Here is a 72,089-nt window from a genome sequence, read left to right on the forward strand (position 1 = left end):
GATTTGGAGGGTGTTCTGGATATTTTATAGACAGACTCTCTGTAGGGATACAAGGGCACGGTGAAAGATATTGCCTAACAAGTGGTCAGTGTTAGGTGCACTCTCCTCTTTCTTTGAATGAAGCCAAACTGGGACTCTGATAGGACATTGCAGATGTTTAAGACTGTCTGCCCTGCAAATCAAGCCGTGCCATTGAAATGAGCTCTGTGTGCCCAATAACAGCTGCAGCTGAAGAATATGACCTCACCCTCAAGGCTGTTTATAGAATAAACTCACAGTACAAGTTTAGCATGCATGTCTATAGATCTGGGCTCTTCCTGGGTGAATCCGTTTTCTGTGGTCTTTTGTGATGAGAAACCAAATGTAGTCAAATCCCAAAGCTGCTGGGAAGACGCACAATGCTGTGATTCTAGGGGGTTTGTGTGTGTGTGTGTCTCTGTGCGTGTCTATATCAGATTTCCAGTTCATGCTTTAATCTATGTACTTGTCAATTTGGATAAATATTTTTAAGAGGAAGAACTCACTCCTTCAATCCTCTGGGAAGTCTGAATACATTTCTGGAACGGAGGTTGCTGTGTGCTTCCTGTGATGTTTGATCCAAGGCAGCACTAGAGCTCTGCGTCCCAGAGACACATTTTGGAGCCTGACCAATGTGTTTGGATTCTTGCAGCCAGGCCAGACACTTCAGCCCCCAGCACTCCAGCTGCCAGCGCAGGTTGTGCAGCATGGACAGCCACAGCTGGCTGTGGAATACTCCTGGGAAAGAGGAATTGCCACCGCCAGTTCTGGACATGGTGCTTGAGACACTGGAGGAGATGTTTGCTCCCTCTGCTTGGGCAACAGCATTGGGCAGGGAAGAAAGGGGCTGGACTGAGAACTTGTGAATGTTGTTGCATGGCTGAGAAGGAAAAGCTTCTTGAGTTCAGCTGTGAATGGACAAGGAAGTATTTGCCTGGTAAAGCATGACTTCCTAAAGAAGAGGGAATGAAAATATCATCCATGAGTAAGGATGGAAAGGTGTGAGCCTGTGTTGGCCAAGTTTGGGTGCTCCTTTTCCTGGGAAGAACCCCTGATGCAGGAGCATTTGTGGTGAGGAAGTGGAAGCTTTGTAGGTTCTAAGAGGCTTTGTTTTGATGGGAAAGAAGAGAAGAGTGTTTGGAGAAGTGGCACTGAAGGCCCAGTGTCCCGTGCAGGGAGAGGCATGCCAGCGGTGCCTCTGTTGCAGCAGCAGATGTGGGCTGTGCCTCTTTTGGGTGGGGAGGCCAAGGCAAAGCAAGGGCTGGGCTGCTGCTGCTGCTGTGTGAGCCCTGCCGTGCGTGTGGGCGCTCCCAGAGCCGTGGCTGGGGCTGGGCTGCAGCTGCAGCTTTCTTGTCCTCTCAGTAAGCTGCTGCCTGCAGTCCAGTTTCCATCTGGGAAATCCTCAGCTGGGCAAACTGGCCAGTCTTGCTGTCCATGTTGCAGAGCTCTTTCCCCTTGCTCTTGGGCATCTCTGTGGGAAGAGATGTGTGCTGCAGCCTGGATGAGACTTCTGTGCTCAGGGCTGTGGAGGAAGGAGCACATCCCTTTGCCAGGAGCTGGCAGGACTCCTGCTTAGCAGCCATTCCATGTGGTCAGTGTCACCCCCATGTTCAACACTGTCAGCTCTGACAGCTTTTGGACTGTGTTTGAGAAGTCAATTTTTCTGACTGTTGAAGGGCTTTGGGTCCCAGAGTTGTTGTTAGGAAGAAGGGATTAAGTGTGTGAGCCATGGAGTTGTTGGACCAGGTGTTTTGTGTAAGTGGTGAGAAGGGTTTCTTCCTTTCTGTTTCTCTTTCAAGGGCAATATTATTGTTGCCCCTGAGTCTTCAGGAGAGGAGCCTGTGGGCAGAGCTGCAGCAGAGGGAGCTTTGCCTGGCACCGAGAGCCGCAGGAACAATTCCCAGGAGCCCGAGGAGCTTGGTAGGGACAGAGCCCCCACTGGTTTAGAGAGGGGTGAGATGGCTGCTCTGAGCCTGCCTCTGGCAGTGAGGGAGATGAGAAGGGTTGAGTTCCTGTCTGCAGGCTTGGTGCTTCCTGGTGCCTTGAGTTCAAATCCTGCACGGGCACAACCTGCCTGAGCCCTGCCCTCCACGCTTCTCCAGAGGCTCTGACACTGAGTCCTCTGCTGGGGCAAGAGAGCAGGGAATGAACCTGACCTTGTGGCAGTTGTGTCACCAAGCCAGGTGTCCCAGTTTTGTGCTGATGTCCGTGGATAAGTTTGCTGCAGGATGTCAGTGCTCTGGAGGCAACCCTGAGTGACTCTTGAAGCAAGAGAGGAAAAGCCCAGCAAAAGGTCAGTGTAGAAGTCTGAGCTTTTTGTCTCCAAGCATTAAATCCATGTAGTGCCAGTCTGCCGATAGCTGTAGTGAGATACATTAAAAATACAAGCAGCAGAAGCTCTGAGGCCAAGGAAATCATTAGTCACAGATCCAGGAGCTCAAGGAAAATCTGAAATCACCCCTTAAAATTAGTGAGAACTAAAGGAGAGAGAGAGCACTTTGGGTCTGCATCCTTGAGCAAAGCTGGTGCTGCCTGCAGTCCTGTTAGGGAGCTCTTTCCTTCACAGCTGTGAGAAACAGAATTCACTGCTTAGAATTATAAAATGTATAATACTAATAGGATAAAAAAAGACAATATTTGCAGCACTGTGGTGCTCGGGGCTAACACCCAAACAACACCTGGTGCTAAGTGACAGTGTTAGCTTTATGGTGTTACATTGCTGAGAGGCAAGTATATTCATGTGTTTCATGAATTTTTCAAGCATTCTTGGGAATTTTCTGATGTTTTGGGAACTCCTTAGCTTGATTGCTTCGCACTCAGTTTTACTGCATGACATCCTTTGCATCAGGTCAACATGTATTATTTCTGCTTGTGTCTCCTGATGTTTCACACCCTCTGATAAGGCTTTAGTAGGTTCTCCCTAAATTTCACATGGTATTCTCTAATTGTCCTGTGGTGCTCTGGTTTGTGTCAGGGTTATTTTATCACTTGGACAGGTTGGGCAGTGGACAGCCTTACACTGATTTTAGTTACACACAAGCCTTTTTTCCAGTTATGTTTTGCTAGGGTCTATAACACAATACATTCATCACACAATTGTTTCCATAAGTGATGCATAGATATTATATTCATTATGCTACTGTTTCAATGAGCAACACAGTGCTGATAGATTCTATTATATTACAAGCAGCTACAAGAGTTCTAACTGATGCTATTTCTAAATACTTATAATCACTAACAATGCCCATAAGCTAATACATAAATGCCTAAGCCAAAATTACCTGGTCATTTGTCACGGAGCTGTTCATCCCAGAGCTGGCGGTTGTTTTGGAGGAGCTGTGGCTCACTGCAGAGAGCAGGTTGTAGATGGCAGGGAATGGTGCTAGTTGATAACTCAGCTCCCAGCACCTTCAGCTTCAGGCATTTCAGTGAGGACTGAGGTGTCTCTGTCAGCACAGAGAAAGAACCAGGCTGGGCTTCTTTGTGGCAGCTGGGTCTGTCTGTGTTTCAAGCTCTCATGGGTGCCTTGGCCCTGCGAAAGTATCCCAGTACACTGAGGGCTTTCAGTGTATTGGGATACTTCAAAACTTCAGAAGTTATAAACTCTTGGAAGGAGTCTGGCTCTTTGAAGAGCAGGCTTCAAATTGCCAGTGAGATTTTGCCTTTTGGCTCATCTTTTACAGACTTTGATAGAAGGACAGTTACTTCCAAGAGGACAAATGATGCAGAGAGGCCAATATTGACCCAGTGTTCCCTTTGCTTCCCAGACTTCCAGCTAATCTGCCTTGCCAGGAGGGCTGCACTTCATGGGAAGAAGGACCAGAGGCAGAGCCTGTGAGCATCAGATGGGTGGAATCCCTTAGTGTACACATAGATTTATAGATTTCTACAATTCTCTTTCTATATCCATATAGTTGCATTTATAGATTTACAGACGTGTGTTTATATGTGCATATATATACATCTATATAGTTAAATTGATCTCTATTGTTCTAGATGGGATAGAATTAGTTACATTTCTAGATTTTGAGATCTACATTTATACAATTATTAGAGTTACATTTAGATGCCTACATTTAGACACCTACATTTAGATGCTTAAATTTAGATGCTTAGATATAGATCTAGAAATATGCTGAGTTATTTAGTTAGAGGTATGTGGAAGTTTAGATGCATAGATTGAGCTGTGTAAGCCTAGGCTGCATTTTTACCTCTTTCCCCCCTCGGCTGCCTTTTTTCACCTCTTGCTTTTGCCCCTGTGCCCCCTGTGTCCCCTGTCCCTGTGCTGGGTCCAAGCTGGCGGCCGGTGCGGGCGGAGCAGCACTTCCAGCCCCGGCTGTCCCTGGAGCGGTGGGAGCTGCCGCTGGCCCCAGGCACTGTCCCCTGAGGAGCTGCTGAAGGACGGTGAGACAGAGGGGGCTGAGGGGGCTGAGGGGGCGGTGGCGCCGAAGGGACGCTGGCCCTGAGCTGCTGCTGGGGCTGAGGGCTGTGGGGCAGCTGAGGGCCATGGTGGCCCTGAGGGTACAGGGAAGTGGCACAGGCTGACAGACCAAAACTTCTCATGCATTTCTTCATCAATCTGCAGAAATGTTGGGTAAACAATTTGCTATTCCCTTTACTGATGCTTCTAGTATTGCGTGATCCTGTCCTGCCCGGTCAACGAGATGGCATTGGTTTAGGCATGGTGTTAGCCCTAGGGGTACTCAGCCCTTGCGGTTATGGCAAATGGATGTAACTCATGTAGAAGAATTTGGTCAGGAAAAATTTGTACATGTTTGCATTGATACCTATGCTTGTGTTTTATAGGGTACTCTCTTATCCGGTGAGACGTCATGTTGAGAAACATTTGTACAATTGCTTTCCTATATTAGGTATCCCCTTAGCAATTAAGACTGACAATAGTCCTGCTTCGTGTTCCTTAAGATTCAATTTTCTGTAATTTTGGGGTATTTGACGTGACACTGGTATTTCTCACAATCCTACTGGACAGGCAATTATTGAGCGTGCCCATCAGATGTTCAAGGACATGCTGCAAAAACAAAAAGTGGGAACTCCAGGGTTATCCCTTGAGGAAAAAACAGCTAAAGCCAATTTTGTGCCTAATTAGCTCAGAACAACAGGAGATAGGGAAGATGCACCTATTCTTGTGCATCATGCCCTCACAGATAATCCAAGGGAGGAATTGCCTGACGGCATTCAGGTCATGTTCACAAGTCCAGGACAGGGGTGTGGCAAGGACCAGCTACAGTCAAATGAAGAGGAAGAAGTTCTATGTGCTTACTTACAGATAAAGGCGTTCGTTGGATTCCAGCCACGTGGACCTTCACTTCCCTCACAAGTTGTAAATCAGATAGAAAATGCTTGATATCTGCATAGTTGTGCATGTAAGCCATGGCTTAAAGTTCATTGTATCAAGTGTAACTAAAAAACTTGGCAACGAGTTTGTCAAGAACATAATTGAGCAGTGGTCCGAGGGAAAAGCAAAAATTTCAGCCTATCAACCTAATATGCAATAACTGCTCTTACACACTTAACACTAGTACCCCAAGAATGGCATTAGCTAAATTTTTAAGGCATAACTCAAGAAGATATCAGAGTTTTCTCTAAGATGTATCTTTGATAGAAATATATAAGCAAAGATTGTTACTGCAATTGCAGTTTAGACTTGCTTTAATTGCTGTAGTAAATCAAATTGTGCTAGAGAGCAAGATAATAGCTACAGAATGTAGAGTAAGAATAGCAATACCACAAACACATCACTTGAGAGAGTTGGAGTGAGAACAAGCTAAAGCAGTTTCGGCAAAGCACAGGCGTGATGGACCACAAGGGCGACAATGGCACCAGTCTGGAAAATATTAACAATGTTGCTTAGTGGAGTGATTAATGAAATGCAGGGGGTATACAAGATAGAGCAGCGAGCTAACATGAGGGTTACATAGGCTAACAGAACAAGGCAAGAATCTTTCTGCCTATCACTAGCTCCACCTTCGGATCGATTTGGCACCTGTTTAATTGGCATTCCTTTAGACTCAATGGAAGAATTGGGAAATTAGACCAGAGCTCAAATTTATGGCAACTTAAGTAAGGCCTGTTCAAATTGGTGCACTAATCAAAATGGGATGATCACAGAAATTTGGTGTGAAAAACAAAGCATCTCTAGAAATCCGTTAGGAATTCAGGCATTTACAATCGTTCAAGGTTTAAATACTACAAGTCAGTGACCACAGGAATTGGATATTTTGGGATCAGTGCCAGGAAATTACTGTTTGTTCTATGAGTACCACCGGGTTAAAGAGCTGATTAGGGAGAAATCAGGAAGACTCGGCGATGACGGCACTTGGATATCTCCTGTTTCTTCCTGGTATTACAATACCATGGCATACTGAGCCAATTGGACATGGTTGTATCCCTAAAACCAAAATCTGCAAGGATGTCACCTCCTGGAGTTTTTCTCATTTGTGGAGATAAAGCTTAGCCTGAGACTCCTGAGAAAGCATGAGGAGGACTGTGCTATTTTGGGAAACTGACACTGTTTGCCCCTAGCATTCAACAGATGCTTGACATCAGGCACAAATTAAATGTCCAAAACGTACTGTGCATCTATTAGGCTGAGACTGTAAGGATAATGTAGAATTGTAGAATATGCCTTTGGTTCTACTGGCATCACTTTTTACACCAGGAGTAGCTTCATCACAGGCCCTTACACAATTCAAACGATTGGCTTGTTGGACAAACAAACAAATTAACATTACATCTGCCATACTGAATGAGCTTACCACTGATGTAGGTAGCATACACCATGCTGTATTACAGGATAGGGCTGCAATAGTGTTTTTGTTGCTAGCACAGAGAGATGGGTGTGAAGATTTTGAAGGGATGTGTTGCATGAATCTCTCTGAGCACTCTGAATCTATGGACAAGCAAGTGTCATTGCTTAAGGAGAACATGATACAGCTGACAGTTGTTTAGAATTCTTTTTTTTGATGAGTGGCTAAAATCCTGGGGAATAAGAGGCTGGCTCAAGGACTTAGTATGCTTTGGTATTAGGTATTCTTGGCTATGTAATGAATAAATAATTTTATATACTATAGGCTTTGTATTTCATTCTTTTATCAGTTCTGCTAATAGTGCCTTGCTTACTATGGTGTGTGCAAAAGGAAATTGACCGTGCTTTTAAATCAGTCTGGCTTCTGCAAAAACAAAAGAGGGGAACTGTTGAAGATATTTTGCATGTGGAGGAATTTCTGCAAGACAAGGGCCGTATTCAGCTGATGCAGAATCCAGCCTGCTTGTAATAATGGACACTGAACACGTTCACAAAGAATGAATTATGGACATATTCAGAAATGGGGTCGGTATATCCTTGAAGAAGATGCAAGCAAAAGAGTCATCAGGACTCAGCAAGTTTGTCAGCAAGCTTGAGAAAGTGAGCCATGGGTGGGCCATACAAACCCAGCAAGATGCGTGAAAACTTAGATAATCCAAGCAGCATTCTATTTTAGATGTGTGAACAGCTAGGATCAACCAATCATGTATTAGCTAGAGACGTGTGGACAGTAGAGATTTATTATAGATAGTCTTTTTAGGAATAATAAATTTAGCTTCACTGGATCATATTTGTTATGGTGTGATGCCCATGAACCTCCGCACCCCGCACTTAATGGTGGGTTGGTGTTGCCCAGAAAATGTACACATTTGGGGAAGTGCCCTTGGAAGAGAGGGGCTTGATTGCCAAGGAAACTGCTTCCCCAGGAGCCCCCAAAGAGACAGGTGCAAGTGTCTCCATTTGACTTCCTGTGTTTCCTTCAGTTCTTGCACTTGGCTGAGGGGCAGGCGAAGGATGTGAAGAGCAGCTTAGGCATCTGCCTGGGCCTGCAGAGACCAAGCCAAGCACCTGCGGCAGGGTTTGTTGCCCACCTTTGAGCACAGGTCTGAGCTGAATCCTGTTTGTCCAGCCAAGTGCCCCAAAGCTCTCTTGGGGAGCTGTGAATTCAAACGCCTTGATGCACACATTCATGCCACCTCCCCTATCTGGTGAGTTTTAATTCTTGGCAAGATGTGTTTACCCCGTGCTTGCTGGAAGCTGCTCTGCTCCAGAGCCACCAGGGAGCTGGGCTGTGCTGGCCTGGCACTGTGGAGAGTCCTCCCCTGAGCACTTGGCTGGGCTTGGTGTGTCCCAGGATGTCTTAGACACTTGGGGCAATGGATTTGTTCCAATCAGAGGCATTTGGGCCAGCGTTGGTGCAGCCCACTTGGCAGCGTGTCCAAGGGCCCTTGCTGACACGGCGCAGCATGGTTACCATGGAACGGAATGGAACAGGGCCCTTTGTGACACGTGGTGAAGTGGCTGCTGGCGGTGACGAAGCAACACCACAGTGCTCGGTGCACTAGACAGGACAGGACGTGCCAGGGCTGTGCTGTGAGGAGCCCCACACAGCCGGCTCTTTCGTCACTGACCCACAGCGATTCCGAGGCGCTATTCCTGCAGCTGGCCTTGCAGCCGGACTGCGGGACTTGCTACCTCCGAGATTTCCCAGGCATCTGTCTCAAAGGTGTCCTAGAGGCCAAAAAGCGGGATGGCAGGCCGAGTGCTCAGGCTCTTCAGGGTGCTTTGGGGGAAGAAAAAGAAAGGGCCTGCAGCCTCCCCAGCGCAGCAGCCTGCAGAGCCGGAGAAGTTGCAGCCAGTGCGTGATGGTGAGTGGCAGATCTGGGCCGCAGGGCTGGTGACTGCGGCCGGCCTGGCCCCATCCCATCCCTGCCCCTATGGATGTCCCCACAGACAGGACGTAAGAGGGATGGGGCTGCCCTTGCTGGCTGTGCGCCGTCCCCTGGGCACCCGGGGGCTGTCCCTGCCTGGGCCGTGCAGGGCTGTGCCGTGTTCTCCGGCCTTTCCCGCAGCCCCTCAGCTCTGGCTGCACTCGCTCTTTGCCAGATGCGGGCAAGCATGGGACACTGGAGCAGGACCCCACTCACGGCTGCTTCCACAGACCAGCGCAGGTACCTGCGGCCATCACCACCTGGGCTGGGCCTGCTGGCACTGTTCGGCCCAGCACTGCTCTTGGAGCAGGCCACGGAATGTCCCTCTCTTCCTGCCCTTCCTTCTGTTGCAGATACTGCGGAGGTTCCTGGGTCTTGGGCGCAGAAACACCAGCGCCGCAACAACCGAGGGCACGGCTGATCTGCAGGCAGAAGCTGATGTCACTTCAGCCTCCCCGGAACGTGCAGCAGACTCTGTCAGGGCAGTGGCTGAGGGCAGGCCAGAGGCTGTCATGGCCCTGTAGGGTCTGCACTTGAACAAGCACAGTGCCAGTGCCCTGTCGGTTGTGTCCAGGCACCTGCTGAGCGAGTGCGGGGACAGGCTGCACCCAGAGCTCAGAGGCCACGTGGAGCTCAGCAAGGAGCCCTCGCTGGTGAGAAGGGGCAGTGGCTGATATCTACTTGGAACAGGAGGTAGTAGAACAGGAAGGCCATCTTGCAATGGTGCCTGCTGTTTCTGAAGTGAAATAGGCACCTTTGTGGCTAGGGAGCTGCGTGGGCAAGAAGGATGGCAGGCTGGCGGCCTTGAGCAGCTGAAGATGCGGCAGCGTGTGGCCAGGGGGCCAAGAAGGCCAAGGGCTTGGTGGCTGTGCCAGCAGCAGTGGGGCAGCAGGAGCAGGGCAGTGAGCGTGGCCCTGTGCTGAGCAGCGCTGCGGCCACAGCTGGAGTGCTGTGTGCACTTGTGGGCCCTGGGGAGCAGAAAGTCATGGAGGGGCTGCAGCGTGTGCACAGAAGGACAGGGGAGCTGGGCAAGGGGGTGCAGCACAAGGCCAGGGAGGAGGTGCCGAGGGAGCTTTAGCCTGGACAATGGGGGGGGCTCATTAGGCACCTTCAGGCGGACTTCCATAGATTGCTGCCTTAGATCCATAGATCCAAAGCTCAGCACAAGGGCTGTTTCCCTTCCAGACATCCCCTCACTGCATCCAAGTTCTTTAGACACTGGTGTGAGCAACACTTTCTTATTTTGTTTATTTGTTGGTTTGATAGAAAGAAAACCCTTGTGCAATTTCTCCTTCTCCAGGGAGCAAGGGAGCTTTGTCTCAATCTTTCCTGCCCTTTTACAGCACTGGCAGAAATTCTGCTAGAATTTTAGTTTTCAAAGAGGCAGTTCTGGATAATGCAGTATTTATGCACAGGAACACATAGTTTGGGGCAGGGATGTTTGTGCAGAACAAGCTGTTCTGGTGCCCAACCAGCCAGTAGGGCTTGCCCATCATTTTCAAGTTAACGGCTCCCGTGTTTTTCGGCAGCCCAGGGAATCAGTGTGTTTTGTGTTTGGGACTTGATCAGGAAATCAATGCGCTTGCATTCCAGCTGGCCCTCAGAGATTAGAGAAGGTGGGAGGGGCTGGGCTGCATTTCTGATTCCAGCCACTTTAGCACCATCAGTGTGGTCAAGTGCAAGAGAAGAACTTGCCCGAGCACAGATGCACAAAGAGTGCTGTTCCCTGTGCAGTGCTCTGGGTCTGATTGCATTCCATAAGGACCCACATGCTCCAGAGACCCCAAGAGTGTGGGTTACTGAAGCAACAGGAGAGCAAGTTCAGGATGGCTTCTGATTGGGGCACTGCTACCAAGTGATGATGTGTGTAGCGACAGAAAGAACATTATTGATCCCGGGTGACCCCCAGGTGGCGAAAAATGTGCTTTGACTCTGTGGTTTAGAAGTTTAAACAAATTCTTTATTAAGCTATGTTATATTACACTAGTACTATGTTAAAACTATACTATGGAAATAGTATACTAAAAAGATACTAAAGCAAAACTAGTGACTGTCTCCACACAGTCTTTTATCTAATTAGCTAATCAATCCAAACAACTGTCACTAAAATGCAATAACAAATCACTTACAGTAAACAATCGCTATAACACATTCTTCATGGACTAAACAACAAGAAGAGCAAGTAGAGATAATAATTGTTTTCTCTTCTTCTCTAAGTTTCTCACTACACTTCCTTAAAAAAAAGCCTAGGAGAGAGAATTATATCTCTCTCCATTCAAAGAATGTAAATCCCACAGTACAGTAAAGAGAGATTATAAAAGTGAGATCTGTCTATCTATCTATCTATTTGAATCTTCCTGGCTCTGCTCCAAAGCAGTGGAAGATGCAATGCTCACCTAAACGCATCCCTTCAGGAGAGACAAACAGGACATGGTAGAAGCAGAGGGAGGCCCTCACCACACCCTTGAGAAATGCCCCAACTTCCCTGTCAGCTGCCTGAGAGGCTCTTGCAGCTTCAGTCCCAGTTGGCCCCTGATTGTAGAGCCAGGGTCACTTTGGAATCTGTGCCTCCCCTCAAACAGAGAATGACCCAGCAGAGCAGCAGCACAGTGCTTTGGGAATGTGTGAGCCCAGCAGTCTTGGAGTCTTGGCCCACAAAGGTCATATGGGAAGCTGAAACCCATCTTCTCTCGCTTTCTGTGCAGGTGCTTCTAGAGAGAGAGCAGGAGCAGACTGCTTCATCAGAGATGCCATGCCAGATTCAGGGACAGCTGTTCCCAGCCCGAGAGCAGGAAGAGCAGCTTGGGCAGCAGGTGGAAGAGCCACAGGAGAAAGGCCAGGTAAGCCTGACTGGCCAGGGCAAAGAGGGAAGAGCAGGAAGAAGGGCATAAACCACAGCTCTTGGGACTGAGGAGGCCAGGAATCCCACAGGCACTGGAAGCACAGAGCCTTGGAATCTGCAGAGATCAGCCCTGGGACAGGAGGGTTACAGTGGAAGCAGATGTGGGTAGGGAAGCAGAAAGAAGTGGCTGAATCCATGTGATTTTGAGGCAAAAAGAGGGAAAAGCTGAGCCTGATGACAGCTTCCAGTCACTTGCTCTGCTTTTGTGTGCACAGAACATCAAGGTAGAACCACAAGCAGAGCTGCCTGAATCTCAGAGTGACATGGCAGTGAAGAGGAGGAATGAAGACATCCAAGAAGAGAAGAATCTCCCTATGCAGAGGGACAGTCAACAAAAACAGGTGAATGGCAGCTGCTCCACTCATGAAAGAGAGTCCTTTCCGTTGTTATTTACAGAACATGGACAAACAGGTGCCGGCACAACTGCAGGAAACTGAGGCTAGGATCAAGGCAAGGAAGAAGAGGCCAGACGAAAAAATTGAAATCATCAAAGAGAAAATTAATCGCCTCCTTCAGGAGTAAAAGGATGTAGAAAAGCAAGTGAAATAGCAATAGGCACTGCAGTCACCCAAGGGGTGGTTTCTGCCCTCCTTGCCTTTGCAGTGCAGAGCAGCAGGGGGGTGGGGTGTTGCCTCTGAGTGCCATCCTGATGAGGCCTCTGTCAGAGCTGCTCTCAAGGACACTTCCTGCTCTGCTGAATCGCAGCTGATGCTCTAGACAGTGGCATTACTCCCTTGGCCATTTAGCCAGCAGTCATCCCAATGAACTCCTGCTGGCTTCTTCCGGGTGACCTTGTTTCTTGAGGTGTTTTTGCAGGTGAACACGGTCACTCACATAGATTTGGAATACAGGCTACAAGCTGTCTGTAACCCTTGTGAATCTGCTCCTGTCCTTTACTTCTTCCCAGTCGATGACTCCTGGCTGACGGGGACAAGCTGTAGTCTCTGACTGCTTTGTTCTGTTTGACTTGAGGTGGAAGGTTCGCCATCCTACCTGGCAGCCTGCAGCGAGTTCCAGCAAGTGATGGGCAACCAAGAGCCCCGAGGCTGGCATGAGGCCCAGGAACTGTACCATCCAGAGATGCTGCAGGATAAGCACGTCCCGAGGAAGGTGCAGTAAAAGAGAATTTCATGGCAGGAGGTAGAACATTAGAATGAGGAGCTGCAAATGTATCTGCAGACCTAGGAGGGGGAAAGGAGTCTTTGAGAGGAAGTGGAGAGGTCGTTGCTGCAGTCATCCTTTAGAACAAGGAAATGGCTATGAACTTGAGTAAAATCAGTCTTTGGTTTTGACCATTTGGTTTCACAAGTGGACATCCAAAGCAATCCAGTTGAAGAGCTCTGCATGTGGCTAACAGCAGCTTCCTAAGGGCTTGCATTTCAAATGGCAATCTCTCTTGCATTTCAGGGCAATCTCTGCCACACCTTCCTGACATCAACTCATTTCTTCTCTCAGATCTACACCAACTCTGACACTGAAGCTGCTGCAGCAATGCCGCCCCAAGGAGCCTTTGCTCCCCAGCCAAAGACGTGGAGCCTGAGCACTTGGTTCACCTCCCATGCTGACCCAGCTGCTGCTCTGCAACAGGAGATGGCGGGTGACTCCCTGGAGCAACACAGTACGTCTGCTGACTTTCTTATCTGAGAGACAGTGTATTGTGTGCACATGTCAGCACAGCTGTACCAAAGGGCTCTCCTCACTTCAGGGTCACAGAAGTGTTGGCATTGCTCCAAGGCAGCAAGAGAGAGCTCTGGGTGTTCCTGCTGCCTCAGAGGGCAGCTTAGACTGGCTGGAGTTTGCCTGGGCTTCCCTCTCTGCCAAAGGCAGAAGCAGGAATTGTTTCTGCATCAGCAGAAGGCTGTGACTGCTTGAGTTCTAGCCACTGGTAGAAGGCCTGCTGAGATCAGTCTCTAGAAGAACAAATCAAGCCCTTTGTGATTCTGCAGCACAACCCAATGAATCTGCTTCTTGCCTGTAACAGCTGCCAGTGCTGTGCTCTCAGATAAGACCTGGTAGAGTTGAGAAGAGAGCCCAGGGGATTCTGTGTCTACCATCACCTGTTGGGACAAAAAGGGCACTGATCCACACCTCGATGGGGCTGATCTCAAAGCCCATCCTGTTGTGTCCTGAATGGGGGCAAAAGCTTGTACAGGGCTCAGGCTCACTCTGGCTTCTTCCCATCAGTGCCTGTCAGTGCTCATGCTTGGCCTTTGCCAGCCTGGTTGTGCTCGCTGCCCTGGCCCTGAGGGCTGCAGGGACTGCAGAGGCTGGAGCCTTCCTTAGCTGGGAGGGTCCCGCTGCTGCCCGGCTGCTGCAGCGCGGAGCTGCCTGAGGCAGCAGCCCCTTCTCTGGGCCGGCTTCTGCCTCGCACGGCCTGGACTCACAAGAGGGTCAGCATCTCCTCTGGGCAGCTCTCTGTGTCACAGGGGTGCCTGAGGAGCACTGCTGTCCCTCTGTGCCCGTGCCCGCCATGCCGAGTTGGGAAGATGGGGAGGTGTGCGGTGCCGAGAGGGCGAGTGCAATGGGAGCGACTGATCCACGCTGTCAGGGTGAAGAGAAGCGGCGTGGTTCTTCACGCGGGGCACGGGCAAGGGCGTCTTTGAGCTCAGCCTGCTCATAAAGGGTGAGGGTCCTGATGCTGAAAGCCCCGTCGCGATTGGTTCTGGCATGAGCTGCTCTGGTTTACAACTGGGAAGGCATTCTATTGGCAAACTGCTGCAAGGTGGAAAAGATGGGAACACTTGGCAATATTCCTCCTGTTCTGAACTTGACATCTGTTCAGAGGAATTGATTCGGGATGTGCAGGTGCATTTAATCTTAGCAAGTGGGAAACCTTTTCTAAATCTCGCAGTGTTTATTCCCAACAAAACAAAGGCACTCTTAGTTCCAGCTCTCCTCAATGTTTCTAGAGGACAAACTTACTTGCTTTGGTATGTATTCTCTTCTGGTCTCAGTGTAGTCTGAATCTATCTCCCTGTGCTTCCCTGTGTGTCTGCTGCCAAGAGGTCTCTCACTTCAAAGGATGCAAGAAATCAGTCTCTGTGCCAGCCAGACTTGTGCTGTGGACGTGCTGTTCTTTTCTTGTTGTTCCAGTTCCTGTTACTGTTGTTGTTAGCCACCTCAGAGCTGGCTAACAAAGGGAGGGCTCAGAGCCCCAGACAGTGGGGCTGCCATTTGTATCTCCGAGAAGGTGGGATCTCTGCTTTAAAGTGAACATCTTGCATTTTGTTTCCCTCAGGGAGAATGGTGAAGACGGAAAATCCTATCATCAAATACATTGAACTGGAAAGTATTGGCAGTGGGTGAGTCCAAGCAATGCTAATTTTACAAAACTATGCATCAGGTGTTTTGCTGGTGGAATAGGTATCAAGCGTGAAGTCAGACAAGCTGCAAATGTGTTCAGGCACTGGGCTTAGATTGTCACTGCTGATCAGAATTTCTAATTGTGCTCAGAAGGCATTGTCCAGAACATCTCCATGCTTCCAGAGTCCTGCAGCTTTTAGGCATTTACAGCAGAGATCTCCTGTGTGGGCTGGCTTTCAGTGCAAGATCTAAATGGCTTCTCCTTTCTCTGCTTCTCTTTTGTTTCTAGGAGTTTTGGAGATGTTTTTAAAGCACTCGACACTGCCACAGGAGGAGAGGTAAATGTCAACAGCCCCTGCAGACTCTGCTGCTCTTGAGGGGCTTTCCCCACAGCTCCCCTCTGGTGTGAGCTGTGGCTGGAGTTTGGCTAGAGCCGTGCTGAAAAAGCACAAGAAGCACAGACTGGTGCCAGCCTGCAAAATACATTTGGCACTTTGTCCTCCTCAGCTGCCGGAAGGAAGGCACGCAGGGCAGCACTTCCTTTCAGACAAGGACGCGCTCACTCGCTCTCCATTGCTAAAACAAAGGTGGTGCCTTAGAGCACCTCCCTGCTCTTTGGGGCTACAGCTTCGGAGTCCTGAATTCTCAATTCTGGCTGCCAGCAAATCCATCGGAAAGTTACTGGTAGTTCCTTAGCCACCTGCAGTGCTGCACTTGGCAATTGCACATAGGGAGAGATCTGCAAGTGCCCTAAAAGCCCTAAGCCCTGCCCATTGCCCAAGATGGATCCACAGAGTCTTAAGGCATGGATTACTTCTTCTGAATCCTAGAAAGAGCAGCGGAGAGTGTGGTCAGAGGTTTGTGGGTGATAGTTGAGACACAACTGTTACCAAGTGGACAAGGCAAAATGTCAGCGGCCCCACATGTTCTGTAACTGGCTCCCAAGGGAGCAGAGAAATGGGCTGTTGGAATGTCAGTTCCTAATTACTGCAGTGCCTAATCACAAGGCAGTTTGGCACAGCTCAGCTGTGTCATTGCAAAATCACTCGCTTCATGTGCGTTGTTGTCTCCTGCCACCAACTGCTCAAGTTACTGATTTTCAATGTCATTTTAGGTGGCCATAAAGAAAATAAATCTTCAAGGACCGAGAAGGATGGAACGAAGCATTAATGAAATCCAAATCATGAAGAGGTACAGGAGTCCCAATGTTGTGAATTTTTTAGACAGGTGAGTGGTTCTGGTCTTATCCCATGTGTGCATTTACATACAGCAAACATAAGAGGTTAAAAACCCACTTTGGTCAGTGGCAGATAGTAGAGCTGTCAATTTTTATTTATTCATATCTCTCTACTCATCTCCAATGGATGAGAAGAGAGTGCATCCCTTCTGCATGAGTCTTCCCTGGCACACCTAGTTTGAAAATTATTCCAAAATTATTCAAAATCTGGATCAGCTGTATCTTCCTTAGTCATCAGCCTCGAAGTTTACTGCCTCCACATAGTTTTGGGATTGATTTTTTCAAGTTTCTGAAGTGCTGATGAACCGTCCTAAAATGGATTTCCCTTGGATTGTTGCCACTCTTTGCCATTGCTGGGCATGCCAGGAAGACTAGGTGCTTATTTCCAGAAACACCATGCCTGACAGGTTTTTTATCTGGGCTGTTTCTAAACTGCATTTTTCACTCACTAGCCATCTAAGACATCTCCTTTTTCACAGCTGTGCTTTTCTCCTTGAGACTGCACAGATTGCAAACAATGCACAGCCAAGAGGGAATATCTCTTGCTATGATTCTGTCCTTGTCACAAAGGCATTTGGAAGTAAGAAACCTGGAGGCAAAAATCAACGTAGCCATGCATGCTCATCTCCACGGCCTTCTTTCCTTATTTCAGCTACCTTGTGGGTGAGGAACTCTGGCTGGTGCTGGAGTACATGGACGGAGGCACCCTGAACGACATCCTCAGCACGACCGCTCTGTATGAAGATGAGGCAGCAGCCATCAGTCGGGAGGTCAGCAATCCCATCTGTGTTTCCAAGGGCTTGGGCAGGATTGTCTGGGAAACAGGGGCTCAGACCTGCAGTGATTTCCTGTGCCAAGCTTTGGTTCTGTGTTGCTGGTGTGCTATGGGCAAGAAAAAGCATCTCAAGTGAAAGGCCTGCCAGTGCTCCTGCACTCCCTGTACTCAGTGCCAGTACTCTTCTCTCCTGCTGTTGTATTCTCGCTCGGGCTCATGTATTTGTATTTGCTGTTCTCCACCTTGCCTCTCTAAATGTTTGCCTGGAGTCTGTCTTCACTGCATTCCTTGCCTGTGAAAGCAAAGGTGCTGGTGGCAGGATTTGAAATGATCAGGAAAGAAAAAAGAGAGAGACTCGTTTCTCTCAGGCCTCAGCATACAAGGACAGGAGTGCAGCCAAAAGGCTCTTTGCTTCTGAGCACATGCACTGCAGCAGCAGTCATCTTGGCTGGTTTGCAGGGCACAGTTTATAACAGCAGGCGCTGTTGCTCTTTCAGAAGCTGACATGCCTTTCCTTCAGAAAGGTCCTGCTCTTCAAGTGCTGGAGCAGCAAGCTCTTCCTCTCAGTGGCACTGTGTTCTGCCATTACTGCCCATTCCCCTGCAGAGGGAATCTTTTAGATTCTTTGTTGCCTTTTTTGTGGGATGAAATCACATCACTCATTTTTGCCCTCCTCTTTCTGTTTTCTCTCTCAGTGCCTGCAAGGACTGCATTTTCTTCACTCAAACCATGTGATCCATCGAGATGTGAAGAGTGACAACATCCTTCTCAGAACCGATGGTTCTGTCAAGCTGGGTCAGTGTATTCTTGGTCAGGAGCAGCATTCCAGGGATGTGGGTGTGGGGCTGCTTGGAGTGACAGCCAGCTCCCCTAAATGGGGCTGGTGGCAGCTCAGGGACAACTGCTGTGAGCTGAGGGCACAGTTGCAACGTGCACAGAGGTAGGACAAGGAACAAGCAGTCAAGAGTGGCCTTGCTCTGTGTGTGTCCCTTCCAGAGGGAGGGAGTTACAAGTCTAAAGCTTCCAAAGAACAAAAGACACTACTGGCGACAGTGTAAAAAATGGGGGGAGTTTAAAAGTCGCCAATGCCAGGAGATTCAACAGCACATTTTCCAACTTCTACTGGGCAATTCTTTGGCTTGCTTTCCTAATTGCACAGAATTCAAATAGAAACAGAGTTTTGCTTTCTCCTCAGGTGATTTTGGCCTCTCTACTCAGCTCAGCCCTGAGCAGAGCAGACGGTGCTCGGTAGTCGGGACTCCTTGGTGGCTGGCGCCAGAAGTGCTGACAAGTCAACCATATGGTCCCAAAGTGGACATATGGTCTTTTGGAATCGTGGGGATTGAAATGATCGAACAAGAACCTCCCTACTGGAACCAAAGTCCCATCATGGTAAGGAGCAAATACTCACTGATCCCACTGTCTTTCTCACCTGTCCCTTGTCCTGCGTGCCATTGGACAAAAGCCCATTGCCATCTGCCTGAACTACTTCCACCAAGGTCCCCTCCTAAAAATGTGCCTGCAACACATCAGCATCTGCTGTAGTTTTGGTTTCAGCAGTGGGGCAACTCAAGCCTTACCACATGCAAACAAACTCCAAACAAACTCTCTTCTCAGGCAACACTTTCCTTTGGCTTTTAAGTGGTTCCAGTCCTTTGGCTGTGGAGATGGCCTTAATAGCAGAAAAGAAGCATCTGACAACTGCTGTTATCTTTCCAGAAATGAAGGAAGGCAACACAAACCCAACAAAGTTTCTAAAACTGTGGTCTTTAGAGATGAACCTAACTCCCTGTACAGTTTCTTCTCACTGGGAAACATGCCTGAAACCTGGGCATGAGAGTGTAAAGGCCACTGAGTCTCTTCTGCTTCCTGTACAGTGCTGCTGAAACACTCAGTCACTGTGTTTCTCTCCTAGCCAGAGAGAAAGGCACATTCTCTGTGTCACCAAGCCAGAGCCTGGTGATGCGGAGAGCCTGCCAAAACCTCCCATTTCTTTCCAGGCCCTTTCTGGCATGGGCCTACCATTAATGCATTGACTTGAGTAGCCAAATGAGCAGAGGGTGGCCATAGGGATGGCACCTCTCCTTCTTCTGACCATGACAATTTTTCTTTTGCTGCAAAATGGGAAGCTGCAATTTTCAGACTGCTGAGAGACAGAGCTGCAGGTGGCTCCTTTGTGCCCAAGCAGCAATTTTCATCCCAATACATTTGTGCAGGCATCTAAATGTGTCTCTGTTGAAGATGAGATTGCAAATGTTTATTTCCTTACCTGGGGATTAATTGATGGATTCCCTTTCTTTCCTTCCAATTACCATTGTTTTCAAAAAAAGCACAAAAGGTATGATGAGTTTTGTTCTTGGGCACGTGCGCTTAAAGGACCAACAAGCACTGCAGACATGCCTTTCATGTACTAACCCTTGAAATTAGTTTGTATAGCACAGTCCCTCTTCCAAAAAGCCTCTCAAGCTGGTGTGAATCCTTATGGAAGCAAATGTGCGTTTTCTGATGTAGTTCCCATTAACTAGCACAGTCAATGAAATCAGCTGCCAAGGCAAGATCTGTGGGATGGTGGAAAAGCTGTGGCTGCATCGGGTTTGGGTTTTCTGGTTGGTAAAGGAAAATGATCTCTGGGTCTCTGCCAGGGCAGAAACTGCCACTGAAGAACAGAGGTTAAACAAAGGGAGGTGGGAGAGCACTTAGAGATGTGAAAGCAGCAAGTGGAGCCTGGTGTCTCCTTTTTCTCCAGGCTACACAACTGATAGCCACAGTAGGGACCCCACGGCTGCAGCAGCCCAACCGATTCTCGCCTTGCCTGCGTGACTTCCTGAGCTGCTGCCTGCAGAGAGACGAGGAGCAGCGCTGGTCTGCCAGGGAGCTCCTGCAGGTAAAATGGGAAGGGGCTGCAGGTGAAACAGGTTCTGAGGCATGGGCTCCTCCTCCACTCAAGTCCAAGGCATCAGATGAGCCCCCTTCCTCCTCACCTCCATTCTTGGTGCTCTTCAAATGAAAATGATGAGGAATCCTAGACTGGGCTGGGCTGCCAGGGCCCTGTAAAGGTCCTCTGGTGAAAGTATCCTGCAATGAGCAGGGACATCTTCAAAGAGATCAGGTTTCTCAGAGCCCTTTCCCACTGGAGCCGGAATGGTTGCAGGGATGGGGCACCTATAAGCTCTTGCGGGCAACCAGTGCCAGAGTCACACCATGCTCTGAGTAAACAAGTTCTGATTAGATCCTGTTTGTGTTTAAAAATATTCACCCACATCCTATTGTAACTGGCCCTGTTAAAAAATATGTCCCTCACTTTCTTCAAAGCCACTCTGAAGTCTTGGAAAGTGGCAATAAAGTCTCCCTGGGGCCTGTTCTTCACAAAACTGAGTAACTCCACCTCTCTCTGCATTTCCTGAGTCAGAGAGCTCCTCTGGCTGTTTTGGTCACCCTCTTTTGTCATTTGGTGGTGTGCTCAGTTTTATCAAATGGCAAAAGAATTGAAGTAGAGCAATGCAGGGTGCAGAGACGTGAAATGGTGGTGCAGGAACCCAAGGAAGCCAGTCCCAGCCTAGGGGTCAGAGATTTGGCTGTTGGCAGGAGGGGTCCTGGGGTGCTCACTGTGAGCCTCCTGGGGGCCCTGGTTTGTGCCCCCCAGCCCACCCTTAGAGGTTTCTGCCACGCAAACAGGGACAGCTGGGAGGACTTGTACCAGCCCCATCTGCTGCCTGGCACGCTCAAGCAGACAGGAACTGTGCCAGGGTTAGTGCCAGGTTGTGTGGCAGAGAGGGAACTGCAGGGCCCAGTGCCACTGGGCTGGCCCTGCTGGGAAGGAAGGTGCCATCCAGCACACGAGAGGCAGGGCATGGAAAGGTAGCCACTGCTCTGTCTCCCTGTGGGAATCAGCACAGTGCCTGTCTTTCAAAGAGAGGGACCAGTGTGAGGCTTTAGAGATACCTGAAAAGAAGAAACTCCAAGGACAGAAAGCACCATTTCTAGAGCACTGGCAGGGCAAAAATCCTAGCAAGATGAAGACACCTGGATAAATGGATGAGTGGGATTCTGGGCCACATTTGCCTGTGATGGCTAAGTCCGGCGCATAAAGATGGAGGTCTAGATGGTCCCATTGGTCCTCTTCCTGCATCCTTCTATAAGACAGAGGAATCCTATGAAGCACTGAGCTTGTAAATTCATGGTCCATTATTTTTTGTTGATTTGTTTTTTTTTCCCTTTGGGCAGCATCCATTTGTAACATTTGCTGAGCCTGCGTCCAGCCTGGTGCCGCTGATTGTTTCAGTGAAGAAGAGGAGGGAGACAAGAATGTGACAATCACATCAGGACCATTTATTCGTCAACCACTTTAGAGTAGGATTGTAGGTTAGGATTAGGATTAGGATTAGGATTAGGATTAGGATTAGGATTAGGATTAGGATTAGGATTAGGGTTAAGGTTAGGGTTAGAGTAGGATTGTCTAATAGGAGTGCAGAGTAGGATTGGAAATGAATACAGTTTCTGAAACCACAAGTCACCTTGAAGATTCCCTTCCTTCTCACTCTGCGAATACGCTCAAGAATTTCTTCTGAATTGTCTGTTGTTTCTTAAAGGTGGAAAGTGACACAATGTCTTTGACATGGTGTGAAAGTGGGGAAGAAGGATGTTCTTCATTCATCCTCTCCAGACCACACTGCCTTTGGAATCTGGCCCACTGGTCTGTTTTTGGCCAGCTTCGGTATTTCTATTTGAGGCAGAAAGGGCAATGGCATTTGAAGTCAAAACCAAAAGAAGAATGAGGCAGCCCAACACCCTGTGCAGATGCAGGCCTTCAGCTGTGACTGGAGAACATTGAGGCTCCTGCCACTTGGATTTGTATCCCAAAATGCAATAAACTCTTTGGCTGCAGGAGAGCCTTGCTCAAGTGAGAAAGCAGAAAGATCAGAGAGGGTGCTCGGGAAGGTCTCCTGTGGTGCAGAGCTGTCAGCGCCTGTGAGGTGAGAGCGGGCCCAGCCTTGGCTGGGGTGGAGCCCCAGCAGAGCCCCGGCAGAGGCCGGAGCAGGCTGAGCCCCGGCAGAGGCAGGCTGGAAGGAGGCCCTTGGAGCTGCAAGAGGCAGCAGCCAGGCCCTGGGTGCCTGTTCCTGGCAGTGGGCGAATCCTCCGCTCTCAGAGCCCAGGTGGCAGCTGGCTGCTGCCGAGGGGAAGCGCAGCCGTGCTGGGCACAGCCCAGCCTGGAGGCATTGGCTGTCTGGAGTGTGCCCAGGAGCAGAGAAAGATCAAGGGCAGCCGAGGATTGCTGGGCTGCCTGAGGATTCCTCCTCTTCTGCCGGCTGCCCTGCAACTCCTGGCAAAGGTCAGCAGTGTGTGCAGCACTCTGGGCACCGGGGCAGGGGGCCGGGCTGCTCGGCAGGCTGAAGCACAGGGCAGCCTCCTTCAGGCATGGCTCTTGTGCCAGGGGAAGCGAGGCCAGCGTGAGGCCGGGACAGCTTGGCAGGGCACATCTGCAGGAGCCAGCGCCTCACGCAGCTCTGGGAGGAAGCGCCCGCAATCCTGCAGTTCTGCACTGAGCCCGAGCAAAGGGGTGAGATGCAGAGTGTTTGGCAGGAATATTCAGGCCCACCAGGCCAGCCTGCTTTGTGCTCTCTGGCCCACAGCAAGCGCTGTGCAATGCAGCTCACACCTCTATTGCAGGGCTGTTCTTCTTCTCAGTAATCATCGCTCAGCTGTCTCTCACTGACATATTGCTGGCTGAAGACCTGTCTCTTCCATATCCCCTATAAAAAGACCTTACCTTAGATTCTCAAATTTAGCATGCATGCCTGTGTTAAAAACAACCCCCACAAATCTTTAGGAAAATCAAGACATTAAAGCAGATTTCATTTATCAAACCCACAGCAACTGCATTGAAATGTGGGTGTATGAGCCTTTCTTCAAAATTTTCTAAAGAATATCTCTAGAGTAATTTTTGAGAGATAAGTATGCTGCCCCTAAAAAGTCCAGATTACTTGGCAAGGGGTAATTAGTCATCCATTAAGCATTCCAGCAGTTGCGTAGCATTTTCTTCTGATAACTGATCCCTGGATATTGCAACCAGCTTCTGATTTGTGTCTGCCCACTTCTTTTCCATGTTCTGAGCCAAGAGCAATAGTATCCTTGTGAGTGCATCTGAACACACTGGACACTGACACCTCATCCTATTGCCTATGTTCTCCCATGGAAGATTCCTTGCTCTTTTTTCTCTGCCACCAAAGGGGATCTGCAGTCCCTGCCGGGCACTGCTCGCTGTGGGTTGTCCAGGCAGAGGCGATGCTCTGGTGCACCTGGCGCAGGTGAGCCTCGGGCCCGGGCAGGGAGCGATGCTCCGAGCTGCCGCGGATCTGGTGGCGAAGCCGAGCGGTGCCGTGGCCTGGCTGGGAAGCCGAGCGGCGCCCGTGGCGCTGCCTCCCCGGGCAGGGCTGTGCTCTCAGCGCCGCCGGGGCTGCCGAGCAGCGCTTTCCACTCGCCTCCGCCTCTGGAGCGAGCCCCGCAGCCGCGCTCTCCCGAACCGCACTGACCCGCGCCCGTTCTCGGCCTGGCTGCAGGACTCCGTGATTCCGGGCTCTCTGGGTTCCCAGTCCACCTGCAGGAGCCTCCGCTCCTGGACCCCCGCCCTGGGCTTTCTTCTCCTACGTCTTTCCCAGGCCCTTTCCACTCTACTCCGGATCTCCCCCCCTTCACAAGTTGTCCTCTATCTCCTGGGTTCTCCCTCCTCTCTCGGGTTTTCCCCAGTCCTAAGCTACCCCTTGTCCCAAGCTCCCTCCTTTCCCTAGCTGTAGCCACTGCTTTTATTCGTCTCCCTGGATCTCCCCTTCTGCCGATTACTCCTCCCTCTTCCAGGACCTCCCCCCTCTCCCAGGGCTCTCTACTGTCTTGGAAGGCTACCCACCCTTTCCCAGGGACCTCACCCCCCCTGTCCCGTGATCTCCCCTACTCCCGGGCTCGACCCTCTCTCCTGGGATTTTCTCCCTCCTCCCAGCATCTCTCCCCTCTCCCGCTCACTCCTCCCTCTGCCAGGTCTCTCTCCCCTCTGCCGGGATGTCCGCCCATTCCCGGAGCGCCCCATGCCCCCGGCCCCTCACCGCCCGTCCCTCACCGCCTCGGCCGGGCCGCTCCGGGGCCGCGCTCGGAGCGCAGCGGGGCCGGGCCGGGGCCGCCGGGGCCGCGTCAGCTCCGCCCCGCGGGAGGAGCCGCGACAGCGCCCCGGCAGTGGCCCACACAGTCGGAGCGGCCCCGGCTGCGCCCGGAGCTGGGCCTGGGAGGGGCTGCGGCCTGTGAGAGCTGCTCCGGGCTCACTCCGGACATGAGGAGCTGCGACCTGTGCTCGCTTTGTACCCTCAAGGCTGCCGGATGCCTTGCACTAAAGCTGGACTGCCCGGGCTATTCCGGTCTCTTCTGGTCCTCAGCTGAGTATTGCTGGCCGCGGGTCTCTGTACGAATCACGAAAGGGACGGGACTGCTGAGGAACGCACCTGGAGCTGTTTGTTTTCCAGCATCAGTCTCGTTACATGGTTGTTACAGTGGGAAGATGCCAGCAGCTCACATCCCTGGCAGCAGGCTATGAACTTAATGGTACAACTTACTTGAAAAGTTTTTTGACCACTCACACAAAGCAAGAGCATATTGACAGTAGTTCTGTGCAACCACTATAAGCACACGTAGCTTTTGTTAAAACACTGCTTGCTTATTTCAAACACTGTACCTGCTTTTGAGCCTTAAAACACAATGCACAGAGCTCCATTATTGTGATAAATAGGTATCATTCATGCTGATAAAATTTGAAAGAGTAATTGATACTGATACAGTAATTAATATTTGAGAATAATAAATAGTTAAAAAGTTGTAATGCCAAAGAAGAGAGGGAGAGGAGGGGCTCCACCCCCCTTCCCAGCAGCTGTTCTCAAGGACCACAGGAAAGAAGCTGAAGATACAGTTGCTAAAAATGAGCAAGAACCTGGTTCGGTCCCAACAAATCCTAATTATAAGGGATTTATTGCCTTGATATGTAGATGGAGTGATACGTTAGTCTTGGCTTACATTGGCTGTACTGGCTACGTGCTGGCTTGATGCGCATGTGTAACCCAAAGGTGAATTAAAGGACAACAAAGAAGACTACAGGGCCTTCATCAGTGACGACCCCCAAAGACTTGTGCAACCACCAAACCGAGTGGTGGCGCATGCGTGGTAAAGGTGGTGAGGAAGGCGGAGACAGAAAAGTGACGAACCGAAAATAGGAGGAGATGGTATTGACATATGGCATACAAGGGGTGATTTTCACTTGGCAAGCTTGTACGTGAAGTGGCAAGGGTCAAGAACTCTGCCCTCCGTACCTCGCGGTATCTTTTCCTTATGTGCTATTATTTGAACCAAATTATCCCTTATTTATATATTTTCTAAACTATTCAATTAAAATTACTGCTACCTAAATATTGTTTGGTTTTTTGGTTTTTTTGATGGGATAATTGGGCAAATATAACAATTATTAAGCTTAGAAGTTCCTAATATCTTGCTAGAGATACTTTTCTGTAGCTTAGGGAGTCATTCCAGCCAAGCGTTAATACACTGGTGGGTCAGTATCAATCAAATTAGAATGAGGAGCCCAATTCAGCTCCACGGAGCAGCCTCTGGACTGACTGACAGAAGTTCCCAGGCAATGGGAGCTCTCCTAAGATACAGACATTGCATTGGTTCAGAGTCTGGGGGCACAGAGATAGACCAATGAGATGTCTCGGCCTGGGAGTTTTGACTGGGCTAAATGGACTGTGGGTGCTGAAGGCAATAAACAAAGCTGTTTGCTGATGACCAAAGGGAGTTCTGTTTTGTGTTACATCTCAGACATATGAATGTCCTGCATTCTACAGTAATAGACACAAACCATTGTTCTATTTGTCCTTACTTTTCTACTACTTATATAAATTTTCTGCTGACAAATCTACCGCTTAGCTCTAACCAAAGTTCTGCTTTCTCTGAGGTCTGCCTTTTGCAGCTGTCCCAGAACCCTCTGATTTCACATATTCCCACAATTCCCCCTCACGGTTTGGCTAAATAGAAGCCTTTGTAACCGTGTCGTTTATTAACTACCTTGCATTTCATAGCTTCACTGTGGTATACCTGCTTGTTACTTGCATAAAGCATCCTTCTTGCTCGCATTCAGCCTTGCTATATTCCAACACAGCAATTTTAATGCTGTGAAAGTCCAGTCAGTTCAAAGGACAAAAGTCATGTCTGATAGCAATTACAAGTGATTGTTCCAAAAAAGTCTCGCCTGTTCTAAGGTCTTAATTCAAAACCTTCCTCCATGTCCATACCTTCATCCACCATCTGTGTGAGATTTTGGGAATTCTGTGTGAATCCATTTCCTGCCTCTCTCTCTTGTGTGATAAAAACTTCTTAGATTGTTTTGTCCGTCATTTGTCACACACACCGACGTATGCAAGGTATTACTATTAGTATCACTGCCAAAACACCCAACATATGGAGACCTATTCTACAAGGTCCCCTTAGCCAAGGTGCAAACCTCCATCCTTGGAACAAATCATCTAACCAAGAGCCACCATCTTCTTTAATTGGAGCTGTCAAATCTTTCAGCTTTTCTATGCTTTTCTGGATGGATTCAGAGTGATCAGACAGGTTCATACAACACAATCCTTCAAATTCCTCACAACCATGTCCTTGTGCCAGTAAAAGAAAATCAATTGCTGCTCTATTTGGAAGGGCAGCATGTCTAACACTATTGACATCGGTCAACATGTCACTGATTGCAGTGGATGTGCCATTAGTTTGTTTACTCAGCCAATATGCAACCCGATCTAATTGTTTCAATGCCATTGCTGAAGGCAGCCGGGGTAAAAACAAACCTGCGGAAACCCTTTTTGCAGCCTTCCAAGGCGTGAAATCACTTCTACAGTTTTCACAATAATGTCGAGCAGATCTTGTTCCCCTTTGTTTCTTCTTAATGACCGCTTTGGCAGTAGGCGCAATTACAGTGAGCATCCCATTGCTACATGGGCCACCTTCATGGGATGCCCTGCCAGGGCCTATCTACACAGGTGAACCAACATCCTTTTGGTAACTGTCGTGGATATTGGTCAGCTTTAGAAAGCAACTCTCAACATTCCTAATAATTACACCAAAACCTTGAGTTTCTGTATGCAAAACAATGGAGAGTAACATTGTGCTTTGGAGGATCACTTTCTCACTAATCATTAACTGTAAATGTAAGGCAAAAATCCATTGTTAAAGGACCAAGGATTTCTAATTCTTGGGGTGCAGGTACTGCTTTGGGAAGTTCTTTTTCCCAAATGTTACAATCCTATACAGAGCTCCTGCCATTGTCAATTTCACCAGGCTTACTATTGAATTGCTTTTTGACCAAGGGCAAATTCTTTACTGGCACACTGACTAGTCAGGTTGAGAAAGGCTTTTCTGTTCCGAATTAGACAAACACATGGTATCCGAGCCTGCTGCCTTGGCTAAGGTTACCCAGACATTTGGTTTTGGTTGTTCCACAGACAAATCAACACTACAAATTGACTAAAACACTGCACTAGAAGAAGCAATCAGTACTGACATCGTAGTAACATTTGATTTTGCAGCATCCTTTTTATAAGTTAATTGTTGGCTTAAGCTCCTCCCATATCCTTCTCAATTCGAAAACATGACTTTTGACCTTTAATAAAAATGAACCAAACAAAACCTACGCTTTCTCCACTAGAGCTCTATGAAACCAACAAGTGACACATTTATAAACCACATAAAATCAGAGTTTGCAGGTTCCACCGATGCACAAGGAAAGTCAGGTGTGACCCATGATCCCTCTGTTTGGCTCACACCTGTGTACTTGCTTCTACGGTCTTGAACTCGTCGAGTGTCCTGAGGTGTGTGTGGTAGATAGGGAAAAGGCGCTGCGGAAGATCACGCGATGTCACGGAAAGCCAGGACACTTTGTTCCTCTAAGATAAGAGATTACCCTAGGAATGTGGCCCTACTAACAGTACTGCCAGTAACTTTCCATTCCTTACCCAGTACTTTTCCATTCCCTACTAACCATAGATAAGAAGGACAAACCCCCTTTTGACGTAGAGACCCCTTAGACTATAAGGCCCCATGAGAAGAAGTAATAAACGCCTTTTGACCGTCCACCATATTGGTGTCTGCGTGTGTCATTGGCCCGAGCGGCCCTGGAGAGTGGGCCGCCAGGCTAATCCCTAGAACCAGGTCGCCTGCCTTGATCCAGAAGGCAACATTTGGTGCCCGAAACCCGGGAAGCGACTTGCGCCCGGGGAACGGGGATTCTCCTGGAAAGGGGACGGTGGCTGTGGCAGCAGGTCTGACCACAGCGGGAGGGACACCTCCGGACCAGCGTGGACCATGGAAGCCATAGCGAAGGTCGTAACAGAGATGCATGCACAATGGGGTATAGAATGTAAACTTAGAGATTTAACTCTCGCATTGCCGAGATTGATTAAGCTTGGGGCTATTGAAAGCCCTGTGGACGTCCTACATTCGGACGTGTGGGATAATTGTACAAAAGCTCTGGTGGAGGACACTATGTCCTCGGGCTCAGGGAAAGCCCTAAAATCATGAGGCAGAGTTGTTCAGGCTCTGCAAAAAGCGCGACAAGAGCAAGAAACCTGGATAGCCTCGCGAACTTGTTTATTAGCCGTGCCGCAGTTGGGGGTGGGCGCGGCGACACAAACCGCGGAGGTGCTTGACCCAGGCGGGCGCACGGAGGCGCGAGCGCCGGATCCCCCTCAACGAGCGGACTCACCATCTGAGGGGGGGGAACACGCGCGGGCGTTCTGGCGGGGGCTCACGGAGGAGGCACGGAATGCGGCCGGATTGTCGGACCCCATAGGGATCGATAAAAACGCCCCCCCACCATATGCGTTTGAAAATGGTGCCGGACCGCGTGGTCAGGGCGGAAAGGAGGAGGCGGGGGGCGGAAACGCAGTCAGCCCGCTTAACAACGCATGCGCAGGCGAGCGGGGTAACGGGGCAGCCCCCGCGGAGGCGCGTAAGACCAATCAGAGCGCTTTATTCAAATTAAGTCCTTGTAGGGCAAGGACCTCCCCCAGCAGGAGGCGGGGGGACCCCAGGGGGAGGGAACGGCCCGACCCCCACAGGAAGGGGCGGGGTCGGAGCCCGAGGAAAAGGCAGAGGAGCCCGGAAGCGTCTAGTTACTCGACTTCCGGCTCGGACTCGGACTCGAGCTCTGAGCCCGAGATAGGGTCAGAGGATTCCGACTCAGATTCTAGCTTTAACAGAGAGAGAGCAGCGGCACGTAAGGTCACTAGCCACAGCGCTCCCACATGGGTGAAGGGGTTACCAGAGAAAAACCGAACCCCGCTTACAAACTGGCGGAAAATAAAAATGGCTTGCGTGGAATGGGCTCCGTCTGCCACTCTGGTGTTCCCGGTCCGTGTGGGGGGGGCAGGTGGAAACCAAAGGACTTATTCACCAGTCAATCTGAAAGATGTGCAGGCAATTGTTAAAGCGATTGCGGAAAAGGGAATTAATTCTGCCATGGTTTGCACATTCATTGACGGCCTTTTCGGTGGGGACGATATGCTTCCCTTTGATGTTAAGCAGACGTGTGGAATGATATTTGATGGTGCAGGGATGATCATTTTTAAACAAGAATGGGAGGACAATTGCATCAAACAGCTAGCCTTGGTAACAGGGGCAGACCATCCACTGCACGGCTCCAGCATACAGAGGCTAATGGGCACAGACCCCACTATGATCATCCCCCAGCTACAGGCTGAGGGCTTGCAGGCCCATAAGGTTATGACAACAACCCGTGCTGCCCGAGAAGCCATCCGTAATGCTTCCAAAGTGGTAGCCAGACCATCGCCGTGGTCTTCCATAAAGCAGGGTGAGAGTGAGAGCTTCACTCAGTTTGCGGACAGGCTTCAGGCAGCATTAGATTCCTCTGCGTTACCCTCAGAGGCGAAGGGTCCCGTGCTGGCAGAGTGCCTACGCCAGCAATGCAACTAAGCAACCAAGGACATTTTAAGGTCACTGCCACAGGGGTCTAATATAGCTGCCATGATCAGACACGTTGCAAAGGAGGAACATCTAGCTCCCATTCAAGCAGCAGTTCACACTGCAATAACCAGCGTGATGGCGTGCCTTAAGTGTGGCCAGGCAGGCCACTTGGCAGTAAACTGCCCCCAGCCAAGGCGCCTATCAGCAGCTGCTCCACCACGCCAAGGGGGAGGTAGGGGGCCATGCTGGGTGTGTGGAAGGAAGGGGCATTTAGCTAAGGAATGCAGATCCAAGCCCTAAGGAAACGGGAAAGGGAGGGGGCACCTGGGCCGCATCCAGCCCCCTCCCACCTGGAATATGCAGCGGCCCAGCTACAGCAACCCCCAGTGGGGCAGGGGACCCTCATACCCTATGCCCCCACAGGGAGCAGTCACCTTTGCATCCCCCCCAGCAATACAATGGCAGAGTTGTGCAGCACCCTCAATACCTTCGCACCCCCCACCGCCACAAGCCGCGCCGGAGTCACAGGAACAGCAGGAGATGCCCCAGAGCGGGATCCCTGGGTGGCCTTGGTCATGAAAATAGGGAAGGAGCCCCTGATGGTGTGGGGGACATGCCGCCTTTACGGCAGCCAGGATCCCCACCTCATAGGGTTTCAGTTCTGGGCGGACACGGGATCAAACTGCACGATTTTTCCCCAAGCACATTGGCCCGGACATTGGCAATTCAAAGAAGTCCTCCCAGTGAACGGAGTGGGGGGGCAGTCCCGGGCATGGAAAAGCACCCAGCTGGTGGCTATAACAGTTCACACGAAAAAGGGACCAGAACAGACAGTAGCAACCTACCCCTACATTTTGTAAAATTCTCCACCGCTGTTAGGAAGGGACGTCCTTTCCATGCTCGGATTTCGGATTACAAATTTATCATGAGAGCCACTGCTGTACACCCCCCGCTGCCAATCAAATTGACTTGGAAGTCATCAGACCCTGTATGGGTTGAGCAGTGGCCCTCGACAGAGCCTTGAATGGCAGCCTTGCTGGAACTGGTCGACCGCAAACTGCAAAAGGGTCACATAGAACCCTCCACCAGCCCATGGAACACCCCTGTATTCGTGATCCCCAAAAGGTCCGGACAAGGCTATCGTCTTGTCCACGACCTCAGAGAAGTGAACAAGATGATCCGACCCATGGGTCCAGTCCAGACACTGCTACCCGCGAACTCAGCCATCCCTGCAGGGCAGCCGTGCGCAGTACTGGATATCAAGGACTGTTTCTTTTCAATAGCCCTGCACCCTGAGGACAAAGAACGATTTGCCTTTTCCGTGGCGTTTCGGAACGGTGAGCGGCCCAACCTTCCCTTCGAATGGAGAGTACTTCCACAAGGCCTGGTCGACAGCCTGACCATATGCCAAATCACCGTGGACAAAGCACTGATGCCAGTCCGACACTCCAATCCCACCGCAACCATCATCCAGTACATGGACGACATCCGGGTCGCAGCACCATCGACAAGCCAAGTAGATCACCTGGTGTCCACAATCACGGAGACCCTTCAGGTCAACGGCTTCGAGATCGCGAGCACAAAGATCAAGAGAGGACCCTGCGTGACCTTCCTGGGAGTAGGGATTACAAGCTCCTACGTGACACCCCCCGAGATGAAGGTCAACCGAGACGTTGAGACGCTCCACGACGTGCAACGCCTGGTGGGATTGCTGCAGTGGCTTCGCAACATCGTCTTGATTCATCCCGAGGTCATGGACCCTCTGTACGACCTCCTGAAAGGAAAGAACCCCTGGGAACCCAAGGAGCTGACGCCGCAAGCAACGAGCTCCCTCGACTTCATCGAAAACCAGATGTCCACTGGCACGCTTGCCAGGTGGAACCCAGCCATGCCACTGGACCTGTACGTCCACTTTACACCAAAGGGGGAGTGGGAGCACTGGCCCAAGGACTCGCTGAAAAGGCCCGACCGATCCAATGGGTGGTCCTCGGAAGACCCGCTCGTGCATTCTCCCCAGGAATCGAATGCATCACCAGCCTCATCATGAAAGGCAGGAGATTCGCCTTGAAACACCTAGGGACCCAGCCGACAAGCATCCACCTTCCATTTCACAAGCAGCCGACCACGGAGTCAGCCACAATATTGGAGTGTCTGGCCCTTGCTCTCTCCGGCTTCGGAGGAGAAATCTCCTACTCCTCCAAGCCACCCTGGACTAAGCTGCTGACCGTAGTCGACACGGACATGCCACGGAAGGTCAAGGACAGACCGCAGCCAGGACCAACGGTCTTCACAGACGCTTCCTCCATGACTTCAACCGCAGCAGCAGTGTGGCAGGCAGGAGAGCAATGGCACTGCGTCAAAGCGTGTGACCCCACACTGTCAGTGCAACAATTGGAGGCAGCAGCAGTTGTTTTGGCGTGCGGATTCTTCCAAGACGAACACCTCAACATCGTAACGGACTCTATATTCGTGGCAAGGCTCTGCCTAGCAATGGCAGGACCAGGAGTGTCAACATCAGCAGCAGCCCTAATGCTGGAAGAAGCACTCTCCTCGCGACAGGGCACCGTGTCAGTCATCCACATCAACAGCGATGACCCAGTCAAAGGTTACTTCCAAATCGGCAACGACAAAGCGGATGCCGCAGCAAAAGGCGTTTGGACCTTGCAAAGAGCTCGTCAGCTGCATGAGTCACTCCACATCGGAGTCAAAGCACTGGCGAAGAGATGCGAAATCTCGACAGCGGACGCAAAACATGTGGTAGCCACCTGCCCTCATTGCCAGAAGTCAACCCTTTGGACCTACGGGGTCAACCCGAGAGGTCTCAAGCTCTCAGAAATCTGGCAGTCGGACTTCACCTGGTGTGAACTGCTGAAGCCCCAAGCATGGCTTGCAGTGAAAGTGGACACTTATAGCGGAACAATCATAGCCACACAGCACCCCAAAGCTAAACTCCAAAACCACAATTCAGCTCTGGCTGACAGCCATGGCTTGGCTTGGTATCCCCAAGCAGATCAAAATGGACAATGGCTCCAATTTCACCTCCAAACAAGTACAGGAATTCGCCTCGAAATGGGGCATCACGTTAGTGCAAGGCATCCCATATAACAGTACCGGACAGGCCATAGTTGAGAGAGCAAACCAGACCCTGAAAACCAAGATAGAAGTGTTGGCAAAAGCAGAGGGCTTTGCCAATGCCATTCCCCCAGGAGATCAGGCACGTGTGCTGGCAACCGCTTTGCTGGCACTGAATCAATTCCCTAGGGGAGATGAAACAAACAGTCCCGTTCAAAAACACTGGGCCACTCGAACGCTAGAAGAGGGCCCACAGGTAGTAATTAGAAACGAGCTAGGTGAGTGGGAACAGGGTTGGAGGCTGATGCTCACGGGGCGAGGGTACGCAGCTGTCAAAAAGGACGGCAAAATCAGGTGGTGTCGGCTTAAGTCGATTAAACCGGACCTTCATAGCGAGCAGAATGAGACTGACGAGAATTGCGAGTCTTTGTTTACAGGACCTGCTCGTGGGACGTCCTCGTGACGCGTACATCCCGGTTCCAGACGAAAGTGACAGACCACCAAGCCGTCAGGCAGAACCCGAGAGACCCGCACGGGTGAGACCCAAGCACCAAGGGTGTTTCTGTGTGATTTTGCTGTTGGGGCTTGTTGCCAGAGGGCAAGCCAGCCCAGACCACTACCCCCATCGGCCCTTCAGGTGGGTCATGCGACACCTTAGTAGTGGCAAAGTACTCAGAGAAATCACCACACCAAACACCCCATCCTTCGTGCTCCGCATCACCGACCTGTTTCCAGGACAGCCAAGGGTAAACCCCTATTCCCCACACGTCACACACTCGTACCTATCCTACTGGTGCCCAGCTTCAAACCCTGGGAAAAGCTACTGCAATCACCCGGGATGGGGATACTGTGGGCACTGGGGCTGCGAAACCATAGTTACAGATGCCAGACCGTCGGGGCCTGGGTGGGATCCACAAGAACCAGAAAAATTCTTACAGTTCACCTGGGCACCCATCGTCTGCAAAACACCCTTCTTCTCTCATGGAAACTTCCATCGAAACCAGCATAAAATCCCTAGATTTCGGGCATGCACTGATTACAACATGACGGTCTTGCAGCCAGATCACCCTAGCTGGGCCACAGGCAAATCGTGGACAGTGGTCTTTCAAGGGTCAAAAGAGAGGGTGAACGTGCAAATTATCAGGCTCCAGCCGTCGGCACCCCGAGCGGTCGGACCCAACAAAGCGATTAAAAGCGTGCCGAAAGGGAGAAACATAACCTACCCCAAAACCTGACCCACAGGGGTCAGCAATGTCCCGACCGGTCAAGCGGAAACCTTTCAGATGAGCCGCTTAACCGAGTCAGACTCAGACCCAATCCTTCGTATGTTAGAAGCTACCTTTGTATCCCTGAACGAATCCAACCCTAACCTAACCGAGTCCTGCTGGCTTTGTTACGATGTCAAACCCCCCTTTTACGAAGGAGTCGCTCTAAACACTCCCTTCAGTTATTCCTCAGCTGACGCCCCTCACCAGTGCAGATGGGATACCCCTCGCAAAGGAATCCCCCTGAGTCAAGTCACAGGCCGAGGCAGATGCTTTGGCAATGCAACCCTGTCTAGGTGGAAAGGCAACGTCTGCACCAAAATTGTCAAGCCTAACAGGAGAAACAATAAGTGGGCAGTCCCATCTGCATCGGGGATGTGGGTTTGCCAGCGATCCGGAGTGAGTCCTTGTGTGTTCCTTCCCAAATTCAATGACTCTAACGACTTCTGTGTCCAAGTTCTGATTGTTCCTAGAGTCCTGTACCACTCAGATGAAGAGATGTACCATCTTCTTGAGGGACCCAGCCGGATCCACAAAAGAGAAATAATGACAGGTATAACAATCGCAATGCTGCTCGGCCTGGGAGCAGCCGGAACGGCCACGGGTGTCTCAGCCCTAGCAACCCAGCACCAAGGACTGTCCCAGCTGCAAGAGACCATTGATAGGACCTGCAAAGGATCGAGAAATCCATCTCCTTTCTAGAGAAGTCGGTCTCCTCACTCTCAGAAGTGGTCTTGCAGAACAGGCGAGGCCTGGACCTCCTGTTCATGCAGCAAGGAGGCCTGTGTGCCGCCTTGAAAGAGGAGTGTTGTTTCTATGCAGACCCCACGGGAGTAGTGAGAGACTCCATGGCAGAACTCCGGAACCGACTGGCTCAGAGACAGAAAGACAGGGAAGCCCAACAGGGCTGGTACGAGTCCTGGTTCAATCAATCACCTTGGCTAAGCACTCTGATTTCTGCCCTGATAGGTCCATTGGCAATGCTGTTTCTAACAGTTACCTTCGGACCATGCCTGCTGAACAAGCTGGTCTCGTTCGTTCAGAGCCGCCTGGAACGGACCAACATCCTGTTCATAGGCCGATGACAGTTGCTGTGAATTCAACCAGGGAACACTGCCAGTCACAAGATTTTCTGAACTTGTCTGGCAAAAGCTTACTCAGGTTTTCCAAAACCCCTTTCCCTTGTCAAGTTACAACCTTATACCTCATTTTAGTACCTATGTATATGACTACCTCATTCATTTGTGAAAAAGGGGGGGGAGATGTGGTAGATAGGGAACAGGCGCTGCGGAAGATCACGCGATGTCACGGAAAGCCAGGACCCTTTGTTCCTCTAAGATAAGAGATTACCCTAGGAATGTAGCCCCACTAACAGTAGGAATGTGGCCCCACTAACAGTAATGCCAGTAACTTTCCATTCCTTACCCAGTACTTTTCCATTCCCTACTAACCATAGATAAGAAGGACAAACCCCCTTTTGACGTAGAGACCCCTTAGACTATAAGGCCCCATGAGAAGAAGTAATAAACGCCTTTTGACCATCCACCATATTTGTGTCTGCGTGTGTCATTGGCCCGAGCGGCCCTGGAGAGTGGGCCACCGTGCTGATCCTTAGAACCAGGTCGCCTGCCTTGATCCAGAAGGCAAAAGGTGCGATATGGTTTGACGTTTTTTGCTGGGACCCACTTAATTCCTGCACCTGTAGAGACAGAAGCAAACCCTTTGTCCAAAGTGATAAATCAGAATGGACCTTCAATTGGTCCTGTCCCAGGGTATCTAATTAAAACAGAGGGATTTTCTTTCACTTTTGCCTGTGTGTTATTGTAAAAATGCCTAGAAATCGGTGGATCAGGTTCTGCAACAGAGCTGTTGAAGAAATTAAAACATGGAAATCTTTGTTTAACCTCATCTGTGGTGTGACCTCGACTCCCCCCTCTCTTGATCAAGAATGCGTTTTAATGTCTGATGTGTCCTCTTGAAGCCCCAAAGCAGATAGCCTCCAAGAAATAATGAGTTAAAACATAGAATGTGAGGCATTTGAAGAAGGCATAGTATTAGGAAACACATAGAGCAATTAATCAGCTAAAGCATGAAACACAATGACAGGAAGGAGATAGGGATAAGGGGGAACTGATGGGCTAAGCATGTTCAGAGCCAACAATGTCAAACTGACCCTAAGAACTTTGCCAAGCCATAGAGACCAAGCCAAGTACACCGGGAATTGACCAAATTAGGGAAGAGGTTCAAAAGTTTAAAGAGGAAGAGTCATCGGAAAGACCCCGTCTATGATGAAGGCAACAGGAACGACCACCCGAAAATTCCCCAAAAGAGATGTCTCCACCTACGCTCCGCCTACACCACGCCCCATATGAATATGCATGATTATGTATCTGATCTGATGTAATCCTATACCCAAAATTGTATATAAGGCTTGCTTTTGCTATGTGAACTCAGAAATCCACTTCGTGATTTCTCCGACGCGTCGTAATAAAATACCTCCTGCTTATCTGACTTAGGCTGAGTCTCTTAAGCAGTTATTCTCGCCTTTTGGGGCAAAATTCGGCATCACTCTCAGCAAATGCTTGGATGTGGGAGAATATGGAATACCAAGGATATGATGAACACCCCAATCTTTAAAAATGTGGCCAATTTTTGAGATATATATGTGGGATCACTGTCAGTTTTTTTCTTCTTGGGGCACAGCCAGTGAAGCAAAAGCTCTGCTAAAAATGTTGACAGGCATGATTACCTGCTTCCCCTGTGTGAAGAGAAGCAAAAACTCCACCAGAGAATGTGTCCACTGAAACATGAGTATTGGTAAATTTACCAAAGGAAGGCTATTTAGTGACATCCATTTGCCGTAAGTGCAGGCTTTGCAAACCCCGTGGGTTGAACAACTCTTTCTAGAAACAGGAGGCTGCACAAGCTGACAGTCAGGGCAAGTACTAATGATAGCTTTAGCTTGACTTTTGGAAATTTGAAACATTTGCACAAGTGCTTGTGCATTTTGGTGAAAAAAGGCCTGACTCAGTTTTGCTTGTTCCAAAATGTTTGGCAAAGTGTTGGAAATAAGCACTGTCAGTTTGTCCGCTCTCGCGTTTCCTTCCACTAAAAATCTAGGAAGCGAAGAATGAGCCCTGATGTGAGAAGCAAACTGTGGATTAGCTGGTTATTGTAAAGTTGTAAAAAGCCATGAAAGCCAATGATATCAAGTGTCATTACTAGGATTCTTTAGAACTGATCCTTCTATTCTTTTAACCACATTAGCAACAAACGCAGAATGTGTGAATAAATTAAACGGTTGTGGGAAGAACTGAGAAGCCTGAACCACAGCAGCAAGCTCAACAATCTGAGGAGATCCCTCTACTATTTGAATATCTGATTCCCAAGTTTTAGTTGGGAACTTGGTTTGGTTCAACCAAGTAATGACTGATTTGTGACCTCTGCCAGATTCCATCAGTGAAGAGAGTTATTGTGTTTAAAGGTTCTTTACTTAACGAAGGCTTCTCTCTAAAACTCAATTTTGCTGCAATAATTTGTGAGCCGGGTAATGAACAGAAGCAATATCTGCAAAATTAAATAATTCTCGTTGCAAATCATCAGAATTTGCAGAATATTGCATTGCCCAATCAAGATAGTTTTTTTCAGTGGTAAATAGAGAACTGCAAATTCTTCACCTGCTAAACTTAATAACCTTGTTCTGGCCTTAATCAGAATTTGTGTTATCCTCTCTAAGACTGTGAAAATAGTCTTTGGAAACCTTGAGGCAAGAAAACCCCATTCTATTATCAACAAAGGATCTCTCTCAGAAGGGTCTGATTGAAAAATGGCAGAACAAAGTTGCATCTTTCCTCCTAAAATTGCAGAAAAGAATGGCTTTTCTGGAATACAGCAATGAGCTTGTTGTCTTTGGAGAGCCTCCATGACCTTGTCATGCGCTGCACGAGCTTCAGGTATTAGAGTTCAGGAGAGTCGATGGCGCAGCTTCCTCTCAACAAATTAAAAAGTGGACCCAATTCATCGTTGCTGATTCCCAAAACAGGTCTGACCCAATTGATTTCTTCTAGAAGCTGTTGTAAGTCTTGCAGGGTGTTGACACTGGTCCGGAGCTGTATCTTCTGCAGTGTAATTGTTTTTTCAGTCATCTTCCATCCCAGATACTTCCAAGGTGGTACTTCTTGAATTTTGGCTATGGAAATTTTAAGTCCAGCATTTTGGATTTCAGTAACAACACTAGGACGAGCTTGCTCCATCTCTGGCTTCGTTGGAGCTGCGATGAGCAAATCATCCCTGTAGTGTGAAATCACGGATCTTGGATACTTCTGTTGAACTGGAGACAAAACTTGTGTGAAAAAATATTGTCAAATTATAGGCGAATTCTTCATTTATAGAGGCAATGTTTTCCAGTGCTATCTCTGCATGGGTTCTCTTTGATTGATGAGTAGAACTGAAAAGGCAAATCTTGGAGCATCATTGGGATGAAGTGGGATGTGAAAAAACAATCCTTTAAATGAATGACAATGAGAGGCCAGTGTTTTGGGATCATTGATAAAGAAGGAAGTCCAGGTTGAAGACGTCTCATGTCTTCAGTCACTACATTGATCTTCATGTCACGAAACAACCTCCAGGAGTCCAATGTCTTCCTGTGGATGACGAATACTGGTGAATTTCAGGGACTCTTTGTGGGTGTGATGTGACTTTCTTGTAATTGCTCCTTTACCAATCATTTAAGGCTATTTAATATTTTCCCTGTTAAAGGCCATTGATCAATCCATATAGGAGGATCAGTTTTCCAGTTCAGCTTTCAAGTGGCAGGTTTTGACGTGGTTTACATCGCAGGCCCACCTCCAGTTCTGTTCCACATTGGGACAGGACGTCTCTCCCCCAGACAGTGAGAAGCTTCTGAACAAGAAAAGGACGCACTATTGCTGTCTTTCCTTCAGGACCTGTAATGTTAATCATGGATGCACTTTGCAAACACACGGTAGCGTCTCCAGTCCCTGTTAGGGAACCTGCACAAGCTACTAAATCCCAACCTCTGGGACAAAACATGTGAGAGATTACAGTGACATCTGCACCAGTATCCGGCATGCCTGTAATGTAAATTGCTTTACTACAGTGAGTCCGGCAGCAAGTCAATTTTGCTTGCTTGCAGTCCAAAAATTGCATCCAAAAGACCTCAGGACCTTAGCTTCCAAATGGCACAGACAGCATTGAATTCTCTGGAAAGTTGTTTTGCTTGGCTGTACTCATGGGTAGAAGAAATGCAATACCTATAGGTGTTTTTGGTGGAGTCGCTATAGGAACGTTACATGCAAGATTTAAATATATTGGTTTATTGTTAAAATCTATTGAAACAACCGCTGGAAGAACTGCAAGTCTGAAAATTTTGGTGCTAGCTCTGCCTAGAATCAAAAGCTCTTGTCTTTGCTGAAAAAACCTGATAATTCCACTAGAAATACTTTCATACCAGAAATTATTTAAAAGGTGTATCAATTTTTGAGGGGGCCAATTCAAACCTTGTATGTGAGGGTATTGACCTGGGACCATTTGAGGGATGGTTACCTGAAAGATTAAATGACTGAGGTACCAATGCCATTTGACTGGGTACTTGACTGTAAGGAGGTCGCTGCTTGTGTCCAGGTGCGGTGATAATCCGCGCTCTTATTTCAGTTTAACGACAAAGCTTTGCCATCGATGTCCAATTGAGAACGACAGTACTTAGCAAGATGCTTCCCTTTCCTACACTGAGGGCAAATAGAATGTGGTTTAGGTTTGATGGTTGTTGTAGGACAATCTCTTTTCATGTGTCCTGCTTTACCACAAGCAAAGCCACAAGCCTTTTTATCAGAGTCCAACTGTACAGTACCAACAGATTTTTAGAAAATGTTTCTTTGTGCTTCAAGGGCCTTTTCAAGCTTTTCCATTTTTTGTCCCAAATTTTCTCCCAAAGCCTTTCCCAAATTATCTCCCATTGGATTCCTAACTTTTCTTAAGAATCTGCAATCAGCTTTCCAAAAGCACTGACTTGCACATTAGCAAGATATTTTGAAGACATGAGCTTACTGCAAGCTGTTAGCATCTCTGTTACGCTTGGAGGCTGATCAGGTAAAGTTATAATAGTTTTTTTTAGATTCTTCCTATAAGTTTTTTGATCTCATGGTGAGAAGGAATTATGTATTGTGCATTCACATCGTTATGAGCATATCTTACAGGTAAGGCAAGGAAGTGTTTATTTGAATCCAAATTTTTTCTAAATTTTGAATAATATTTGAATAATATGTAAGACCACTTAGGTAGTTGCAATGGAAGGTCTACTGTCGATTTAGACCGTGTTTTTTTTCCTTTTCATCACTCCTGTATCTGATCCAGAAGAACAGGTAGTGTTGTCACAGCAATCAGCTGTTCCATGAACCCTGCCAAAAAGCTCCAAGTTCCAAGGTTTGTTTTTACCCTAGCTGGCTTCAGCAATGGCATTGAAACAATTAGATAGGTTTGGATATTGGCTGAGTAAACAAACTAATGGCACATCCACAGCAATCAGTGACATGTTGACCGATGTTAATAGTGTTAGACATTCTACCCTTCCAAATAGAGCAGCAATTGATTTTTTTTAACTGGCACAAGGACAAGGTTGTGAGGAATTTGAAGGATTGTGTTGCATGAACCTGTCTGATCACTCTGAATCCATCCTCAAAAGCACACAAAAACTGAAATTAAAGAAGATGGTGGGTCCTGGTCGGATAATTTGTCCTAAGAATGGAGCTTTGCACCTTGGCTAAGGGAACTTTGCAAAATCGGTCTCAGTGTATTGGGTGTTTTGGTAGTGATATTAATAGTAATACCTTGCATCCTTCAGTGTGTGCAACGAGAGATGAACAAAACTGTCCAAGAAATTTTTATCGCACAAGAGAGAGAGGTAGGAAATGTATGCACAGACAGTGCTCAAAATGTCACGGAGATGGTGGATGAAGGTATAGAAATGGAGGAAGGTTTTGAGTTAAGACCCTGGAATCGACAAGAGATTTTTGAACAATGACTTGTAACTATTGTCAGGCATAATTTATGGCCTTTCCACTGACTGGACCTTCACAGCATTAAATTGCTGTGTTGTAATACAGCAATTTAATGCTTAGTGCCAACAAAAACATGCTTTAGGCAGATAAGAAACAAAAATATTATAGTAAGGCCACAAAACGCAAGTAATAAATGACACAATTGGTAAGGTTTCTTTTTGGGTGAAGAGAGAGGGGGAATTGAGGGAATCCATAAAATTAGAGGGTTTTGGGAAAGCTGCAAAAGGCAGGCCTCAGACACAGCAGAATTGTGAGTAGAGCTAAAGCAACAGTCATGAGATAGGTCAGCAGAAAAAATTATTTAAACTGTAGAAAAAGCAAGGGCAAATAGAACAATAAGCCTGTGTATTAATGCTTGTCTGAATAGCTCTCTAAGCTGCACAAAGTTTATCTAGCAAGATATTAGGAAGGTTGACGTTTAATAGTGGAGCTCTGTGCATTGTGTTTTAAGGCTTACAAACAGGTACTGTATTTGAAATAAGCAAGCATTGTTTTAACCAAAGCTACGTGTGCTTATGGTGATTGGATAGAACTAGTGTCAATATGTTTTGCTTAGTGTGATTTGTTAAGAAGATTATATAGTAAGTTGTAACCTTCTGATTTTTGGCCTGCTGCCTGGATTGTGAGCTGCTAGCATCTTCCCATTATCATAATCATGTAATTAGACTGATGCTGAAAAATAAACAGCTCTAGGCACTTTCCATAGCAGCCCTGTCTTGTTTGAAGTCTGTAAATAGCCCCCGGGTGGCGTCACTTGGCAGTAGTGTTGCTGCAGCAACTTTCCTGGGAACCCTGCTAGGAAGGGCTGGGGAGGAGAGCTCCAAGTTCTTGGTGACAGGAAGAAAGCCAGAGCCTGCTAACTCACATCTGGATTCACTAAATTGGATCTTTTTAGATTCATACAAATCGGGCTGCTCTCCAGCTGTAGACCCCGACTTTGTGATGCTTTCCAATGGACTGTGAGAGGTTCCACACTGTATCCCTGCCCGCAGGCATACAGCTGGAAAACTCTCAGGTCCAAGAGCAATCTCAGCATGCCTTCCCCCATGACCCCAGCAGCCAATGAGACAGGCTTCAAGGCTTCTGAATGAACTGTCTGTGCCTCCACAGCAACTTTCCTGAGCTCTCCCACCTCCACCCCATCCACCTCTCTGGGCAGAGCCATCCCTGCCCTGCTCAAGCCCTGGCTGCCCCCCGCCACCTCTGTCCTCTCCCCTGCCCGCTCCCCTGCAGGCAGAGCCAAATCCAAAGTCCCACCACCCGCTGTAACCGGAGGCTTGGGAGCCAAAAGTGGTGAAAATCCCGGAAAGTTTTGGCAGAGGAATCTATATGAAAAGAGTCCTCAGAGCTCCAAAGCCAACTGCCAGCCTGAGCCCGATCCGAGGGGGTGACTTCCTGGGAAGGGCCAACAGTGACAGGAGCGACCCTGCAGCCCCTCGGCCAGGCAGAGCGGGTCCAGGCCCCCCCTTGGCTGACCCCACCTGCACAACTTCAGAATAAGATCCGGCCGCATCTTTTTCAGAAGAGCAGCAGAGCACAGAAACAGCAGCTCCTCTTTTGCAAAGCCTCCCCAAACATTAATCTCCTGGACCCGTTTGATTCCCAGCCTCCCTAGAACATGTTCCATGACTCCCCATGTTCCATGTTCCAATCTCTTGGAATGCAAGAAAAATCCCAAACACTTCTCTGGGAATTCTGGGGGTGGATGATTTCCCGGAGGAGTTGGGACAATGACAGGTTGCAGCGTCAGTGCCTCAAGGAATCCCGGAAAAAGCAGAGAACATGACCAAAGCTGGAAGCTGATCCGATTCCCCTTTTCCAGGTTTCGGGGTGCTGTCCACACTGCCTGGAGAAACCCTGGACATGCCAGGACACCATGAATAAAATCCGAGATCCCCCCAGAGAAGGATGAAGGTCCAGCACCACTCAGAATTAAAGTCTCAGAGCCAGGTGTTCTGTTCTGATGTTTGAGAAAGTCTCTGTTAAATCATTCTGATCAAAGCTCTCCATTAAAGCTCTGGAGACAGGCGTAAGTTTGACCAAAGACTCTTCCTTTGTGAGAGAGACTAGATTGTGAATTTTCCACTTTATCTGGTCCCAGAAATCAAAGGTAAAATCAGACTTCAAGTCTGTATTTTGAGTATTCACTTTTTCCCAAATTAATAAGTCTTTTAGTTCACGTTTTGAGATGTCTGAACATCCTTTACCCTGTAAAATTGCCTCAAGCTATTAAACGACATCCCATTCTGGTTTAGAGAGATGGTTTCCCATCTCGTTGCCCCCAGAGTTGCTACTTATTACTGACAGGGTGTAGAAGTCCATCCGAAAATCCTTCATTTTTTGCCTCACAATTGTCATGAGAAAAGACTACCAAAGGGTTAAAACTGCTGAGCCGGTTGGGAAAGAAAGTCTCCTGCTTATCTAGTGCGTTCACAAGTGATGCTTGCAGAACACGCCATGCTGTACTCGAAGGGGGCATGCTGCCCTTTCCTGGACAATTGAACTGGAACTTTCTTCCAAACTCCTGACCTGGCTGGACTGAGCTCTGGGGTGGCTCTCCCCTGCTCCATGAGAAGACCCCTCTTGCCTGTCTTCAACTACCGTGACGGACCAACAGAGATGCGAATCCCCTCATCAAGGAACCAAGAACCCCTCTGGCACCCCTTTGGCACCCCCATGGCAACCCATGGCACCCCCCTGGCAACCTCCTTCTAGAGACTGGGACTGTACTCCCTCCCAACTCAGGGAGGGGGAAAAACCTAACGTACCTGTGAGCATTCGGCCATGAAAACAATGGAACTGTCTCACCCCCTCCTCCTCCCCTCCTATTCTTCTCCCCTCCATGGAAACCTAATTTCAGCCACCCTTCCCCCAACCAAGAACAGTGTATATATTGGGGTTCGGTTCGACTGTCCTTCGAGTACTCCCCAAGACGTGTACCAGCGAGTTTCGGCGGCGGGACCCCGAAGACATCACGTTTTGGTAGCTATACCCCATTCCCTGACCTCCTTTCCTCCCTTTTTTCCTTGTCTGACCCTTCTCTTCCCCGGATCCCTTAACCAAACGCATATTTAGCTGTGGTTATAATCAATAAAATTGCATCTTGTTGATTTGTTACTGCAAAACCCCTGTGCCTTTTGTTGGTTATTTTTGCACCCAAAAATCATTCGTCACCCATTCATTTCGGGCGGATCTTCACATAATTGGCGTCACGGACAGAATTTCCAGTAGCCAGTGAGATTTTGCAGGTTTTGTGTAGTCTGTAACCTCTTGCAGACTGCACACACCAAAGCCAAATCTCATGCTCGATTGAGCACACAGGCTCCGGAATTGTCACAAATATTTTTCGGTGCAAAAGCAGGGGAAATTGTTACTGTCACTTCTGTTACTGGTCTTACTGGCAGGGACACTGACACTGATACTTCTCCTGATCCTGATATTGATGCTGTTACTGATATTGATATTGATATTGATACTGTTGTTGTTGTATTTGATTTGAATCTGAATCTGTTACTGTTGTATTTGAGCTGAATCTGAACCTGTTACTGTTGTTACTGCTGTATTTGTGTACCTGGACTGTCTAAAAGGGAAGGGACAGACCGAGGAAATTAAGTTGTACCTGTTAGACAGATATTGTCCCTTCACCTACACAGGGGAGTGAGGGGCAGCCCAGCGAAGGCTGAGTGGCTTTCCCCCTGTTCTAGGTTCTGGTCCCCTCACAAAGAAAACATTTGTGTGTGTGTGTGTTCATGTGAGTGCGTATCTCTGCTGTCTGGGAAAGAAAGAGACAAATTTGAAGCAACCTCACAGAGCCTCCCAGACTGATTCTGTCTCTTCAACTACCCAGGGAAGCAAGGGGACAGTGAAAAGGCTGTGTTATTTATGTAACTTAAGTTAACTCCCTGGTGTAGCTTTGGTCCCCTCACAAAATGACTAAAAACTTCAGTGCAAAAGGAAAAGCTGAATTTTATGCTCTGCTTGCTAAATACAATGCCGCACCTTCTCCGGGGGGAGAAGAATGGGCAAACTGCAATTGGTTTAACTTAGAAAAAGTTATTGATAGAATATTTTCTTTGCAACATGGAACAAAATTTAAACTGGGCACAAATAAAACCATCCTCTGCTCAGTCTTGGGTGCCTGTCTCACAGCAGCCATAGAAACTCGCTTTAAGCGAAAAAGTGAGGAAAATGCTATCATAGACTCCCTCCAAAACCTAGTTGAAGTTTTGCAAAAACAATTGGATGAAGAAAGAAATGTAAATAACTTGTTACAGACTGCCCTGAGAGAGGAACATGTTAAAAATTCACAGAACTCTGATTCCTGAAAAGAAACACAGGAGAAGGAAACTCCTCACACTAGTCAAAATTGTTCTCAAACAGAATTAACCCTGATGAAAAATTGCGGGAAACACTGCTGTAACAACATAAAACCTCTAATTAAAACAGAATGCAACTATATCAATAATGAAGATCTTAACCCGCACAAAACCACTAAAGAAATCCCGTACACTGCTACTGAATTAACAAAACTTGCAAAGCAGTACGGGCTTCTCCCCCAAAAATCTGAAACAGAACACATTTGTCAAGTGTCTCTCACTGGGGGAGATCAGATTCTTTTGTCAGAACAAGGAGCCGGTGGGTGCTGGGGACATGGGGTGTTCTTAACAACAGCAGACAGACGCATCCCATGGTCCCTAACTCAGCACACAGCTCATTGGGCTGAGGGGCTTAACCCCTTGGGAAAAAGAGACCCTTTGGTCGGTACCCCCGACCAACTCCTGGAAAACATTCACAAATCCGGCTGCCTGCAATTGATTCATGAAAAGAAATTAATTCCTGGTTTTGAATCTCCAATCCAATCACCTGTAAAGCCTGAAATTATGACCTCTTTAACTCAAAGGCTTCCGGGAACACTTAAACCTACAGCAATTCTCCTTCAGAAAACCATAGTAGCTCTGTCTCCTCTAGAAAGACCAGATAAACTTCTTAGTAACCAGAATGACCCTTTTGTTCTCCTTTATGACTTGCTGAGAAAAAGAATAAAATGGGATTGGACTTCTTCTCAGAAGGAAACATTGCAATTGCTGATTCTTGAAGGGACAGCTCACCAAGCACTGGACCCTATCCATCCTAGAGACCCCTTTCAGGTGGAGTGGGGATTTGCCTCCTCACAACTTTCAATAAACATTTGGCAGCAGGGTCCCGAGGGTCTGACAAAGCCTGTTGGTTTTTATTCCTGTGGTTTCAAAGATGCTGAGAAAAGGTACACTACCTGGGAAGGGGTGTTTGTGGTTGGCTTGGCTCCCAGGGAGGTGAAGGAGAACTGGCCGATCCAAGAAACTGGGAGCTTGGGCAGCAGCCAAAATAAACCTGCCTCTGTGACTAAAGCAACCCCTCCCCTCTCCCCCGCTTCTGCTAACAGAGAGGAACAGGGCAATGCCCAGGCTGGGGAACTGTTTACTGTTTGGAGTATTTTCCAAAGTGAGGGACAGAATTACTTTCTTGTCTGTATTAACACCAAGTCCTAACCTATGTTTATATTTGGGTTGCTCCAGGCTGATGCTTTTAAAAGACCTATAGGTGATAACACTGTTAAAGCAATGCAAGGATGGTTTGGGATTTTCCTAAACCCACAGGAAATTCAATCTGGTAACGTTTCTCACTTTACTGTCAAAAGTGTACAGGATAGGGCAGAGGGTGAAAAGATTAAATGGACTTCTCATACCTCTTACTATAGAGGGGGGCTAAATGAGTGTTCCAAAATCACTGCTTTTTGCCAGACAGCTCCAAGCACAATTCCTTCACTACAGGGACCAGATGATTTCAAGAACCCAGGGCATTTACCCTGGACAACCTGTTTTTGGTGGACCCCCTGCTGCTGAAGGGGAAGTACCACTGCTGTTCAAAACCTCTCTGACAATTCCATTGTTCTAACCTTTTCTGCCTCTTCGTGGCAGAGTCTGTTGTGTTTACTTTTTCAGAAGAACTCCGAGGGACATGAAGACCTGATAAACCACGGTAACACTAGAGATGGACAACAGAAATAATGTTTTCCCTTCCCTTATGGTAACACCAGGTGATGATATTATACATAACATGTAAATTAATTGAACTTGAATAAATTGGCTGTCACAATTAGAGATTTGACCAAATTACAGCAACTACTGCAGTCATTCTTATTGGCTTTTGCGAACACACCAGTGGCTACTATCAAGCATATTACCAAATTGGGAGAAGGTAAATGTAAATGATCACAAATTGGTAATTGATGCACTTAGTGCTACACAGAACAATGTTTCCTTAGCCCTCAGCTGTATCCAGGCACAATTGTGGATGCAATCTGTCTCTGCTGCAATTATAAGAGAGGGTGAGGAAGGCACCTTCCCCACAGAAATTCGGAAAATAATCTGGGACAGTGCCACTGAATTTGAAAGAGAATTCCAATCCTGGTGGAACCTGGTGAACTTTACCTATGATCCCATTTCAAACACAGCCACTGCTTTTGTCTTAACCATACGCAATGCCTCTGTACATTTGGTCTTCCCTGTTATTGCATTAGGATTAAACCATGACGGAGCTGTTCCCTATCCTACTGAACATAGGGGATGGGCCCGTCAGGTTGATGACAAATGGCAAACTGTTAACCTGGAAACTTGTATTGTCCGAGAACAGCAAGGGTTTATCTGTGAAAGCAATGCAATTAGAGCTCAGGATATCTGTTTGGACACAGAGCAGAACATCTGTCATTTCGAGATTCGTCCACATGAGGAGACCCAGACAGTTCTTATATACATAGGCAATGGCTGTGCATGCTTTAGAACGACATGTGATTCTGTCTTTGTAGAAGATGTTGTGGTAGATACAAAGAATCATTCAAATTTTTGTGCTTGTAACTTTTCTAAGATAGTAGGATGCGATTTCTCTTATGAAGCTCCAGTCACTTCTCACCACCTACTGCAATCCAACTACACGCTGATCCAGAAGCTGATGCCCACTCCTATCGGAATGAACCTCACCCTCGTGAGACAACTATTGCTCCATCAGGACCTGATTGACATCCTCAAGAAAATCAAGGAGAGCGGACAGAAGACTCTGGTGACTGTTCATCACAACGTGAGACAAATACACCGGGTTACGGAGAGGGTAAAGCAGGATGCTGAGCATAGGTGGTGGGATACTCTTTTTGAGTGATCACCTACTGCCACAGGTGTTCTGAACAATGTGTGCCATCCAATTGTTGTTCTTTTGATCCTAGTTACGCTTGGCTTTATCTTGGCAGCAGCCCTATTCATTTGGAATTGGAGAATGATGAAAAAGCTTAAGAGACTATCAACTGTAGTCAAAGCACACCACTTAGCTGATGTACTCTATACAATAGATGTCCCCAAAACATTTGATACGAAACAGTTATGAATCAAGCATATGTGCCTTAGAATAACTTCTTAAATATACAGTATGATTTACATAAAGTTATTTTAAGTTTTAGAAAATAATTTTAAAAGACGATGATAATATTATGATTTGTTTGTTGTTTTGATTATTTGTGATTTTTTTAATCATTTTGAAATTGTTAAACAAAGGATATTGCTTTAACTGATTAATATTTTTTGAAATTGTTTAAATTAATCATTATTTTTGAAATTGTTATACCTAATAACCACGTGTGAAGTTGTTATGCTGATCAATATTAATTATGTTTATGTTTGTTGGTTCCCTTTTTCCCTCTTTCTTTTCCTTCTCTTCCCCTTTTATCCCCTCTCCCCTGAGTTCCCTACTTTTCCGGGGTTATGCTACCGACGTGCAACGAGTTTTGAAGACACTCCAGAGCTCTGTTGATGAAGATTACTCAAGACAATCGTGAGTCACGAGGTCGTGTAGAAGTCCATCCAAAAATCCTTCATTTTTTGCCTCACAATTGTCATGAGAAAAGACTACCAAAGGGTTAAAACTGCTGAGCCGGTTGGGAAAGAAAGTCTCCTGCTTATCTAGTGCGTTCACAAGTGATGCTTGCAGAACACGCCATGCTGTACTCGAAGGGGGCATGCTGCCCTTTTCTGGACAATTGAACTGGACTTTCTTCCAAACTCCTGACCTGGCTGGACTGAGCTCTGGGGTGGTTCCCCCCCCGCTCCATGAGAAGACCCCTCTTGCCTGTCTTCAACCACCGTGACGGACCAACAGAGATGCGAATCCCCTCATCAAGGAACCAAGAACCCCTCTGGCACCCCTTTGGCACCCCCATGGCAACCCATGGCATCCCCTGGCAACCTCCTTCCAGAGACTGGGACTGTACTCCACTACAATATACAGATGTGAATACAGAATAAATGTTACCTATTACATTCAAGAAGCAGATACATAAAACAAACCTATCTATAAATAGACAAACAGCAGTACCAACCTAAATATCTGTACAACTGCATCAATACAAATATACAGCAATATATCTGGATATATATGTAAATATTATATATATAGAAATACATCAATGCACATCTAAAAAAATATAAAAATACACAAATACCAAAACAAATACCAATATAGCTATTTAAAAAGACCAAAACTACATCAATGGAAATAGATACCTACACAACCGTATACATACGGAAATCTAAACACAGATATTACAATACACATAACAAACTGGATACAAATACACACAAAGATGTGACTGAAAACCTGTATGTATACAGGTACCTATACGTACATAGATACACAGTACATTCATAAATCTGATACCATATGTACAGAAATAGGCCTGAACAAATAGCTGGCTACTTATGTACAAATCCATATAATAATCCCTGTTCACATGCAAGTCCGTGTATCTTTAAACAGAGCTCCAAGCAGAGGGATCCCAGCTGCCCCATCTTCAAAGCCTCTCCCTCGGGCTCCTCCTCCTGTGCAGAGCAGCTCTCCTGGACAGCGACAGCAGATGGGGCATCTGGCAAGCAAAGGGAACACTTGAGTGAGTATGGGGACCTTTCCCTTGGCAGCAGCTGCACTTCCATCAGGGAAGAGGAAATGTCAGAGCCTCCCCAGGAGGGTCAGAAGGAAAAGCAGCCGAGCGGGCCGGGCTGTGGTGAGCTGTTCACTTCTTTCAGGCATCCCAGTTGCTCTGAGGGAACTCCCTCATGTCACCTTACTGAACCACCTCTGCATTTACCAAGACTGTGGCTCCCAAATCAATCAGTATTTATGTCTCCAGCTGCTTCCGCCAATGACAGGGAACGTCCTCTAACAGAGCTGGGGCACAAAGTTACCTTCCACAGGTCATCTGACGGGGCCTTGTGCTTCCTGTGCTGCCTGTCTTTCTCCTCACCTTCCACTTGGAATTTTTACAGCATTTCTCTTTCTTTCCCCTTGATCAGCGCTAAAATGCACATTTCTCTCCCAGGTTTGACTTTCTTCAGTGATCCTGTCAAGCCTTTTCCCAGAAGCTTTTATTGTGGAATTGAGTGTTAATTTCAGCAATTTTGGTGATTTTATGTGAGATTTATGCAAGTCTCCTGTTCATCAGGGCACCATTTAGGAAGGTACCAAGGGAAAAAGGATGTTTCTATATGTCAGTTCACTAGTGGAATATTCATGGATAGAGAGAGTGATTAGCTGAATTTTACATCTACTTGTAACCTGAGAGTGCAACAGGTGATTTGGGGAGAAATTAAAGCCAGATCCCTCCTTCTACCAGCCTCTTTTCAAATGTAAAGTAAATAGAGCAGGGTGAAGAACTTTAGAGTTCAGTTCCTGAAGTGCCTTATTAAGGTGCTCTTAAAGTAACCGAGATAAAATCTGGGCAGGCATTCCTAATTTCCAGACACTCATTGTCAATTTCATTGACTCTGAAAAGAGCAGAGATGTGCCCATCATACCTGATCAATCCATGTGGGGATGTTTTAGGTTCAGATTCTTTGAGGCTTTAGATTTTTAGGTCTCTAGACAATGCTTCCAGGAATCTAAATAGCTTTCAGAAACTAAACTTTTCTTCTTTTGTTCCTCAGTCTTTGCACTCATGTGCACCAGAAACGTTCAGTGAATGGGTTCCACTCTAATGCATCTCCAAGATGAATCTCCCAGCTGTGTTCACACTGGTGGTTCGTGTGTCTCTTCTGCACAGTGCAATTTTAAAATCTTCGTTCCTTGTTATCTCTGCCCTTCTTTTTCTGTTTTAGCTTGCAAATGCATGCAGATGTATCAGAAATGATACACTTCATTTCTAATGCATCACTTCCTGTCTAGTAATTTCATTTCATCCTGTTCTGATGTTATGCTAGCCTTAGAGGTTTTATTCTAAGTGGACTCCTGTTTTCTTGAATGTGGAAGTTCTATAATGCAATGCTCTCATTCACCTGCTTTCATGAAACCCTTCATTAACATTAGCACAAGGAGCTGTGTGGTTCTCTTCTGTTTTGTAGAAGACTTGGGAAACTCAAGTCCTGCTGAGCTACAAAAAAATATACATGGTGCTTGGTAATTCCTCAATGAGCTTAAATTAATGGTTAAACAACTGCAGCTTATTCACTTCACAGAAATTGGGAGAAAAGACACTGCAAATATTGAGGAATGCCCTGCAATGTTGATGGGCAACCCTCAGTTATCCAGACAGACTGATCTCGCTGGCAAAATTCCTTCTTTTCCAAACGTTTTCATTTGCTTTGCCTGTACTTCGTATGGCTGCAGGTCACATTTCCCTCGATTTAAGGAAGTATCTTGGCAGGTATTCTTGGTGATATATCTTGCTAATTCTGCCCTTGGAGGAATTTCTCAGTTCTGCAGTCCTTATTACACGCCCTGTTCTAAAAGACTTTTATGCTATCTTCCCTCTCTCTATGTTTTCACACATATTCAACAAGTTTTGCTTTCTAAGGATATTAATGACAATATCCCAAAAGATTAAAAAATGCTTAGTTATTTTTTCCCTAATTATTTACAAAAGAAAAAAAAATCTGTATACATGCTGGATGTAAAATGCAAATAGAAATAAACTTGAGAGTTCCCCCAAAAAACCTTAGAAAAAAACCCATGTATTCTCTAAAACCCAGGGTATTCATCTACAGTATACAAAAATGGGCATGTTCTAGAGAAGAAATTTTTTGCAATGGTTCTGCACAGAATTCTATGCTTTCAAGCTTTTTGCCCTTCAGGGGCAGTGCCATTCTCTGAACTGGAATGCTCTGAGCATGTTCTGCTCACCACGGCAGCTTTCTGCTCTCCCCTGGTACAGATCATCCTGCCAGCAAAGGGGGAGTGCAGCCACCACAACTCGCAGCTCCTTCCCACACAGCAGGAACCTGAAGGACAGAGATGGTTTTCACCAGCTCCTGAGGGTTCTAACCGTGCCACCTCTCGGCTGCTGAAACCCTGAATTTCTGTGTTGCAGTGCGTTAGTTTCCGAGTCAAATGTTCTGTTAGCTTGCAGTATGTTCAAGTGTTCCCCGACTTCTTGCAGTTAGTTTCTCCCCTGAATTATGCCCTCCTACCCAAGTGTCCCTCAAGCAATTCCCTCCCTCCTCACCGGATTTTTCCCTGTCTGTCAAGACAACCCGGCCCCTTGGGCCCATCCATCAGCCCAAAGCCTACCCTTTGTTCCAGAAAGTTCCCTGTCCCTCACCCCAAGATCCAATCCCTATCCCAACCCTCTCTCCTCCCCTTGTTCTGATTTGTTGTAGCCCTTGAATCCACACCCCGAGAGTCGCTTATTGGTTACGATATGGTGTCCACCCCCCGTTTTGAAAGATGTTAAAAGCCTGTGCAGAAGGGTGCTGGGGATTGTTTTATTTTTTTTCCAGTCTGGGGAATTTTTTCTGTTAACCATTCCTCCGCCTCTCCTGATAAATTAGCTGCACTTTACACTGTAGAAGAGCTGTTTCTGCCTCCTTCACTCGGTCCTCCAGGGCTCTCTACTGCTGGGCAGCTGGCCTGGAGGTTCTGGCTCAGGCAAAATCCCAACCTAACCCATTCTTCATTCTTCCCGCTGTCCCTGGAACATCACAGAGCTAGCCAGGGCTCCGGGGGACAGTGACAGTGATCCACGCTCTGGCATGTCACAGCCCCCAGAGCCACACCTGCCAGGCCACAAGCCCCAGCCCTGGTCCCCACTGCCGGCCTCAGGAGCTCCTGGGCATCCTCAGCCTGGGTGCAAAGGCAGCCACAGGAGCCTCCCAGGGCATTCTGGATCCAGGCTGCAGACACCCTAAAGCCAGCACTGAAAGGGACATGGATGGGGACTGCAGCTGGATCTTCCAGTGCTCACCAGCCCTGGCTGCCCTCTGAGTGAGCCCAAACCTCACCTGCAGTGCCTTAAGAACAATTACCCTTCTGCCCCATCCTGGAACGTGGTGTTCCCACATCGTACACCAGCCCTTTGCAGGGAGTGACCAGCTCCCAGCTGCTCTGCTACCCTGAGCATACTTTCTGTTGTGCTGCAATGAAGTTACCGGGTACACTCATGAGAATCGCAGCACAACATTTGCTTCTCAGGAGCCCTTGAAAAAAAACCTCCGCTAATCCCTAGTTTTTGCACAGAAAAGGAGGTCCTGACAAATCACAAGGCACTGGCAGGGTTCTGGCATAAGTATTCCTGAACCACATGATTCCACCTAGTGTTGTTGCCAGTTGCTTTGCTGATATTTTAGAGCCAGTTCTGAACAGGGGCTGCTGCTGACAGGCTAGGAAAATTTGCAGAAATAAAGGTCCAGGAGACGAGCAAAAAAAAAAAAAAAAATCAAAGCAAACAAACAAGCAAACAAAAAACCCCCCCCCCCAAAAAAAAAAAAAAACCCTCCAAGGGATAAAACACTTAAAAATACAGAGCAAAGCAGAAGTCTTTGGAGGTGGTTCAATAGAAAATGCCACCAGCAGTGAGCAGAGCCGGAGGCTGCTCACTGCCACCACAGGGGCTCCTCAGTCCCCTGCTGCTTTGTGTCTGATCCCTGCTGGGCTCCCTCTGCCCCTTCAGCAGATGCAGCCCTGCCTGGAAAGGGCTCCATGCTCTGGTGTTCCCAGCTTCCTCCAGGCTACATTTTTAGCAGCACTGAAAGAAGATGTGAACCAAAGAGCCATTTTCTCTCCTGCCTGCAAACTGCTCTCCTTCAGTTCCAGTGCCAGAGATCATCCCTCTGTCAGGTTGGCACTGTGCCTGCTGCATTCTCATCCCTGTCCCTTCCATCAGCTCCTGCACATCAGCACTCACTGTCTCACATCATGAACAGAGGGCTGTGTCAGAAGAGCAAGATTGCCATTTCTTGGTCTTTTTAACAAACAGAAGAAGCATGAGTCCAAATAACTTTGTTGTTGGCTCCTGGCCTCCATTTAGGTAACTTTTCTCTGCTTTAATGAAAAAAGCTCTTTTCCCACGTGGATGGCATTACCTGTAATTGGCAGTTGCTTCAGGCTGTCAGGCACCATGGGAGTTTTTTCTTGTCTCTGATGAGGATTTGGTGAATTTTCCTTGGGTCACTTGGTGGAGTCGCCACGGGCTGAGCTCAGCGGCGGACTCTGCTGTCCCCAGGGGATGCATTGCGACGCCAAGCCCCTCAGGGCTGGAATTCGGGGTTGGGCGGGCTTGGAGCTCCAGGAGCCTGGGCCCGTGAGGAGCTGCTGCTGGCGCTGGCTGTGCTCAGCCCGCTGTGCCGAGCAGCTGCGGCCATGGAGACAAAAGTGGGAGCTGTGTCCGAGGCCGGCAGGCGGCCCGGGCCGGCTCGCAGCTGCGAGGACGCCGACAGCCTGTGCCCTGAGGCGGTGGCGGGCGCTTTGCGGGCAGGGCTTTTCCGAGCCGGCCGCAGTGTGCTGCCTCCCGTGTGGGCCGTGGCAGAGGCAGGCGGGAGCGCGGCGGGGCCGGCAGCGGCGGGCAGAGGCCGCAGAGAGCAGCAGCCCGGCCGGGCCCGCTGCGGAGCGGCACGGAGCTGCCGGGCAGCCCTCGGCCGTGTCTGTGCGCACAGGGCAGGAGCAGAGGCCGGAGCAGAGGCAGGAGCCGCGGCAGGAGCCGGCCGTAGCGGCTGCTCGCCGTGCTCGGGGCCGCAGCCGCAGCTCTCCCCTGCCGGCCACAGCAGCAGCCGCTCGCCTCCGAGGCTCCGGCGCTTCCCGAGGACGAGGGGCCCGGCCCCCAGCACGGCCTGGAGCCCCGCAGCGAGAGGAGCCGCCAGTGCCGAAAAGGGCAGCGCCGAGGTCGCAGGTTGAGGAGGAGGACATGAGGCTGGCTCTGGGCCGCGGTGGGGCAGCTCTGCCCTCTCGGCCTTCGCCTTGAGCCCTTTGCTTCTTTTCCATGAGCCCTGATCACCCCATCCTCAGCCAAGGGCCCCCACAGCCCTTTTCCAGGGCTGCAGGAAAAGCTCCCTCAGTGACAGAATCACACAGTCAGTGGCTTGGAAGACAGATGCTTTTAAGATGATCGAGTCCAACCCATGCCTTAACACGTCAACTAAAGTACGGCACCCAGAGCCACATCCAGTCTTTTTTCAAAGGCTTGCAGGGATGGTGAGTCCACCAGCTGCATGGAGGGGTCACACCACAATACTTTGTACCTGTAAGTGCCCATTGTGAGAGGTGCTGTCTTTAGTGCAAGGCAGAGGTGCAAGTTTCTGAGTTGCCAGCACTTGCTGTGTTTGGCTGAGGATGCTGAGTGCTGGAGTCCTGCAGGATGGAGCCTTTTCCTGCAGGCAGTGACAGCTAGAAATTGGCCTATGACCTGTCATGTTGGGTTCCTGTCTTTCCTCACGCCGAGGAGATTTCATTTAGGGATCCAAATCCAAGTGGCAGGAACCCAAATGCTCTTGAGTCACAGCTGCAGGCCTGAATCCACACAGGATGTTTGGGCTGCCCATTCCTCCTTTGGTTTTTCCTGCAAATGCCACTGCCTTTTCTGCCTCAACTAGAAATACCACAGCTGTGCCAAAACCAGCCAGTGGATGGTATTCTAAAGGTAGCGTGCTTTGGGGAGGATGAATGAAGAAGAGCCTTCCCCGCTTCTGAACCATACAAATGAAGCCATAAGCATGTCTTAGCACCAGTAAAAAACAACTGCTAATTCAGGAGGAAATGTTGAGTTTTCTGAAGGGGTCAGTAGGGGCGTTTTCCAAATCATCTTCCAAATGAGTTGATGTTTCAGAAATTTTATTTAATTACTTTATTTAATTCATCCTACTCTATAACCCTATCCGACAAAACTCTTCAACAATCCTACTCTAGAATCCTACTCTACAATTCTACTCAAATTGGCTATGGAGATGACATCTTGACATGATATGTTCTTGTCTCTTACTTCTTCTGGACTGAGTTAATGAGTGGTGCCAGGATGGATGCTGGCTTGGCTGTTGTTACAAATGGATGCTGTCCACAGGAAAAATTAAAAAAAAAGAAAAGAAAACAACAAGAACAATGATCCATGACTTTCCAAGCTCAGTGTTCACAGGCTTGATGAGGATTCCTCTGGTTGCTAGAAAGACCCAGAAAGTAGCACAGTGGGACCATCTGTTCCCCAAATGTCATGTGCAGGACCTGGCCATCCCAGGCAAATGTGGCCCAGAGTCCCAGGCATCTGTTGATTGTGGTGTCTTCATCTTGCTGGGATTTTTGCCCTGCCAGTGCTGTAGAAATGGTGCTTTCTGTCCCTGGGGTTTCTTCCTTTCAGGAAACTCCAATGACTCACATAGGTCCCTGCCTTTCAAAGACACCTTGAGCAGTTGGTGGCAACGCACAACAGTGCGCATGGAGCAAATGATTTTTGCAATGACACAGCTGAGCTGTGCCAAACTGCCTTGTGATTAGGCACTGCAGTAATTAGGACCTGACATTCCAACAGCCCATTTCTCTGCTGCCTTGGGGGCCAGTTACAGGACACATGTAGCCACTGACATTTTGCCTTGTCCACTTGGTAACAATGGTGTCTCAGCTATCACCCACAAACCTCTGACCACACTCTCTGCTACTCTTTCTAGGAATCAGAAGAAGTAATCCATGCCTTAATATTCTGTGGATACATCTTGGGCTATGGGCTGGGCTTAGGGCTTTTAGGGCACCTTGCAGATCTCTCCCTATGTGCAGTTGCCAAGTGCAGCACTGCAGGTGGCTAAGGAACTACCAGTAACTTTCCGATGGATTAGCTGGCAGCCAGAATCGAGAATTCAGGACTCTGAAGCTGTAGCCCCAAAGAGCAGGGAGGTGCTCTAAGGCACCACCTTTGTTTTAGCAATGGAGAGCGAGTGAGCGCGTCCTTGTCTGAAAGGAAGCGCTGCCCTGCGTGCCTTCCTTCCGGCAGCTGAGGAGGACAAAGTGCCAAATGTATTTTGCAGGCTGGCACCAGTCTGTGCTACTTGTGCCTTTTCAGCACGGCTCTAGCCAAAGCTCCAGCCACAGCTCACACCAGAGGGGAAAGCCCCTCAAGAGCAGCAGAGTCTGCAGGGGCTGTTGACATTTACCTCTCCTCCTGTGGCATTGATAAGTGCTCTGCAAACATCTCCAAAACTCCTAGAAACAAAAGAGAAGCAGAGAAAGGAGAAGCCATTTAGATCTTGCACTGAAAGCCAGCCCACACAGGAGATCTCTGCTCTAAATACCTAAAACCTGCAGGATGCAGGAGGGCTCTGCCAGAAGGCAGATGATGCTTTTTCCTCTCAAGTGCATGGCACCGGGCCTGTCCCTGGAGTGCTGGAGTTTAGTGCCTCAGCTCCTAAAGACTAAAGCTTCTTCTTTCATCTTCGTAACAGGACAGGTAGCCTTGTAGTGCAGATGGTAGGCACAGAGAGTGATTTTGTACAGTCCTTTGAAGAGTTCTCTTGACAGGAAACAAAGCACGGGGAGATTCATTTCCAGGAGAGAAGGACATCTTCCCTACCTTTCAGCAGTTTTTTTTTCTTTGGGGGCACATGAAAAACACCTAGTGCTCTCTGTTGGTCCTGTAACCTGATGTACTTCTTTTCAAAGGAGTTCTTATTGACAAAAAGATAGCATTTTCATTATGGTAACAGTAACAGTCATAAAAATGACATCAGCAAGACATGTGAGGCAGAACAGCTCCTTCAGGATGGAGAAAAACAAACTCCACCAAAACAAGCCCACAAAACAACAAAAAAACCAAACCAAACCAAAACAAGCCCAATAAAAATTTCCCTCCCAAAAAGACAAAGCTCTCTAGCCAGTCCATTTCACCCAGAGCTCTCTCTTGCTCCTTCAGAGTACAGCACTTCCTCTGGGGAGTCCTAAATGGCCCAAACTCAGGAGGAACATTTGGTACAGCTCTGCTGACACCTGCACACAACACACTGTCCCTCAGACAAGAAACAGCCCAGACATACCCAGCATCTCCAGGTACTTCTCCTCAGTCTCCTGTTTTGGAGCAGCCATGCTGCTGGCAGCATTGGAGATGAACAAACTGCCCGAGCTCGAGTTCTCAGGTTTGACAGTATGCGTTCCTTGAGGTGATGCTGCTGCGGCAGCAGCTTTAGTGCCAGAGCCCGCATAGGTGTGCTCAACCTGCAGCAGTTGTGGTGGGCACTGTTCCTGTGCCTCATGCCAACCTTGGGGTCCTTCATTGCCAGACATTCTCTGGAAGTCTGTGCAGGCTGCCCGGTGAGATGTCAGCATTTTCAGCTCAAGTCAAACAGAACAAAGCAGTCAGACACTACAGCTTGTCCCTGTCAGCCCAGAGTCATCGACTGTGAGGAAAGGGAAAGAACAGATTGACAGGGGATACAGACAGCTTCTTTCAGTCTTCCATCTGGATCACCACGTTCCACTGTAGAAACACCTCCAGAAACAAGGGGAGCAGGAACAGGCCAGCAGAAATCAATTTGGATGACTGCTGGCCCAAAGGCCAAAGGACAAGTTTCACTGTCCAGGGCAGCAGTTGAGATTCAGCACACCAGGAAATGTCCCTCAGAGTGACTGTGATACACACCACAGCAGGATGGCACTCAGAGGCATGGCCCCACTCCCTGCTGCTCTGCACTGAAAGGCAAGGAGGGCCGAAACCACCAGTTTGGTGACAGCAGTGACTGCATCCCTCTTTCATTCACTTGCTTTTCTAGAGCCTGAGGGAGGCAGATAGCTTTCTCTCTGACGATTTTCATGTCTTCCTCAAGCCTCTTCTCCAGAGCCTTGATCCTGGCATCAGTTTTCTGCAGCTGTGCCTGCAGGTATTCCTTGATGTTCTGTAATCAAGGAGGAAGAGGACGCCTTTTGAGTGGAGCGGCTGCCATTCTTTCACTCACCTGGTTGTGTTGATCGCCCCTCTGCTGATGGAGATTCTCCTCTTGAATTCTTCCCATGTCTTCCTTGTTCCTCCTCTTCAGTGGCATGATGGCACTCTGAGCTTCAAGCAGCTCTGCTTGTGGCTCTGCCTTGATGTTCTGTGCACACAAATGCAGAGCAAGTGACTGGGAGCTGCCACCAGGCTCAGCTTTTTTCCTCTTGCAGCCTCAGAATCACATTGATTCAGCTCCTTCTTTCTGCTTCCCTCCCCACCTCTGCCTCCATTTCAAACCTCCTGTCCCAGGGCTGATCTCTGCAGATTCCAAGGCTCTGTGCTTCCAGTGTCTGTGGGATTCCTGGCCTCCTCAGTCCCAAGAGCTCTGGTTTATGCCATTCTTCCTGCCCTGCCCTCTTTCCCCTGGCCAGTCTGGCTTACCTGGCCTTTCTCCTTTCTCCACCTGCTGCCCAAGCTGCTCTTCCTGCTGTCGGGCTGGGAACAGCTCTCCCTGAGTCTGGCATGGCATCTCTGATGAAGCAGTCTGCTCCTGCTCTCTCTCTAGAAGCACCTGCACAGAAAGCAAGAGAAGATGGGTTTCAGCTTCCCATAGGACCTTTGTGGGCCAAGACTCCAAGACTGCTGGGCTCACACATTCCCAAAGCACTGTGCTGCTGCTCTGCTGGGTCATTCTCTGTTTGAGGGGAGGCACAGATTCCAAAGTGACCCTGGCCCTACAGTCAGGGGCCATCTGGGACTGAAGCTGCAAGAGCCTCTCAGGCAGCTGACAGGGAAGGTGTGGCATTTCTCAAGGGTGTGGTGAGGGCCTCCCTCTGCTTGTGCCATGTCCTGTTTGTCTTTCAGTAGTGACTGACACCCTGCCCTGTCCCACAGCTCCATCCTGGCTTTGCAGGTGGCTTCCTGGGTGAGCTCACTCCTTGTGAGTGAAACTTCTGGAGTTCTCTTCAGGCCTGCACCAGCATTCCTGCCTTTCTGACATCCACACTCTTGTTAGAAAACCTGGTCATTCAGGAGATGAGGATGCGTGCAAAGATCTCTGATGGAGGTCACAGAGCCTCTATGGCCACCTCAGTATATGCAGGAGGACCAAGGTGTTTCTTCTCCCTCTTTTGTCAACTGAGAATTCTGACCAGCAGTAACAGAGACTCCCCTAAGGCCCCATGAACGAATGCACTTACACAGCCCTGGGGATGCCAGTGAAGGAAACCATGCGTCATGTAATGCATGGCACGTATGAGCAGAGTCACCAAACACCACCTAAACATGGAATTGTTCCACCTCTCTAGGAGAGGTGGAAATTTAAAGAATTAACTGGGGACTTCAGGGCACAAGAGGCTGGAGGATGAAAACAACTCTGCCTGCTCAGAATCGGTCGAGGGAACATGTCTCTAATCCTCTCCTGAGAGGGATGCTGCTTTAGGTGAGCTTTGCACCTCCAACTGCCTGGCACCAGAGCCAGGAAGATTCAATTATGTAAATGTTACATAGATAGATAGATAGATAGACAGGAAGAAAGATAGAGAGATAGATGTCATTACTATGATCTGTCTTTATTGTCCTCTCTGTTGCTGCCCACATCAACACTTGGTGGCCATTGCCATGATCAGCAGCAATCCTGAGATTGCTTTCCTGTTGCTCAATAAACCACAATCTTGAAGAATATGGAGTGTGTAGGTCCTTATGTGTGGGATCTCAGCACCTCAGGATGGAGGTGCAGAGTGGCCGAGACCACCCTTGGGGGGCTCGGGAGTCCTGGAATGTTGCCAGAAGTGTCTGGTGGCTGGACTTTGATCCGACACAGGAAACGACGCCTGTATGAGGACTGGGAAGGTTTCACTGGGTGTATGGTGAAACAAGATCTTTTAGATAAACAATTAATAAACACCGAGACCGAGACAAGATCAGAAGTCTCTCCTCATCCTTTGAAGCGCCGGGCTCTTCAAGGCCATCCCTGAGCTATCTCCGGACATAAATCAGCAAAAAGAAAAACTGAAATCTACAAGTGGCGTTCGCTGCGTGGGCACCCCCCACCAACCCTTTTGGGGGGGGATCAGCCCTGAAGAGCCGAGAGGGCAGCTCCGATCTAGGACGAGTTCCCAGGAGAGCACTGACAGCTCCTGCAGAGAGAAGCCTGAAGAAAAAAGGAAAAGAAGAAAGAAAAAAAAAAAAAAAATGGCCAGAAGAGTCTGGAAAAAAAAAAAAACAGCAGTCACTGAGAATTACATCTCTCAGCTTCTGCCGAAGACAGTTCGTAGCAGAGCAGTCCGGATCGGAACCGGAAGGCGCCTCTGGATCCTTCTCCTGTGACCTGCGGGGCGGAGATCGGGAGCTTTCGGACAGCTCTGACGACAGATTCGGTGAGAAGGTCAAAAATAAGAACATAATTGCACACTCTCCCAGGAACAACGGGAAATTTTGTCCGCCTTACAAGGCGTGGCTCAAGCATATACAGAAGGGATCCCAAAGAAAGAATTAAAACAGCTATTGTTATGGGCAAGGCTTAACTACCCACTGGCCGAAACATGCCTGCTATTCGAAGTGGGGTTTTGGCAGGAAATCAATAGGCACTTATATTTCTTAGCAACAAAAAAGGACGAGACAGCATTAAAGCTGCTCTCGCCGGCAAGGATAATGCTGGAAGGCATATCGGAGCAGTCGAAAAGACTGGAAGAGCAACGAAAAGTTGCGGCACCCTCGGAAAGAGGGGGGGAGCAAGGCTCTGGGAAAAAATTAGCTCTGGCCTCAAGAAGCCAGGGGGAAAGGGCTCTCGAGAAAAGAGAGCAGGATATAATATTAAAGCCCCGGTCCCAAAACCCAGAAACCCCAGGAAGCTCCTAAAGCGTCCTGAAACTCCGGAGAGTACAGGGGAGTCAGGATCGGAAGGGGGGGTGAAGGGGGGAGAGAAGGGATCGGGGGGGGGGACGCTTCCTCGCGGGGGGCACGGCGCGGCAGCGGCGGAGCAAACGGGGAGCGCGGGTGAAGAGACAGAGAAGGGAGACACGAGTGCAGACGTGGCTTTTGTCAGCAAAGAACCGGGGGTGGCGGCCGCTCCGGCCGGCAGAGTAGTGGAGACGCGCGCAGCGGGCAAAACTCGCAACAACCCGGGAGCAAAGTCGGCTCGAATTGCGGGGCGGGCCCGGGTGCCAGTGGGGGGCGGGCTGCACACATGCCGGTGGGAGGAGCCAGGGACACAGCGTCAGAGGAGGAGGAGACAGAGTCAGGGACAGACCGAGGGGGGGAGGCCTCGGAGGTGGAACGAGGGGGAGAGAGTGACGTCAGCTCGGGAGAGACAGGGAGCGGCTCGGAGAGCACCCATGCGCAGAGAGTAGAGCGCGGGCGGGGGCGAGCCCGATCTCTGGCGAGGAGGGGCCGTGCTCGGGATCCTATGTCCCAGGGGCCCCACACCCTCTTCAAAGTTGGTGCTTCTGGTTGTAACCCTCGGAGTCCCAGTCCCTTCCCTTCAAGGGAGACGTTCTGGTGTTCAAGCTCCATTTTTAGCTGAATTAAAAGCCAGGCAGACACAGTCTCAAATGAGATCACGAACACGGCAGTCGACAGGACGAGGGGCAGTCGAGCTCAGGCTGTCATCCGAGCTGGGGATGCTGGTGACAGCGCCACCTAGTGGGGAGCAAGGCTTTCGCTTGTATCTCCACAGATCGAGGTCTGACGTGGGTGTCGGCACGACACGTGAAACCATTTCGAGTGCGAGAACATGAAAACGCGGATCCCAGAAACAAAGATCCAAAAAACAAAGAGACGAGTACTCAGACAGGAGTCGAGACTCAGATTGCCAAGACGACTCGGAAGAGAAATAAAAAGAAACTAAGGACTTTGGGGGAATTCTCTGTTAAGGTCCTGAATGAAAAGCAAAACAATGATGTCACACAAAAGTGAAGCCATGAATTTCATGATGCTTATGTGCATCGTTCTTTCATTCATTGCAATAAGCAATGGGGGTAATTTACCTATCAGTCAGCCAAAGCAAAATGTATGGTAGAATTCTTTGACATCTCTCCCATTTGGAGAGGAATTTTAAGGGTAGAGTTCTTTGACATCTCTCCCATTTGGAGAGGAATTTTAAGAGTAGGGTTCTATGTTTTAATAGTTCTCCTAGTCCTCATACTTGTCGTCCCATGCATATTTGCATATTTAAAACACGCTATGAATCGGATAGCAAAAGAAGTCTTCCTAGTGCAAACAGAAGGGGGAGATGTGGGATCTCAGCACCTCAGGTGCAGGTGCAGAGTGGCCGAGACCACCCTTGGGGGGCTCGGGAGTCCTGGAATGTTGCCAGAAGTGTCTGGTGGCTGGACTTTGATCCGACACAGGAGACGACACCTGTATGAGGACTGGGAAGGTTTCACTGGGTGTATGGTGAAGGGATAAGTTAATTAGAGTGTAAAACACAGGGTTTAGGATTTTGGTACAGGGGGGTCTAAAGAAGTAAGATGGAGGAATTGGGGCGTGTCCTGTTCTTCTTCTTTTCTTCTTGGCCTCCATCTTCTGTGGTGATGGTGGCACTTTGGGATTGGTTATTACTAGAAGTGCACCAGTTAATAAGGGTAGAAGGTATTGGGGAAAAATGATAAATATTGTACACGTAACTTCGGGTATAAAGATAAGTGACCGCCCGGGGGCTTGCGGAGTGTGCCCATGGCTGACTTGCTGTGCAGACCTCTGTCGGGCTGAAAGAAAATCTTTTAGATAAACAATTAATAAACACCGAGACCGAGACAAGATCAGAAGTCTCTCCTCGTCCTTTGAAGCGCCGGGCTCTTCAAGGCCATCCCTGGGCCTTTCCAGGCCACCTAGACAGCTCACAGAAAACTTACAAGCCTAAACAGCCGAGAAACCGAGCAAGTGGCATCCCTGAGCTATCTCCGGTCATAAATCAGCGCCAAGAGAAAAAATGAAAATCGACACTTATGGAATGCAATCAGACGCAGGGCACTGCACTGGGAACTGCACTCTTTGTGCCTCTGTGCTCGGCCAAGGTCTTGTCTTGGACAGGACCACACTGATGGTGCTAAAGTGCCTGGAATCCAAACTGCAGCCCAGCCCCTCCCAGCTCCTGTGATTGCTGAGGAGCAGCTGGAATGCAAAGCATTGATCTCCTGCTCAATTCCCAAACACAACACACACTGATTGCCTGGACTGCAGAAAGGCATGGGCACTGCTAATATTAAGGTGATCTGTAAGGCCATAGTGGCTGGCCTAGAAACACAACAGCTCCTTCTGCACCAAAGTCCCTGCACAGAATGATGTGTTCTCATGCAAAAATACTGTGTTCCCCAGAAGTGACACCTTGGAATAAAAACTTCAAGCAGAACCATTCCCAGTGCTGTGTAAGGGCAGGAAATAATTTCAAAAAGAACCTGCGTTGGGAAAAAGAGAAAATGAATTGGGTCTTCTCCTCCAAGTAAAGCAAAAAATAACAACAAAAAAGGGAGGGGAAGTCCAGTCCAAAAGTAGATAAATATTTCAATGCATTGCAGAGATGTTGAAGACCCCTCAGGAGCCTCCCACTGTCGAGGCTAAAGCTCCCTCAGCACCTCCTCCCTGACCTTGTGCTGCATCCCCTTGCCCAGCTGCCCTGTCCTTCTGTGCACACGCTGCAGCCCCTCCATGACTTTCTGCTCCCCAGGGCCCACAAGTGCACACAGCACTCCAGCTGTGGCCGCAGCACTGCCCAGCACAGGGCCACACTCACTGCCCTGCTCCTGCTGCCCCACTGCTGCTGGCACAGCCACCAAGCCCTTGGCCTTCTTGGCCCCCTGGCCACACGCTGCCGCATCTTCAGCTGCTCAAGGCCGCCAGCCCTGTGTCCTTTTGGCCCACGCAGCTCCTCAGCCACAAAGGTTACAGCTTCAATTGCAGCATCCACCGTTTCAAGAGCTTCTTCCTCTTCTGAAACCACATCTTATATGTAGATATTATAAGATTTGTTAGGAATAGAATTCTATGGTACTCTGACTTAACTTCAATGGTATAATTCAGCTATACAGGAATTTGCTCTTAGTTAAATGCAAGTTAAGACAACATGGCAACCATGCCCTTAGGGAAATATTCCACCCTATATTGCTGTAGGAAACAACGTTCTCTCTGCAAAACTGGATTGGTAGTTCTTCAAAGCTCTGGCATGGAAATTAATAAATTACCATTTCTGCCTTTGATTTTTTTCTTGCGGGCATGAAAATAGATTTTCTGTCAGCTTTCCTAGCTCGCCCTCTATATTCTACTGCCACTGGCCAAGCTCACAGCTTCCTCTACAATGCTTAAACACCAGGAGCATGAAATGTTCTTTTCTCACTCACCTCAGGATCAGTTCCGCTGAATACACGCCTCAGGTGACCTGTAGTGGGCAGGGAAAATGAATCAGATGCTGTGAGAAAACTGCCTGGGCTGCTGAATCCCACAGAAGAAGTCAACCCAAACAGAGATGATTTCCCATTTCATAACATCCTTCCAGGAGACACATTTCATTCACACAGCCAGAAAGAGATCAGGTCAATATTCTTGGTTTTGCCTACACTTTGGCCTGTTTTGCCAGTAAATGACTATAAACATGACCAAGAAAATGCAGATTTTTCTTTAACACTCAATGCTCCTGTTCTGCTAAACACATTAACAGCTTCTAAAATCATCTCCTTCAGGTACTTTTTAAAAAAAAATCTGTTGCATTCACCAATTCTCGTTAACTTGCTGGAAATTCTTGCCCAGAAAAGCTTCCCCAAAATCCCCCTGAGCTCTGGCACTTCTTTGTGAAACAGCAGAGCAGCAGCTCCAGGGTTCAATAGCAGACACTCACTGCTTTGGAGTTTGCATTTCATTGCAAAGGGAAGATCACAATTTTCGCACTTTGTATAGGGTCAAGTTAGACAGTCAGATCCTTTCAAGAGAAACCGTTGAAAGAAAGAAGCTTTCCCTGAATTCTGGGAATAATTGTTGCAGAGTTTTAAGAAGGCCTTGCAAGACGGTCTGCCACTCTACATTTTCAAAGGTGTCTTGCTTGTCCCAGCAAACTGAGGAAATGACAGAGACTGCTGCCACAGACTCTCCTGTGGAGGGAACAGAACCTCTGCAGGTTCCCTTGCAAATGCTGCCCATGTGGCTACAGTTCAGTTCCTTTTTAGATGAAGGACTTGACAGAAGCTTAACCAAAGCAATGGCATCCTAGTGCTCTTTCTGTTTCAAAATCAGGCACTCAGTCACTAATGAAGAGTAGGAAGACATACAAAAGCCAGGTTAGGATACACCCTAACCTAAGTAGAAGGGAAACCTCTACTTATGGGCAAAGTTCGTAAAGTAATAAATGGAATATGTAATGCAATATGCAGCAAAAGCTGCAGTGGCCAGATGGTTCATTATTGGCATTAGTGCAATTTTTCTAAGATGTACAAAAAAAGCCTCTAGTCAGTGGGCAGCTGCCTACAGACAGATGCATTGACCAGGAAGGTTCTCCTGATCTGAGCAGGCCTAGGGCTGCTCTGACACTCAGGCCTTCCGTGCACCAAGGCAACCTTCTGATGTCACTACGACAGTGTGGCAACCATGCCCTGACATCACAAAGGAACTGCTCTGTGTTGGTCTGTGAGTTTATGCCAAGCAATACCCAACCTTCCCTACATCAAACACAAAAGAGCCTGGGAAGTTCTCCTCTGTCACAAAGCAGCACAAATTCCCCTCATGGGCCAAACCCTGTTGTTCAGGGCATCCAAGAGGAACTCCAGGAGTGCCCCAAGCACCTACAGCCTGTGCCCCAACTGAGCACGCAGATGGGACACAAGCAAAGGAAACTAGACCAAGAGAATGGCCCACTGTACTGCACATGTGAGAAATGACTCTCATTTTTAACATTTTAAAGGTATATTAAACCTTAACAAAGGAATGAATAAGGAAAAATTTGCAGCATTGAGAGTCTCCATGACTAGCAGGGACCTGGTCATTTACAGAAGAGATGCTCTGCCTTTTAGATTTTTCATATCTGGTGTTAGAAAGCATGGTTCCCTTTGCAAAACTAGGTTTTCAGCTTTTCAAAACTCTGAGATGGAAATTTAAAAATACTTACCTGTGCCTTTCTTTTTTTTTGGTTCTGGCATGAAAATGGATTTTCTTTCGGCCTTCCTTGCTCACCCTCTATATTCTAGTGCTACTGGCCAAGCTCACATCTTCCTCTATAACTCTTAAACAGCAGGGACATGAAATGTTATTTTCTCATTCACCTCAGGATCTTCAGCACTGCTTAATGCACGCGTCAGGTGACCTGTAGTGCAAAAGGGAAATGAACCACGTGCTGTGAGAAAACTGCCTGGGCTGCTCAGTCCCACAGAATGAGTCAACCCAAACAGAGATGATTTCCCGTTTCCCAACATCCCTCCAGGAGACACATTTCACTCACACAGCCAGCAAGAGATCCCGAAAATATTCCTGCTTGTGCCTTCATTTCAGCCTGTTTAGCAGGTAAATGAATACAAATATGATCAATAATATGCAAATTGTTTTCTAACACTTAATGCTCCTGTTCTACCAGACACATAAAACAGCTTCTGAAATCCTCTCCTTCAGGTACTTTTTTTTTTCTCCTCCAATCACTTACATGCACTAATTCTCATTAACTTGCAGGAAACAGTTGCCCAGAAAAGCTTTCCCAAAATCCCCCTGAGCTGTGGCAGTTCTATTGTGGAAGTGCACAGCAGCACCCCTAGGCTTCAGGAGCAGACACTCACTGCTTTAGAGTTTGCACTTCCTTGCAAAAAGAATTACTATTTTAGCACTCAATTAAAAAAAAAAAAAAAAAACAAAAAAAAACTTAAAAAAACTTAAAAATAAATAAGCTTTCTCTGAATTCTGAGAACAACTGTAGAGACTTTAAAAGGCATTCCCTGAAGGTCTACCAGTCTACATTTTCAAAGCTGTCTTGCTTGTCCCAGCAAACTGAGGAAATGACAGAGACTGCTGCCACAGACTCTCCCATGGAGGGAACAGAACCCCTGCAGGTTCCCTTGCAAATGCTGCCCCTGTGGCTGCAGACACCCCCTTTTTAGCTGAATGTCATGACAGGAGCTTTACCAAAGCAGTGGCATCCTAGTGCTCTTTCTGTTTTAAAATCAGAAAATCAGTCACTAAGAAAGAGCAGAGGGGAAAACCTCTACTTACGGGTGAAGTGTGTCACATAATAGATGGAAAAGGAAACCCCATAGGCAGCGAAAGCTGCCGTGGCCAGATGGTGAAACATTGTTCCAGTGTTGTGAGAGTTTGCCACAACACTAGGAAAGAAAAGGCTCTTGTCAGTGGGCACCTGCCTACTGATAAAAGGCGGCAACCAGGAGGGTTCTCCTGATCAGAGCAAGCGCTAGGGCTGCTCTGACACTCAGGCCTTCTGTGCAGCAAGGCAACCTTCTGATGTCACTACGACAGTGTGACAACCATGCCCTGACATCACAAAGGAGCTGCTCTGTGTTGGTCTGTGAGTTTATGCCAAGCAATACCCAACCTTCCCTACATCAAACACAAAAGAGCCTGGGAAGTTCTCCTCTGTCACAAAGCAGCACAAATTCCCCTCATGGGCCAAACCCTGTTGTTGAGGGCATCCAAGATGAACTCCAGGAGTGCCCCAAGCACCTACAGCCTGTACCCCAACTGAGCACTCAGATGGGACACAAGCAAAGGAAACCAGACCAAGAGAATGGCCCCAAGTATTGCACATGTGAGAAATGACTCTCACTTTCAAAATTTAAAGGTTTATCAAAGCTTAACAAAGAATGAATAAGAAAACTTATAGCATTGGGAGTCTCTGTGACTAGCAGCCATGTGCTCATCTACAAAAAGGATGCTATGCCTTTTATACCCTTAGCTCCTCCAGAAGTTTTGTCAGTCAGCTCTTTCTCTGCTGTCCATTGGTGGAATTACTTTCTTGCACCTTGACTGGAGGTCAGGTGTTGTTTCCCCCTGCCTGCTGGTCACAAGCCAGCCGTCCCCAAATGCCCTGACTACCAAGGCGATTACAAAGGGGAGGGGAAAGAGGATAATGGGAGGATATATTACAATATCATCACTACACATTTGAACATCCACATAACATCTACTTCTTAATTGACAGAGCCAACCATTGCATTGCTCGTCTAGAACACACAGAACCAGGAGAGAAGGCACTGTTGGCATCACAGCTGAAATCTTTCCTAACAAATCTCCCCACCTATTTGCCCCTTTCTTGGACATGCCCAGGGCTCTGGTGCATGGACATCTGTGCCTTTCTTGCCCTTTGGAAGCAGTCGAACTGGCAGCATCTGCCCACCAGCAGCAGCTGCTCCAAGCTGGGAACGCTGCTGGCGGTGCTGATTTCCAGAGGCTTCTGTGTGCCAGGGGAAGCCAAGGCAGGAGCAGGCTGAACGGTGCTGGCGCTGCTGCTGCTCTGTGCCAGAGAGCCCCGGCTGGGCAGGGCACGGTGCCCACTGCGCTGCGGGCTCTTTCTCCTGCCAGAGCTGGGCACACCTGGCAACAAGGCATGACAACTGGTGGGCAAGCCAAGGGCTTTCTGGGGCTGCTCTGCTCTGCACACACCCAGGACACCTGCAGCACAGAATCTTAACCCTCAAACAGGTGAACCAAAGGGAAACAGCTGGAAAGGTTTCATTTGGACCATTCTTACCTGCTGAACAGAAGTCTTCAAAATAAATGTTGCCAAACCGGGCCTGATCCCTGCTGCCAGCTCAGGGTTAGAAGAGAGGCAGTACTTGATCTCAGCACTGGGTGTGTGGGGAATCACTTCCCTGATATGTGCACACCCAGCAATCTCTCTTACTAATGTGTATCCATGGATCTAAGACATTTTCAATACTTTGCTGAAACTCACAGGCTAAATATTCCCCCAAATTATTTGATTTACTGACTGATACTTATTGACTTATTGATACCTAAATCACTTCTCAGAATTTACTGACATAAGAATAGGAGTGTCCTGCAGGTCCATTCCAGTTTTTCTCACAGGTTCAGTAGGAGGCCCATGCCCAAAATGACCCAGGACAAAACTGAACTTCCAAAGCAAAATGATTCCATTATTTGTGGTAGCAAAAAATACACAGCAACCCCTGGGTTGCTAAAAATCTGTGCAGCAGCAGCAGGAGGTGGAGCGTGGTTCTCTGCAGCAGTGGCAGGTAGGCAGTGCACTTTCAGGACATCCCCTGGATCAAAACCATGTGCATTTCACCCTTCTCACCCTTCCAGCTCAGAACCAGGCTTTATACTTCCTGCTCAGGAGTGGAATTTCCCAGTTATAGTATCGGCTCACACATGGCTGGCGTGTGATATGAGGCCAATGAATCAAGGATTTAAAAGAACTGGAGGAGTTAAAATTTCAGCAAGATTTAGTTAAGGGGAAAGAGTATAGCAAGAAGAGTAGAAATAATGAGGAATAGTTAATGTTTTGCAGGTAAGGTAGTTGAGGCTAGGGTAATATATCACTTGCTTGTCTTTACTATGTTTAAAGAAGCAGGATGGGATGCGGATTTCTTTGTGACAAAGAAGAGGACCAGAGCCTGCACCTGGGCCCCGAAAGTTCAGCATAGGCAAGAAGTGTGAAAGCCTGCCATCAGGTCATAAGTAAAGAGGTCAACTTGAGGAAGACATCTTAGCCTTCATCAGAAGGACACCATTCCCCACTTTAAAACCCACCAACCCATTTGAAGTGAAAGACTGCAGAAATGTGAAGGAACTTTGGACACAATTATAATACATTTTAGTACAGAGGGGGGTACGCAGTGTTACCTAATGAATACGTGTTAGGTTTTTTGGGAATTATATGAATGTGTACTCATTTTAGATGAGTAGAGAGCCAGTGATTCTTCACACATGTCTTTAAGAGACAACTCCTCCTGTGCCTGGCGCTGTAATAAACACACCACCTTCTAACTTCAACTGTGGTGAGTTCTATTCCACACCTCATTTGGTGACCGCGGCAGGAACGCTTCTCTGCTCCAGCAAGAACAACCGCGCTGTGGACGTCTCTGGGCACTGCCAGGACATTCCTTTCCTGGAGGCACCTCTGCTCTGGGCTGTTCCTCGTAGGGGACAGACAAGACTGCTGGGACTGTGGAGAAAGGGAATGTTTAACTCTGTATAAAGTAACCCGTAAGGAGAACGCAGGGGAAGGGCTGTTCCTAAGTCACACAGAGATGTCCTGCGCACAACGTACGCCTGTACAGTTTGGGTTTGGGTCTGGTTGCCGGCAGAAAGGATTTGCTGTGTCAATAAGGACCTGCTAGAAATTCTGGGTTTGAATTGAGCAAATGCTGTTTTATTGCTGCAATTTTTCCTGTGTGATGTAATTGTGGTTGTGTTTTCAGTGGGTATGTTTTGAGGAAGATGATGTGCGTGGATGCTGATGTGGTGGATGGTGAGTGGTTGTTGAGAAAAGCGAGCACTCTGTCCCCTCATAAAGAGATACTCCTTTCCCGGTGAGCTTGTGTGTGTGGACTTTGTAAT

This window comes from Ammospiza caudacuta, chromosome Z (assembly GCF_027887145.1).
Source record: "Ammospiza caudacuta isolate bAmmCau1 chromosome Z, bAmmCau1.pri, whole genome shotgun sequence".
NCBI lineage: Eukaryota > Metazoa > Chordata > Aves > Passeriformes > Passerellidae > Ammospiza > Ammospiza caudacuta.